Genomic DNA, 72,089 nt, shown 5'->3' with positions numbered 1-72,089 from the left:
TATTACCATTCCTTACTTTTAATAAGTGAATGCGTGACAGTCTGATTAGTTACTCTTTCAACGCTATGGAAAGCAAAAAACGATGCTTATTCAAACGAGTTAATTTTTTCCTATGTAACCATGCGTAATCTTGTAAAATAAGAGCAAAATGGCTGAAAAAAGAAGACCTTGACCTTAATCAAAGACTTATTTTTAAGAGGATTACTTCTAAGAAGGACATACAATGATATTGAAGATCTGGAAACATGTTTCTTTGATGTTATCTGCAAAACACAATTTGAGCACTGCTTATAGACATCATCTAAAATGATAGAACTAGGTTAAGAAACTCAAATGGATACCTTTAAGCATTTATTTTAATTTGAAGATAGTAATGCAATGCCACACTATTTATATAAATGAGACAGTAAAAGAGACACAGATATATAGAATAGTCTTTTGGACTCTGTGGGAGAGGGCGAGGGTGGGATGATTTGGGAGAATGGCATTTAAACATGTATATTATCATATGTGAAATGAATCGCCAGTCCAAGTTTGATGCATGATACAGGATGCTCGGGGCTGGTGTACTGGGATGAACCAGAGGGATGGGATGGGGGGGTTCAAGATGGGAAACATATGCACACCCAGGGCACACTCATGTCAATGTATGGCAAAACCAATACAATAATGTAAAGTAATTAGCCTCCAATTAAAATAAATTAATTAAACAAAATAAAATTAAAAAAAATTCAAAACACAATACAATATTAAACATAGCCACTTATGGCAAATCGGAAGTACAATGAGTAATCATATTTCAGGCATGTAGAAATGAAATTAGCAGCCACTGAGGATCTGATCTCAGACATGTTTCTGCACCACTGAGAACTTGGGCTTCCTGTTAATTACACCTAATCCAAGGCCACCACTTATATTCAAAACAACCTCTGCTAACTGCAACTTTGCTTCTTAAGGTTCTTCTCCCTGTAACTATGCAAGTGTTTCTGATTCAACCTATCCTTACTTGATAAGCGTCCTTACTTCTTGCAGTTCCAATTATAATTCTCGATAAACACATCATGTAACAATAATCTTGTGACTTGTTCCTTCATAAACCTCTTCTTTTTTGTAGTCTGCTGGAACATAAATATAATTTTATACCATTGTGTGTGTATGTATTTGTGTGTAGTTAACAAAAATTTCAGAATTGAAGACTTGATTGAAGGGAAAAGCTATTTATTTGTGATTTGTTAGGGCTATAGCCTGAGAAATACAGATTCAAGAAGCTAGGTGGCAACAAGCAGTTGTTATTTTAAAAGTAGTTGGCGTCCTTTTGATTCTGGGAGTGAAACAGCTGGGAGAAGGACTTGGTCCTTATCTTCTTTGAAGAAAGAATTCAGCAAAGAGACCAAGATTGTGAAATAAAGACGGTACTTATTAGTAGCGAGTGCATGTGGAAGAGCACACAGGTGAACTCACAGTGAATTGTGTGCAGTAGGAGTAACTTAAGTTACTTAAAAGGGGGATAGTTCGAGGTTGTCTCTGGACAGTCACCTCACTTGTGCCCATATTTGGTCAGGCTTAGGGTCCTTCTTGGTGTGCGTGTGTCTCTCTCAACCAAGATGGATTTCAGGACAAAGGTCTAGGAAGTTGTCAGGATATATTATGGACTGGACCTGTTTCCTTCTTTTTTCCCTTCCCTAGACCTGTTCTGCACGTGTGTCAGGCTGAGAAATTCCCTTGACCAAAAGAATGAGGAGGCAATGGTTGCTTTGTCTTTTACTTAATCAGGCTCCAGTGCCCCTGCTGTTATCTTATTTCAAAGTATCAGCTGGAGAACAGCTGTAGATGTTCAGTCAGAGGCCAATCTATCTTCTCTCTCACTTGGATTTAGTACAGTTCGCAGAAAAATTAATTTCTCATTGATGCAAGGACGTCAGTCAGACCAAATCCTTAGTAGCCACCTGACTCCATCTGTATGCCTGAATTATGATTACTTCTTTATGATTTCAATCAGCTGTCATGTTATACATAAGGTACCATTATATAGATGTGAGAAAGAAGGATACCTACGAGTTTCAAATTTTTTGTTACCAACAGTGGTGATTTGGGTGGTTTCTACTCTTTCCTTAAACATATTTCTTTTGAAAGGAAATAAACCTTGAAGGTAAAAGAAAGTGAGGCAGAAAATAAAGGGCTGGGCCCCAGAATAGCTTCTTCATGCATAGGCATTAGGCAGAAGCCAAAGCCACTTCCTTGATTTGCATTTAATGAGGCCAAGATGCATGGAGGGATGGCATCAAAAACAAACTTTGCAGCATCTGAGCAAGAAACTCAGACTATGAAAATAATGGAGCATGTGCAACAAAAATGCACAGAAGGTTGATGATCCTATATAAACTTTCACTCAACTATTGAGTGCCAATGTGGCACTCAACTATTACAGGAAAATTTTAAGGAAAAACAGCTCTAAGTGGCTCCAGGAGCCAAATGTGCATGAACTGGATTTGAAAGCTGGTGCAATGCAGACCACACCTCAATCTTCCTCTCAGTGAACAGTCCATACCGTAATTGTCCATAGTTAGCCACACATTCAAAGGGCTAAAAATAAGATTAAATGAGAATCAAATAATCTTTCTGAGTGATCCACCCTCATGAGATGGCTCACACTGTTCTCCCAGTGTGTGACTTCTCCTTATGCGTTAAATAAGTTGCTTTTTTGTTCTTCATGCTCCCAAGAAAGTGTGTGTGAGTGTGTATTTCCTTGGCTTTCTTCATCCAAATTATTTTGGATGAATTGAACAAGAGTCTGGACTCTATTAAAACTGTTTTTGTGTCAGAAGCATAGAGGGAAAGAAGGATGAAAGGAAGGAAATAACTAAAATACAGAAGAGGGGTTGCTTTCTAAATGTCCTCAATAGATAAATTAAAGAATTAAAATATGTCTTTCTAAGGAAAAAGTATAGAGATATAGAACACATAATGTGCACTAGACCTATGCAAAATGGTAGAAGACAAAGCAATACTATGTGCTATGAAGAGTAAGGTTAACATTAAGATGTGTCACGCTCAGCGAGTAGAGGAATTTAAAAGTCAAAGATGATCAGAATGGAAAAGTATATGCCTTGTTTGCTTTTTGTTTAAAGATACAAAGTCACAGATGCTCAAAGAGTAAAAATATTTTCTGTATAAATTTTAGAATTATCCTACAAAATAATTGCATTATCATGTACAGTTTCAATAACTTCTGTTAATTTTGTAATTAATCATTGTAATAAGATTTTTATCTGCATTTTATTTATTTTTTTTAATTTTTATTTTTATTGGAGGCTAATTATTTTACAATATTATATTGGTTGGTTTTGCCATACATTGACATGAATCTGCCCCGGGTGTACATGAGTTCCCCCTCCCGAAACCCCCTCCCACCTCCCTCCTCCCCTTGTCCTCCATCTGGGTCATCCCTGCATACCAGCCCCGAGCATCCTGTAACATGCATCGACCCTGAACTGGCGATTCGTTTCACATATGATTTATCTGCGTTTTAAATCAATATATTTGAATGGACAAAGCAATCAGTTTTACTATGGGTAAAAGTAGACAGGAATTGTGTAAAAATATTTCAGTAAAAAAAAGGTAGCAAAAGAGTTTTCACACATAAAATTTTGACCTTTGAAATAACCAGAGAGATACTTGAAAACTCATTCCCTTAAAAGCCTCTGAGAAGATGGGTTTGCCTGAGTAATTCTTGTTCCCTACTGCTTCTGTGTGCTATTAACTATTTTTCCCAGAATGAAAACAGTCATCAAGGTTATTGGTTATTCTAGACAGGAGAAAATAAGACCATTAAGGATAACTAACTGTTTCTTTGTATTTCTGTGAGTAAGAGTGGGTGGAAATCTAGTTTTAGCTTTTGGGTGGTTAGATGCTTTAAGCCTCATTTCATAAACAGCACAGATTAACCATCCTCATAAATGCTTGAATAAAATTCATAAACATTAATGAACAGCTGGCTTACAAAATTTCGTAGTCTGATCACTCTCCAATTTTACTAAATGAAGAAGAAAGTATAGGCTTAGAATGTGCACTAACTATATAGACAGTGAAGGGCTTTCCTGTGGCCCAGAAGAATCTGCCCACAATGCGGGAGCCCTGGATTCTATCCCTAGGTTGGGAAGATGCCCTGGAGAAGGGAAAAGCTACCCACTCCAGTATTCTAGCCTGGAGAACTCCATGAACTGTATAATCCATGGGGTTGCAAAGAGCTGGACATGACGGAGCAACTTTCACTCACTCCCTCACTCACTCATAGACAGTGGAATCAAGATCATGTGGCTCTGAGGCTGGCTTGTGTGATCTATTGATGCACAAATCCTCCCTGGAACTTCATACTGTGTATATGATTGAAGAATTCTTTTTTGAAGTTTTCATATGGGATGAGTTCATTATATCACAAAACAATAATGATAAATTATCCAAGAATTTTGTTAGTTAATAACTCAGTGAAACTTAGATGGCAGAAAACAGCTCTGATGTTAAGCCACATTTCAAATGTATCAGCATGAAGAAGGGACTCATCCTATCCCTGAAATTCTTTATTATACCATATGCTAGAAAGATTTTGACTGGTATGGCACCCCCTTCAACACTGGATTTCAAAACGACATCATTTTTAGGTAGATTCAAAGAAAAAATAACTTCAAATGCATCATGCCTTGATGCAAAACTTCAAATGCACCATGGTTTGACAACTATTCTGTGTGTATTTTCAGGACCAATAGTCTTGTTAATGTCCCAAGAGTATAACCAGGGCACTACACTATACCTATAATAAAAGTGAAGTATAACTATTAATTCTGTTACTTTGGCACACACACACAGAGGCATACATACACATGGATTGCTTTATATACATTCTACCTCTAATAAATTATATTTCAAGGGAAATGTCTGAAATTAATTTGTCATCAATTTTCCATTATGTAAAGTTGTAAATTAGATGACAGCAACAGTTAGAACTGGACATGGAACAACAGACTGGTTCCAAATAGGAAAAGGTGTACGTCAAGGTTGTATATTGTCACCTTGCTTATTTAACTTATATGCAGAGTACATCATGAGGAAAGCTGGGCTGGAAGAAGCACAAGCTGGAATCAAGATTGCCGGGAGAAATATCTATAACCTCAGATATGCAGATGACACTACCCTTATGGCAGAAAGTGAAGAGGAACTTAAAAGCCTCTTGATGAAAGTGAAAGAGGAGAGTGAAAAGGTGGGCTTGAAGCTCAACATTCAGAAAACAAAGATCATGGCATCTGGTCCCATCACTTCATGGGAAATAGATGGAAAAACAGTGGAAAAAGTGTCAGACTTTATTTTTTTGGGCTCCAAAATCACTGCAGATGCTGATTGCAGCCATGAAATTAAAAGACGCTTACTCCTTGGAAGGAAAGTTATGACCAACCTTGATAGTATATTAAAAAGCAGAGACATTACTTTGCCAACCAAGGTCCATCTAGTTAAGGCAATGGTTTTTCCCGTGGTCATGTATGGATGTGAGAGTTGGACTGTGAAGAAAGCTGATCGCTGAAGAATCGATGCTTTTGAACTGTGGTGTTGGAGAAGACTCTTGAGAGTCCCTTATACTGCAAGGAGATCCAACCAGTCTATTCTAAAGGAGATCAATCCTGGATGTTCATTGGAGGGACTGATGCTAAAGCTGAAACTGCAATACTTTGGCCACCTCATGCGACAAGTTGACTCACTGGAAAAGACTCTGATGCTGGGAAGTGTTGGGGGTGGGAGGAGAAGGGGACGACGGAGAATGAGATGACTGGATGGCATCACCGACTCTGTGGACATGAGTTTGAGTGTACTCTGGGAGTTGGTGATGGACAGGGAGGCCTGGCGTGGTGTAATTCATGGGGTCGCGGAAAGTCGGACACGACTGAGAGACTGAACTGAACGGAACTGAACTGAACAATTATAAAATAAATTAATTATATAATATTTTAATATATTTTTTCTTATTTGAAATTATTCTTTTATCTATTAGCTATTCCAGTTGGCTCTAAGGGTCAGTATGAGAAAGTTTGCACAGTTGAAGTGCCTGTTGTGTTGTACAAAGCAGGTTACAGGGCAGAGGAGAGGCTAGATGCAAGTGGATTCAAAGAAGCATAGCCATACTCCTATTTGTACTGCTTAGAGTTCCAAGTAGTTAGTCCATCTGCGAATCTGGTTCGGAAATTCCAGAGAACTTAGTATTCATTTGGGTCTCTAGGCTCAAGAAAAATATAGGTCAATTAATAAACAATCCCACAGAAATATGAGATGTGATCCAACATGTCTATAACTGCTTAGCAGACTTAGTCTATAGAGGTGATTACATAAGCAAAGAAGCAATAAAGACGCAGAGTGGACTGGCTGATAATTGAAACTAGATTCGTAAATTTTGGCATCAGGGGTTCTACTTTGACATTTGACAATAGATTTTATGTTAAATTTGCTTTATTTCTAATTAACATCAATTGTGCATTTTGGAAAATAACCTACATGAAAATGCTAGAAAGCTAACAACACATGAAGAAACTGAAGGGGAGTAGACAGCTAAAGGAATAACATTGAGTAAGAATAATGTTTGTATAGTTTTCATGAGATCACAGGTCTCAGTTTTCTTAGTCGGATTAGCAATCAGTTGCATAAAATCTCTGCTTTTTTATGGCTAAGTAATATTCCATCACATATACCACATATTCTTTATCCATTCATTTGTTGATAGACACGTAGGTGTTCCCATATCTGTGCCATTGTAACTACTGCTGTTATGAATATTGGGGTGCATGTATCTTTTAAAATTAGTGTATGTGTTTCTTTTGGTTATAAACTCAGAAGTAAAATTTCTGGATCACATGGCAATTTTATTTATTTATTTATTTTTGAGAAACACCTCCATAGTGTTTCCCACAGTAGTTGTGCCAATTTTCTTTCCCACCAACAGTGCATAAGAGTTCCCTTTTCTCCACAACCTCCTTTATACTTGTATTTGTGTCCTTTTTTATGAGAGCCATTCTAACAATTGGGAGGTGATATTGTGGTTTTGATTTGCATTTCTCTGATGATTACTGATGCTTGAGTATATTTTCATATACCTGTTGTCCATCTACGTGTCCTTTTTTGGGAAAAAAACACATGTATATTCAATTCTTCAGCTCATTTTCTAATCAGATATTTTATTTTGATATTTAAATGAATGAATTATATATATGTTGTCTATTAACCCCTTATCAATCATATAATTTGCATATCATCATGCTCCCTGAATTCAGATGGTAATACAAAGCTATAATCATTAAAACAGTGTGGAATGGGCACAATGCACAAAGACAGACAGAATGGAGCAGGATAGAGGGCCAGAAGTAAACTCGTGTACCTTTGATCAACAAAGGAGGCAAGAATGTGAAGTGGAGATAAGATAGTCTATTCAATTACTAGTGCTGAGAAACCTGGACAGGGACATACATGTAAAAGAAAGAAATTAGAATATACAGCACATACAACTCGACATCACACAAACAAATAATTCAATTAAAATAAATAAATAAAGACTAGATCAGAGGTTATAATGCATTCAGTTCAGTTCAGTTCAGTCGCTCAGTCGTGTCAGACTCTCTGCAACCCCATGAATCACAGCATGCCAGGTCTCCCTGTCCATCACCAACTCCCGGGGTTCACTCAAACTCATGTCCACAGAGTCGGTGATGCCATCCAGCCATCTCATTCTCCGTCGTCCCCTTCTCCTCCCACCACCGATCCCTCCCAGCATCAGAGTCTTTTCCAGTGAGTCAACTCGTCGCATGAGGTGGCCAAAGTACTGCAGTTTCAGCTTTTGCATCAGTCCTTCCAATGAACACCCAGGATGGATCTCCTTTAGGATGGACTGGTTGGATCTCCTTGCAGTCCAAGGGACTCTCAAGAGTCTTTTCCAGCACCACAGTTCAAAAGCATCAATTCTTCAGCCATCAGCTTTCTTCACAGTCCAACTCTCACATCCATACACGACCACGGGAAAAACCATAGCCTTGACTAGACGGACCTTGGTTGGCAAAATAATGTCTCTGCTTTTTAATATACTATTAAGGTTGGTCATAACTTTCCTTCCAAGGAGTAAGCGTCTTTTAATTTCTTGGCTGCAATCAGAATCTGCAACGATTTTGGAGCCCAAAAACATAAAGTCTGACACTCTTTCCACTCTTTTCCCATCTATTTCCCATGAAGTGATGGGACCAGATGCCATGATCTTTGTTTTCTGAATGTTGAGCTTCAAGCCAACCTTTTCACTCTCCTCTTTCACTTTCATCAAGAGGCATTTGAGTTCCTCTTCACTTTCTGCCATAAGGGTGGTGTCATCTGCATATCTGAGGTTATAGATATTTCTCCCTGCAATCTTGATTCCAGCTTGTGCTCCTTCCAGCCCAGTGTTCCACATGATGTACTCCGCATATAAGTTAAATAAGCAAGGTGACAATATATAGCCTTGACGTACTCCTTTTCCTATTTGGAACCAGTGTGTTGTTCCATGTACAGTTCTGACTGTTGCTTCCTGACCTGCATACAGGTTTCTCAAGAGGCAGGTCAGGTGGTCTGGTATTCCCATCTCTTTCAGAATGTTCCACAGTTTATTGTGATCCACACAGTCAAAGGCTTTGGCATAGTCAATGAAGCAGAAATAGATGGTTTTCTGGAATAATGGAGGGTCAATACAAAGATGTAACATAAAAGGTTTGAGGGAGAATGATGAAACTGTATTTTGAGCATGGTAGTTTGTTTATAACATTATGAATTTTTAAAAAAACACACAAAAAACAAAGTAGATTTATTTATTTAAAAAAGTTAAATTATAAAATAAATTTTAAATAGAAAAGATAAATAGAGAAACTAAAATGCTGGGAAACTGCACAACCGACCCAGAAGAAGGCAGTAAATCTAACAAAAAAGGAGCAAAAATAAAAGAGAGAATTTTACCTACATTTAGCAGAATGATAAACATGAGTCCTAATGTATCAATATATTAAATATCAATACAGCATACACTTCAGTTATATTTAGAGATAGCATAAATTATTGAAGAGACTGTCCTTTCCTGCTGTGTATTCTTATCATGCTTGTCAAAGATCAGTTGATTGTACAAGTGTGGATTTCTTGCCAATATATCTCTATTTATTCTGGTACCATATGCTACTATTTTTGTAGCTTTTTGAAATCTAGAAGTGTGATGTCTCCAGCTTTGCTTTTCTCATCAAGATTGTTTTGGTCATTTAAAATATTTTGCCATCCATATGAATTTTAGAATCATATTTCCATTTCTGCAAAAAATGCTATTGAGATTGTGATAGGAATTTTACTGAATCTGCACTTTGCTTTGAGTATTTTTTACATTTTAACAATATGAAGTCTTCCAATCCATGAACATAAGATATAATTCAATTTATGTCTTTGATTTCTTTCATCAGTGTTTTCTGTGTATCTTTCACTTCTTACGTTAAGCTTATGCTTAATATTTTATTATTTTATTGTTGTTGTTAATGGGGTGGATTCCTATTTGCCTTTTCAGGTAGAAAGCTAGATATTCAAATACAAAAGAATTAATTTGGACCTGTATTTCATACCATAGACAAAAACTAACTCATAATGAGTCAAACATTTAAAGGTAAAACAGGAATCTGTAAAAGTCCTAGATTAAAACTGAGAAAAAGCTTCTTGACATCTGTCATGGAAATGATCCCATGGATATGAAAAGCACCAGCAAGAAAAGCAGAATTAGACAAATGGTACTACATCAAAATTAAAATCTTCTGTACAGAAATGTATAAAATCAAGAGTTAAAAGGCAGTCAAACCAAAACAGAATAGGAGAAAATATTCACAATTATTATATTTGATGAGGTTAATTTTCATAAAATAAGAAACTGCCACAACCCAGTAGCAACTATACCAAAAATAAATAGGCTAAAGATGTAAATAGAAATTTCTCCAAAGAAGATATAGAAAGGACCAACAGATATCTAGAAAGATGCTTACCATCACTAATTACCAGGAAAATGCAAACCACAACCATAATGAGATATGACCCTATATATGGTAGGATAGTTGTCAAAAACCAAAATAAGAGATAAGAAATATTGCTGAAGATGTGGACAAATTGGAAATCTTGTTCCCTTTTGGTGGAATTCTAAACCAATACAGACAACCAAGAAAACAGTATGAATTTCCTCAAAAAATTAAAAATATAAATACTATATGATCCAGCAACCCACTTCTGGGTATCTATCCAAAATAATTGAAATCAGGATCACAACCTGATAGTACCAAGCCCATGTTTGTTGAGCATTACTAATAATGGTCAAGATATGGAAGCAACTTAAATTCCCATCAACGGGGGAATAAATAAAGAAAATGTGGTATATACCTACAACAGAATATTATTCATTTTTATGAAAGAAGGAAATCCTTCAACATGTGACAACATGGATGAACCTGGAGGACTTTATGCTAATTGAAATACACCAGTAAAAGAAGGCAAATATCATATGATTCCACTTCTATGAATTGTCTAGTCAATTTTACAGAAGCAAAGAATAGAATGGTGGTTGTCAGAGGCTGACACTAACTAATGTGTATAAAATTTCAGTTATACAAGATGAATTTATTCTAGAGATGTGACATAGAACATTGTACTCATAGATATCTACACTGAATTGAACACATAAATATCTGTTCAGAGAGTTGACCTCATGCTGTTTTCTTATCAAAATAAAAATTTAAATAGATGAAAAAGAGTTCGAAAAAAGAGAGACTGAAAAACAGGATATATAAGATCCAAATATTCTCTCTTCAAGTGACATTATACAAATGTAATAGTTTAAGTCAAGAGGAAAACAATGGAAAATACATTAAACTCTAACAAATAGAAAAGAAAAGTGGAGCAAGTGTATTAACATAAGACAAAAATAGACTTCAAGATAAAGAGCAGAAGCACAGATACAAAAGGACATTTCATAATGACAAAAGAACTGATTGATCAGGAGGATAAGTTAGGACAGCAGTATTAAATATGTGTGCATATGATAGCAGAGCTTCAAGGTATTTGCTGCAAAAGTGAAAAAATTAAAGGAAGAAATACAGAAGCCTACAATCTTAGCTAGAGACATTAACATCATTGTTCAGAAAAGTGGGAGGATTCACTACAAAGTTGAAATTCCTGGGTTGAAGAAAATCTTCTGTATCTTGAAAGGGTTATTTGGTGACTTTAGTTTAAAAATATGTCAAGAATCAACAAGTCATATCTTTATGGTGTGTGAAAAATTTAAACATATTAAGTATACACCTAAAAAGTAGTTCAGTTCAGTGCAGTCGCTAACTCGTGCCTGACTCTTTGAAACCAGGCATGCCAGGCCTACCTGTCCATCACCAACTTCCGGAGTCCACCCAAACTCATGTCCATTGAGTCGGTGATACCATCCAAACATCTCACCCTCTTTCATCCCCTTCTCCTCCTGCCCCCAATCCCTCCCATCATCAGGGTCTTTTCAAATGAGTCAGCTCTTCCCATAAGGTAGCCAAACTACTGGAGTTTCAGCTTTAACATCAGTCCTTCCAATGAACACCCAGGACTGATCTCCTTTAGGATGGACGGGTTGGATCTCCGTGCAGTCCAAGGGACTCTCAAGAGTCTTCTCCAATATCACAGTTCAAAAGCGTTAATTCTTCTACACTCATCTTTGTTTATAATCCAGCTCTCACATCCATACATGACCACTGGAAAAACGATAGCTTGACTAGACAGACCGTTGTTGGCAAAGTAATGTCTCTGCTTTTTAATATGCTGTATGGGTTGGTCATGACTTTCCTTCCAAGGAGTAAGTGTCTTTTAATTTCATTGCTGCATTAACCATTTGCAGTGATTTTGGAGTTCCAAAAAATAAAGTCAGCAACTGTTTCCCAATCTATTTACCATGAAGTGATGGGACCCGATTCCATGATCTTAGTTTTCTGAATGTTGAGCTTTAAGTCAACTTTTTCACTTTACTTTCACTTCCATCAAGAGGCTCTTTAGTTCTTCTTTGCTTTCTGTCATAAGGGTGATGTCTTCTGCATATCTGAGGTTATTGATATTTCTCCTGGCAATCTTGATTCCAGCTTGTGCTTCCTCCAGCCCAGCATTTCTCACGATGTACTGTGCATATAAGTTAAATAAGCAGGGTGACAATATACAGCCTTGACATACTCCTTTTCCTTTTTGGAACCATCTATTTCTCCATGTACAGTTCTAACTGTTGCTTCCTGACCTGCATACAGGTTTCTCAAGAGGCAGGTCAGGTGGTCTGGTATTCCCATCTCTTTCAGAATTTTCCAATGTTTATTGTGATCTACACACTCAAAGTCTTTGACATAGCCAATAAGGCAGAAATAGATGTTTTTCTGGAACTCTCTTGCTTTTGCGATGACCCCGCTGATGTTGGCAATTTGATATTTGGCTCCTCTGCCTTTTCTAAAACCAGGTTGAACATCTGGGAGTTTACAGTTCACGTATTGCTGAAGCCAGGATTGGAGAATTTTGAGGATTACTTTGCTGATGTGTGAGAGGAGTGCAATTGAGCGGTAGTTCGAGTATTCTTTGGCATTGAATTTTTTGGGGATTTGAATGAAAACTGACCTTTTCCAGTCCTGTGGCCACTGCTGAGTTTTCCAAATTGGCTGGCATATTGAGTGCAGCACTTTCACAGCATCATCTTTCAGGATTTGAAATAGCTCAACTGGAATTCCATCACCTCCACTAGCTTTGTTCGTAGTGATGCTCCCTAAGGCCCAGTTCACTTCACATTCCAGGATGTCTGGCTCTAGGTGAGTGATCACACTATCGTGATTATGTTGATCATGATGATCTTTTTGTACTATTCTTCTCTGTATTCTTGCCATGTCTTCTTAATAACTTCTGCTTCTCTTAAGTCCATAGCATTTCTGTCCTTTATTGAGCCCATTTTTGCATGAAATGTTCCCTTGGTATCTCTAATTTTCTTGAAGAGATCTCGGTCTTTCCTATTCTGTTGTTTCCCTCTATTTCTTTGCATTGGTTGCTGAGGAAGGCTTTCTTATCTCTCCTTGTTCTTCTTTGGAACCCTGCATTCAAATGGGTGTATCTTTCCTTTTCTCCATGGCTTTTCAATTCTGCTCTTTTCACAGCTATTTTTAAGGCTTCCTCACACAGCCATTTTGCTTGTCTGCATTTCTTTTTCTTGGGATGGTCTTGTTCCCTGTCTCCTGTATAATGTCACGAACTTCCATCCATAGTTCATCAGGCACTCTTATGATTCTTATACTCTCCTTAAAATGGAATAAGGATCTTTATTGATTAGCTTGGGTTCACAACTTTGAGATTCCTCTGTAAAAGAAAAAAAAAAGTTACTTTGCAGGCTTCATATTGTAACTGCTGGTAAGCACCTGCTACTTTGCAGACATGTGGCTGTTATGATACTGATTATTTGTTTTTATCATGGATGTGATGTCTAAGTAAATTGAAACACTTAGGATGTGTTCTCTGATTGTGAATTTCTGGAGGACAGGACAGAGCCTCATTCCTTTCTGTAAGTTCCCCTGTGCTTTAGGAAGATAATCACATGCATCTTGTATTAACTTTAATTGAATTTTCCAAATATATTTCAAATCATGTCTACGTTGATAATCCAATTCAGTGAGGCTCTTTAATTAGAGGTAACTCAGGCCCTTGATGCTGTTGTTGATTATGATGTTGTTGATTTTTGTATTTCTGTCTTCAGGCTTGTTAATTATAGAAAATATAGCAAAGTATTACAAAATAAAACCAATTAGTCTACCATACAAAATTTGCCATAATTAACATTTTGCTTTGTTTCCTGTGGGATCACAAATAATCAGACACGACTTAAGCGACTTAGCCCAACACAGACCAACACAACACATACTTTTCCTATTCCTATGACTGTGCATTTCACAACATATGAGGACTTGTAAGGACTATACAATAAGATTTACTCTTAACTACTGCTTAGACAGCAAGGAGATCAACCAGTAAATCCAAAAAGAGATCAAACTTGAATATTCATTGGAAAGACTGATACTGAAGCTCCAATAGTTTGGCTACCTGATGCAAAGAGTTGACTTATTGGAAAAGACCCTGATACTGGGAAATATTGAAGGCAGGAGTAGGAGAAAATAGGGGAAGAGATGGTCGGATGGCATCACTGACTCAATGGATGTGAGTTTAAGCAAACTCTCAGAGATGGTGAAGGACAGGAAAGCATGGCATGCTGCCATCCACGGGGTCTCAATGAGTTGGACACGACTTAGCGACTGAACACAACAATACTACTTCACATTTTTGACAGTGATAGTCAAAAATTTTACTGGTATAATTTCTCCTTTTAAAAGTATGCCATGTATAACAATTCATTTACTCTTAATCTTTAAGTCATTAAGCTTGTAGTTTCATCATGTGTCCAGGGCCCACTTTATAGGTAAGGAAATTGAAACTTAGAAGGTGGGAAACTGAGTTCATCCTGCATAGTCATAGAAAGTGACATCAGGACACATAAATCCTGGGCAATAATTTCATAATTGTTTATAGAAAGTGCATTTGTACTGTACCTTTTAATGCATTTGTTTATAATTATCAAGAACTATTACATATTGCATTTTGATTAAACTAGAAGAGTTTTATTTATTCAACTGCTACAAAGCCCTGCTGAGACTGTATTCCTTCTGCCAGACAAGAGAAATCTACATGCACATTTTACTAAAAATTGTAACATGAACATGGGGAAGCATGCTATTTAGTCAAACTCTCCCCTTGCTTAATCCACTATAATTATGGATAATCATTTGCTTAAGTAATAGAAGAGCAAAAACAGATCAATTAGTCTAATATTGAAGTCCACAAGATTAACATACACAATTTCAAAAGGATAAATAGGCATATTGTGCTAAGTAAATTATGTGTGTGAATTAACAATTCATTTGAGCAGAATAGAATATTCAGAAAATTAGTAAATTTGGGATTTAAAATTTAATTATAAAGGAAGTGCATACATTACTTTAAATAAAGTGCCTGGTTAAAAAATAAATACAAGAAAGCATTCAACAGCAAAAATCATTAACACAAATACTTCACTATAAATATATAAATACTGTAAGAATTGATTTACACATTCACTCATGGCTTTATTCTTGACTGTATGTCTGCTATTGTTAGAAAAAATAAATGAATAACACAGTGATAGTAGCACTATAAACTCATGATTACAATTTCAGGTCTGCACTCAGTGTTGCCTTGAAAACTTAAAAAAAAATTTCTAATACATATACTCTCCCACTATCTTCAATGATTTTTATAATTTAGCACAATTACTCTACACATCTTTCTTTGGAAGACAGTCTTGCCTATGTTTTATACATTTTTGTTTTAAAGATCCTCCTCATCTTCTGACAAATGTGTCTGCATAACTTATTCCCCCCTCTCTTTCTGTGAAGGAGCAGCATACTCATCCAACCACTGCCAGTACACAGCCTTCTAACTGGCCCCTTATTCCACATTCCCCTTAACCATAAAAATATAGTTATCCACTCAAATCTTCAAATGCTTTCTATTCCAACAGTCTGCAGATTCTTACTTTTTCTTCATTTTGAATTTTGGAACAGTTCACTCACAAAGAAAAGTCCAGATGAGCACATTGTCCTACTACTTGTCCAGCTATGTTGTCCTACTGAGAGTTCCTAATTGCTATTTTGCAAATCTTAAGACTTCTATTTTTTAATGAATTAACTCTACCATTAAAAATGCCAATGCATCCTTTCCCAATTCACAACTTTCTGTTTTTTCCTCTAAAGTTAGCTACTATTTTTCTATTTCAGTCTAGTCCTACATTTTTATACTACATATGTTTAGTTCCATGTACAATATATAGCATGTGAACAACAAATTGCAGTTTATAATATTTTTAGATTTATCTGCTGAGCGACTTCACTTTCACTTTTCACTTTCATGCATTGGAGAAGGAAATGGAAACCCACTCCAGTGTTCTTGCCTGGAGAATCCCAGGGATGGCAGAGCCTGGTGGGCTGCCGTCTATGGGGTCACACAGAGTCGGACATGACTAAAGCGAATTAGCAGCAGCAGCAGCATTATATATAGAAATATATTGTTTATTTAAGGTGTGCTATGCTCTTCCATCTGGTGATGTCCATGTGTAGAGTCTTGTGTTGTTGGAAGATGGTGTTTGCTATGACCAGTGCGTTCTCTTGGCAAAACTCTGTTAGCCTTTGCCCTGCTTCATTCTGTACTCCAAGGCCAAATTTGGTTTCTACTACAGGTATTTCTAGATTTCTTAGTTTTGACATACTTTTTGGCTATTATTTCTAGAAAGTCTTGTAGGTCTTCATAGAACCGTTCAGCTTCTTCAGCAATCCTGGTCAGGGCAGAGACTTGGATTACTGTGATATTGCATGGTTCGTCTTGGAAAAGAACAGAGATCATTCTGTTGCTTCTGAGACTGCATCCAAGTGCTGCATTTTGCATTCTTTTGTTGACTATGATGGCTACTCCATTTCTTCTAAAGGATTCTTGCCAACAGTAGTAGAAATAATGGTCATCTGAGTTAAATTCACCCATTCCAGTCCATTTTAGTTCACTGATTCCTAAAATGTCAAGGTTCACTCTTGCCATCTCCTGTTTGACCACTTCCAATTTGCCTTGATTCATGGACCTAACATTCCAGGTTCCTAAGCAATATTGCTCTTTATAACATTGGTTTACTTCCATCACCAGTCACATCCACAACTGGGTGTTGTTTTTCCTTTGGCTCCATCACTTCATTCTTTCTTGCATTAGTTCTCCACTGATCTACAGTAGCATGTTGGGCACCTACCAACCAGGGGAGTTCATCTTCCAGTGTCCTATATTTTTGCCTTTTCATACTGTTCATGGGATTCTCAAGGCAAGAATACTGAAGTGGTTTGCCATTCCCTTCCCCATTGGACCTTGTTTTGTCAGTAGTCTCCACCACGACCTGTCCTTCTTGGCTGGCCCTACATGACATGGCTCATAGTTTCACTGAGTTAATCAAGGCTGTCGTCCATGTGATCAGATTGGTTAAATTTCTGTGAGTGTGATTTTCATTCTGTCTGCCCTCTAATGGAGAAGGATAAGAGGCTTATGGTAGTTTCCTGATGGGACAGACTGACTGGGGGGTAAACTGGGTCTTGTTCTGATGGATGGGGCCAAGCTCAGTAAAACTTTTATCTAATTTTCTGTTGAATGGAGGGGCTGTGTTCCCTCCCTCTTATTTGACCTGAGGACAAGCATGGTGGAAGATAATCAGTTCAGTTCAGTTCAGTCGCTCAGTCGTGTCCGACTCTCCGCGACCCCATGAATCACAGCACTCCAGGCCTCCCTGTCCACCACCAACTCCCGGAGTACACCCAAACTCATGTCCACAGAGTCGGTGATGCCATCCAGCCATCTCACTCTCCGTCGTCCCCTTCTCCTCCCGCCCCCAACCCTTCCCAGCATCAGAGTCTTTTCCAGTGAGTCAACTCGTCTCATGAGGTGGCCAAAGTATTGCAGTTTCAGCTTTAGCATCAGTCCCTCCAATGAACATCCAGGATTGATCTCCCTTAGAATGGACTGGTTGGATCTCCTTGCAGTATAAGGGACTCTCAAGAGTCTTCTCCAACACCACAGTTCAAAAGCATCAATTCTTCGGCGATCAGCTTTCTTCACAGTCCAACTCTCACATCCATACATGACCACGGGAAAAACCATTGCCTTGACTAGACGGACCTTGGTCGGCAAAGTAATGTCTCTGCTTTTTAATATACTATCAAGGTTGGTCATAACTTTCCTTCCAAGGAGCAAGCGTCTTTTAATTTCATGGCTGCAATCAGCATCTGCAGTGATTTTGGAGCCCAAAAAACAAAGTCTGACACTGTTTCCACTGTTTTTCCATCAATTTCCCATGAAGTGATGGGACCAGATGCCATGATCTTTGTTTTCTGAATGTTGAGCTTCAAGCCAACCTTTTCACTCTCCTCTTTCACTTTCATCAAGAGGCTTTTGAGTTCCTCTTCACTTTCTGCCATAAGGGTAGTGTCATCTGCATATCTGAGGTTATTGATATTTCTCCCAGCAATCTTGATTCCAGCTTGTGCTTCTTCCAGCCCAGCGTTCCTCATGATGTACTCTGCATATAAGTTAAATAAGCAAGGTGACAATATACAACCTTGACGCACTCCTTTTCCTATTTGGAACCAGTCTGTTGTTCCATGACCGGTTCTAACTGTTGCTTCCTGACCTGCATACAGGTTTCTCAAGAGGCAGGTCAGGTGGTCTGGGATTCCCATCTCTTTCAGAATGTTCCACAGTTTATTGTGATCCACACAGTCAAAGGCTTTGGCATAGTCAATGAAGCAGAAATAGATGTTTTTCTGAAACTCTCTTGCTTTCTCCATGATCCAGCGGATGTTGGCAATTTGATCTCTGGTGCCTCTGCCTTTTCTAAAACGTCAATACCAAAATCAGATTGACTATGTTCTTTGCAACCAAAGATGGAGAAGCTCTATACAGTCAGCAAAAACAAGGCCTGGAGCTGACTGTGGCTCAGATGATGAACACCTTAATGTCAAATTCAGACTTAAATTGAAGAAAGTAGGGAAGGCCATTAGACTTTTCAAGTATGACCTAAATTAAATCCCTTACAATTATATAGTGGAAATGACAAATAGATTCGAGGAATTATATCTGATAGAGTATTTGAAGAACTATGAACAGAGTTTGGTGGCACAGTTCAGGAGGGAGGGATCAAGACCATCCCCAAGAAAAAGAAATGTAAAAAGGCAAAATGGTTCTCTGAGGAGGCCTTACAAATAGCTATGAAAAGAAGAGAAGCTAAAAGCATAAGAGAAAGGGAAATATATACCCATTTGAATTTAGAGTTCCAAAGAAAAGCAAGGAGACATAAAAAACCCTTCCTCAGTGATCAGTGCAAAAAAATGGAGGAAAAAAAGTAAAATGGGAAAGCCTAGTGATTTCTTCAATAAAATTAGAGATACCAAGGGGATATTTCAGGCAAAGATGGGCACAATAAAGGACAGAAATGGTATGGACCTAACAGAAGCAGAGGATATTAAGAAGAGGTGGCAAGGATACACAGAAGGACTATACAAAAAAGATCACAACCTGTTGGGGTCCTTTAATGGACCAGGGATCTGGTGGTCTGGAGACGACAATAAGAAATTGAAAGAGAGAAAGAGGCTGATATTCCCTAGTTTATGCAGAAAACCAATAAAGTCCTTTGCACAGGACTTGCATCTCCCACGAAAGCACTGGGCACCGTCTAGAGGGGTCTTAGAGCCCAGGCAGGAGAGTAGGCAAGACGGGTCTCTCCGCTCTAAGGAATAAGCCAAGAAGAGAGAAAAAGAGAGAGAGACAGATAAAGAAGGAAAGAAAGACATGGAGACCCAAGCTCTGATGGAGCAAAGGTACTTTAGTGATTTCTCTGTGAGTATATAAAGGCTGTAGTACAAGAAATTTCTTTCCACAATGATAAAGATCAGAAAACCAAATGTACAACAACCATTGCCAAGGAAACAAGGGATTAATAATAGTAACACGGTAAGGAGACAATCCACATCTCAAGGAAAAGGGGGAAGAGACAAAGCAGTTTTGTCGTAAAGAGAATGTTTACTATAGGAGATCCAAGCCTGTCTCACACAATGACCCCGGTTCCTGAGAGAAGCTTGCTTACTCCACTTGAAAAGAAACAAAGGACTTGTGAGAAACAGCATATAAGAATTCTCCTGTTAAACATTCCCTGACAAAAATCCAGATAATCATGATGGTGTGATCACTCACCTAGAGTGGAATGTGAAGTCAAGTGGGCCTTAGGAAGCATCACTACGAACAAAGCTAGTGGAAGTGATGGAATTCCCGTTGAGCTTTTTCAAATCTTGAAAGATGATGCTGTGAAAGTGCTGCACTCAATATGCCAGCAAATTTGGAAAACTCAACAGTGACCACAGGACTGGAAAAAGTCAATTTCATTCCAATCCCAAAGAAAGGCAATGCCAAAGAATGGTCAGACTTCTATACAGTTGAACTCATCTCATAGGCTAGTAAAGTAATGCTCAAAATTCTTCAAGCCAAGCTGAAAGAGTATGTGAACTTTGAATTTCCGTATGTTCAGGTTGGATTTAGCAAAGGCAGAGATCCAATTGCCAACATCCATTGGATCATCACAAAATCAAGAGAGTTCCAGAAAAATATATTTCTGCTTTATTGACTATGCCAAAGCCTTTGAGTGTGTGGATCACAAAAAACTGTGAAAAACTCTTCAAGAGAAAGGAATGCCAGACCACCTCACCTGCCTCTTGTGAAAACTATGCAGGTCAAGAAGCAGCAGTTATAACTGGATATGGAACAAAGAATGGTTCCAAATCGAGAAAGGATTATGTCAAGGGTGTATATCACCACACTGCTTATTTAACTTATATGCAGAGTACATCATGATAAATGCTGGACTGGATAAAACCCAAGCTGGAATCAAGATTGCTAGGATAAATATCAATAACCTTAGATATGGAGATGATGCGACCCCCTTATGGCAGAAAGTGAAGAAGAACTATAGAGCCACTTGATAAAAGTCAAAGAGAAGAGTGAAATGGTTACCTTAAAAATCAACATTCAGAAAACTAAGATCATGACATCTGTTCCCATCACTTCATTACAAATAGATTGGGAAACAGTGGAAACAGTGACAGACTTTATTTTTGGGAGGCTCCAAAATTACTGCAGATGTTGACTTTAGAAATGAAAAATTTTTTTAATTATAATTAAAATTTTCAAAATTTTTTATTAGAAAAATGAAATTTACACTGTGTTTATATCACTCACTGAGTATATGACATTTAAAAACAACATCATAGCAGATAGATAACAAAAATACAAAATCTTAAAACCTATGGGATATGGAAAGCATTATCCACTGAGGCATTAAATGTAGTAGAATTTACATAAAAAGGAAAAGGAATGAGTATACAAGTATACAGAAATGAAAAGACACTTACTCCTTAGAAGAAAAGTTATGACCAACCTAGATAGCATATTAAAAAGCAGAGGTATTACTTTGGCAACAAAGGTCCATTTCAACAAGGCTATGGTTTCTCCAGTAGTCATGAATGGATGTGATATTTGGACTATAAAGAAAGCAGAGTGCCAAATAACTGATTCTTTGCAGACACAAGAGACGCCAGCGCTGGCGCAACCGACCTTGCAAAGAGGTGCGGCCGTGAGGAGCTACCCCACGCCTGAGGCCAGGGCCTGCGGCCGAGAGGAGCTACCCCACATCCAATAGGCGGTGGCGGCCCGGGCGCAGGAGGGCCGAGAGGAGCTACCCCACGTTCAAGGTCAAGAGGAACGGCCTTGAGGTGATACTCCTATTCAAGGTAAGGTGCAGCGGCTGCGCTTTTTTGGAGCTGTGAAGATATATCCCACGCCCAAGGTAAGAGAAACCCAAATAAGACGGTAGGTATTGCGAGGGGGCATCAGAGGGTAGACACTCTGAAAACATAATCACAGGAAACTAGTCAATCTGATCACATGGACCACAGCTAAATGTGGTCCACTGGAGAAGGGAATGGCAAACCACTTCAGTATACCTGCCTTGAGAACCCCATGAACAGTATGAGAGGGCAAAATGATAGGATACTGAATGAGGAATTCCCCAGGTCGGTAGGTGCCCAGTATGCTACTGGAGATCAGTGGAGAAATAACACTAGAAGGAATGAAGAGATGGAGCAAAAGCAAAACCAATACCCAGCTGTGGATGTGACCGATGATAGAAGCAAGGTCCGGTGCTGTAAAGAGCAATATTGCATAGGAACCTGGAATGTTAGGTCCATGAATGAAGGCAAATTGGAAGTGGTCAAACAGGAGATGTCAAGAGTGAACATAGACATTCTAGGAATCAGTGAACTAAAATGGACTGGAATGGGTGAATTTAACTCAGATGACCATTATATCTACTACTGTGGGCAGGAATCCCTTAGAAGAAATGGAGTAGCCATCATGGTCAACAAAAGAGTCTGAAATGAAGTACTTGGATGCAATCTTAAAAATGACAGAATGATTCCTGTTTGTTTTCAAGGCAAACCATTCAATATTATAGTAATCCAGGCCTATGCCCCAACCAGTAACGCTGAAGAAGCCGAAGTTGAACGGTTCTATGAAGACCTACAAGACCATTTAGAACTAACACCCAAAAAAGGTGTCCTTTTCATTATAGGCGACTGGAATGCAAAAGTAGGAAGTCAAGAAACATCTGGAGTAACAGGCAAATTTGGCCTTGGAGCACGGAATGAAGCAGGGCAAAGGCTAACAGAGTTTTGTCAAGAGAACGCACTGGTCATAGCAAACACCATCTTCCAATAACACAAGAGAAGACTCTACAAATGGACATCACCAGATGGTCAACACTGAAATCAGATTGATTATATTCTTTGCAGCCAAAGATGGACCAGCTGTATACAGTTAGCAAAAAGAAGACCAGGAGCTGACTGTGGCTCAGATCATTGCCAAATTCAGAATGAAATTGAAGAAAGTAGGGAATACCACTAGACCATTCAGATATGATCTAAACCAAATCCCTTATGATTATACAGTGGAAGTGAAAAATAGATTTAAAGGGCTAGATCTGATAGATAGAGTGCCTGATGAACTCTAGACGGAAGTTCGTGACATTGTACAGGAGACAGGGACCAAGACCATCCCCATGGAAAAGAAATGCAAAAAAGCAAAATGGCTGTCTGAGGAGGCCTTACAAATAGCTGTGAAAAGAAGAGAAGTGAAAAGCAAAGGAAAAAAGGAAAGATATAAGCATCTGAATTCAGAGTTCCGAAGAACAGCAAGGAGAGATAAGAAAGCCTTCCTCAGTGATCAATGCAAAGAAATAGAGGAAAACAACAGAATCGGAAAAACAGGAGATCTCTTCAAGAAAATTAGAGATTCCAAGGGAACATTTCATGCAAAGATGGGCACAATAAAGGACAGAGAAGGTATGGACCTAACAGAAGCAGAAGATATTAAGAAGAGGTGTCAAGAATACACAGAAGGACTGTACAAAAAAGATCTTCACGACCAAGATAGTTATGATAAAGTGATCACTGACGTAGAGCCAGACATCTTGGAAAGTGAAGTCAAGTGGGCCTTAGAAAACATCACTACGAGCAAAGCTAGTGGAGACGATGGAATTCCATTTGAGCTATTTCAAATCTTGAAAGGTGATGCTGTGAAAGTGCTGCACTCAATATGCCAGCAAATTTGGAAAACTCAGCAGTGGCCACAGGACTGGAAAAGGTCAGTCAGAGTTCATGATCTGAGCCAAAGTCAGCTCCTGGTCTTGTTTTTGCTAACTGTATACAGCTTCTCCGTCTTTGGCTGCAAAGAATATAATCAATCTGATTTCGGTGTTGACCATCTGGTGATGTCCATGTGTAGAGTCTTCTCTTGTGTTGTTGGACGAGGGTGTTTGCTATGACCAGTGCGTTCTCTTGACAAAATTCTGTTAGCCTTTGCCCTGCTTCATTTCATGCTCCAAGGCCAAATTTGCCTATGACTCCAGGTGTTTCTTGATTTCCTACTTTTGCATTCCAGTCCCCTGTAATGAAAAGGACAACTTTTTTGGGTGTTAGTTCTAAAAGGTCTTGTAGGTCTTCATAGAACCGTTCAACTTCGGTTTCTTCAGCATTACTGGTTGGGGCATAGACTTGGATTACTGCAATATTGAATGGTTTTCCTTGGAAACAAACAGAGATCATTCTGTCGTTTTTAAGATTGCATCCAAGTACTACATTTCGGACTCTTTTGTTGACCATGATGGCTACTCCATTTCTTCTAAGGGATTCCTGCCCACAGTAGTAGATATAATGGTCATCTGAGTTAAATTCACCCATTCCAGTCCATTTTAGTTCACTGATTCCTAGATTGTCGACATTCACTCTTGCCTTCTCCTGTTTGACCACTTCCAATTTGCCTTCATTCATGGACCTAACATTCCAGGTCCTATGCAATATTGCTCTTTACAGCATCAGACCTTTCTTCTATCATCAGTCACATCCATAACTGGGTATTTGTTTCGCTTTGGCTCCATCCCTTCATTCTTTCTGGAGTTTTTTCTCCACTGATCTCCAGTGGGCAACTACCGACCTAGGGAATTCCTCATTCGGTATCCTATCATTTTGCCTTTTGATACTGTTCATGGGGTTCTCAAGGCAGGTATACTGAAGTGGTTTGCCATTCCCTTCTCCAGTGGACCACATTCTGTCAGTAGATGTTTTTAAATTGCCTTCTAAATTGGTTTTATTTATTTTCATTGATACAGGCAGCAGGGTTTACTTTCCTCCATGAGACCAATGACATACGTTACAGTAAGACTTTTGAAGTGCTTGGCAGTCTCATGTGTTCAAAATGCATTTGCATTTACCTGACGATCATTGTGATTGACTTGCTTTCATACATAGAAGTTTAGGTTTCCTTTTCTGTGAGTTACTTTATAACATATTCTGCCACTTGCTAGATTTTACATCTTTTTCTCAATCTTAGTTTCATTTTCATTTCTGGAATGATTTTTGATAAGTTTGTGACTTGAAATATCTTCTTGGAGACAGTGTCATTCTTTAAATTATGTGCATTCTTATATAAATAATTTTTTATATAATCATATTCATTAACATGTCTTTCTATTTATCTAAATGCTTTAGTGTTAGTTCTGTTTTTCAGATTTAAATGAGTAATATATCTTTATTTTATTTATTTTAAACTTTTTAAAATTTATTTTAATTGGAGGCTAATTACATTATGGTATTGGTTTTGCCATACATTGACATGAATCTGCCTTGGTTGTACATGTGTTCCCCATCTTAAACCCCTCTCCCACCTCCCTTCCCATCCCATCCCTCTGGTTCATCCCAGTACACTAGCCCCAAGCATCCTGTATCATGCATCGAACCTGGACTGGGGATTAGTTTCACATATAATATACATGTTTCAGTGCCATTCTCCCAAATCATCCCACCCTCGTCCTCTCCCACAGAGTCCAAAAGACTGTTCTATACATCTGTGTCTCTTTTGCTGTCTCGTATACAGGGTTATCGTTATCATCTTTCTAAATTCCATATATATGCGTTAGTGTACTGTATTGGTGTTTTTCTTTTTGGCTTACTTCACTCTGTATAATAGGTTCCAGTTTCATCCACCTCATTTGCACTGATTCAAATGTATTCTTTTTAATTGCTGAGTAATATTCCATTGTGTATATGTACCAAAGCTTTCTTATCCATTCATCTACAGATGGACATCTCTGTTTCTTCCATGTCCTGGCTATTAAAAACAGTGCTGTGATGAACATTGGAGTACATGTGTCTTTCAATTCTGGTTTCCTCAGTGTGTATACCCAGGAGCGCGACTGCTGGGTCATGTGGCAGTTTTATTTCCACTTCTTTAAGGAATCTCCACACTGTTCTCCATAGTGGCTGTACTAGTTTGCATTCCCACCAACATTGTAAGTGGGTTCCCTTTTCTCCACACCCTCTCCAGCATTTATTGCTTGTAGACTTTTGGATAGCAGCCATTCTGACTGCCGTGAAATGGTACCCCATTGTGGTATTGATTTGTATTTCTCTGATTAGGAAGGATGTTGAGCACCTTTTCATGTGTTTGTTAGCCATCTATATGTCTTCTTTGGAGAAATATCTGTTTAGTTCTTTGGCCCATTTTTTTTTTATTGGGTCGTTTATTTTACTTGAATAGAACTGCAGGAGTTGCTTGTATATTTTTGAGATTAATTCTTTGTCAGTTGTTTTGTTAGGTATTATTTTCTCCCATTTTGAAGGCTGTCTTTTCACCTTGCTCATAGTTTCCTTTGTTCATACTGATGCTTTCTACGGCTCACTTGACTTCACATTTCAAAATGTCTGGCTCTAGGTGAGTGATCACACCATCGTGATTATCTTGGTTGTGAAGATCTTTTGTGTACAGTTCTGTGTATTCTTGCCAACTCTTTTTAATATCTACTGCTGTTGTTAGGTTCATACCATTTCTGTCCTTTATGGAGCCCATCTTTGCATGAAATGTTCTCTTGGTAGCTCTAATTTTCTTGAAGAGATTTCTAGTCTTTCCTATTATGCTGTTTTCCTCTATTTCTTTGCGTTGATCACTGAAGAAGGCTTTTTTATCTCTCCTTGTTATTCTTTGGAACTCTGGATTCAGATGCTTATATCTTTCCTTTTCTCCTTTGCTTTTCACTGTGTTCCAAGGCCAAATTTGCCTGTTACTCCAGGTGTTTCTTAACTTCCTACTTTTGCATTCCAGTCCCTACAATGAAAAGGACATATTTTTTGGCTGTTAGTTCTAAAAAGTCTTGTAGACGTTCATAGAACCATTCAAATTCAGCTTCTTCAGTGTTACTGGTTGGGGAATAGGCTTGGATTACTGTAATACTGAATGCTTTGCCTTGGAAACGAACAGAGATCATTCTGTCGTTTTTGAGATTGCATCCAAATAATATTACTTATTTCACTTATATGCAGTGTACATCATGAGGAACGCTGGGCTGGAAGAATCACAATATGAAATCATGTTTGCTGGGAGAAATATCAATAACCTCAGATATGCAAATGACACCACCCTTATGGCAGAAAGTTAAGAGGAACTCAAAAGTCTCTTGATGAAAGTGAAAGAGGAGAGTGAAAAAGTTGGCTTTAAGCTCAACATTCAGAAAACTAAGATCACGTCATCTGGCCTCAACACTTCATGGGAAATAGATGGAGAAACAGTGGAAACAGTGTTTGACTTTATTTTTTGGGGTTCCAAAATTACTGCAGATGCTGATTGCAGCCATGAAATTAAAAGACGTTTACTCCTTGGAAGGAAAGTTATGACCAGCCTAGACAGCATATTAAAAAGCAGAGACATTACTTTGCCACGAAAGTCCGTCTAGTCAAAGCTATGGTTTTTCCCGTGGTCATGTATGGATGTGAAAGTTGGACTGTGAAGAAAGCTGAGCTTGACAGCTTCAAAATCTACTATTTACATTTTATTTGGATAAATTTTAATTCAGAATTCTTTGACCAAAAATGGATGCTTACTAGAATGAATATTCTAATCCATATACCTAGAATATTTCTCAGTTCGTTTAAACTTTAGCTTTTATCAATATTTTGTCATAACTTTCTCTTCTAAGTCTTATATGTCTACTTAGGTTTTCATCTGAATGTCTGATACTTTTTCATGCATCTAAGAGAGTTGGACTGTGAAGAAAGCTGATCGCCAAAGAATTGATGCTTTTGAACTGTGGTGCTGGAGAAGACTCTTGAGAGTCCCTTGGACTACAGGGAGATCCAACCAGTCCATTCTAATGAAGATCAGTCCTGGGTGTTCACTGGAAGGACTGATGCTAAAGCTGAAACTCCAATACTTTGGCCACCTCATGTGACGAGTTGACTCACTGGAAAAGGCTCTGATGCTGGGAGGAATTAGGGGCAGGAGGAGAAGGGGAAGACAGAGATGGCTGGATGGCATCACCGACTCGATGGACATGAGTTTGAGTGAACTCCGGGAGTTGGTGATGGACAGGGAGGCCTGGCATGCTGTGATTCATGGGGTCTCAAAGAGTCAGACACAACTAGGCGACTGAACTGAACTGATAGTTTCCTTTGCTGTTCAGAAGCTTTTAGTTTTAATTAGGTCCCATTTTTTTTTTTTTTTAGATACAAAGATATTTATTTTATACCTTAGTCTTTAATAAAACACTGTTTTAATTTTTCGTGTTTTTTTTAAATTGTTTATGTGTTTTATTTTCCATATAATATGTTTTATTTTTATTATTTTTTGATTTTTTTATCTCTTTTTTTTTAATTGGAGGCTGATTATTTTACAATATTATATTGGTTGGTTTTGCCATACATTGACATGAATCCACCCAGAATGTACATGAGTTCCCCCTCCCAAACCCCCCTCCCATCTCCCTCCTCCCCTTATCCTCCCTCTGGGTCATTCCCATGCACCAGCCTCGAGCATCCTGTAACATGCATAGGCCCTGAACTGGCGATTCGTTTCACATATGATAATATACAAGTTTCAATGCCATTCTCCCAAACCATCCCACCCTCACCCTATCCCACAGAGTGCCAAAGACTCTTCTATACATCTGTATCTCTTTTTGTATCTCTGTATCTGTCTTGTATACAGGGTTATCATTTGCATCTTTCTAAATTCTATATATATACGTTAGTATACTGTATTGGTGTTTTTCTTTCTGGCTTACTTTACTCTGTATATTACGCTCTAGTTTCTTCCAGCTCATTAGAACTGGTTCAAATGCCTTCTTTTTAATGGTTGAGTATACTGCACTGTGTATATGTACCAAAGTTTTCTTATCCTTTCATCTGCAGATGGACATCTAGGTTGCTTCCATGTCCTGGCTATTATAAACAGTGCTACAATGAACATTGGAGTACATGTGTCTCTTTCAATTCTGGTTTCCTCAGAGTGTACACCCAGGAGTGCGATTGCTGGATCATATGGCAGTTCTATTTCCAGTTTTTTGAGGAATCTCCACACTGTTCTCCATAGTGGCTGTACTAGTTTGCATTTCCACCAACAGTGTAAGAGGGTTCCCTTCTCTCCACACCTTCTCCAGCATTTATTGCATGTAAACTTTTGGAAAGCAGCCATTCTGACTGGTGTGAAATGGTATCTCATTGTGGTTTTGATTTGCATTTCGCTGATAATGAGGGATGTTGAGCATTTTTTCTTGTGTTTGTTAGCCATCTGTATGTCTACTTTGGAGAAATGTCTGTTTAGTTCTTTGGCCCATTTTTTGATTGTGTTATTTATTTTTCTGGAATTGAGCTGCAGGAGCTGCTTGTATATTTTGGAGATTAACCCTTTATCAGTTGCTTCATTTGCTATTATTTTCTCCCATTCTGAAAGCTGTCTTTTCACCTTTCTCACAGTTTGCTTTCTGTGCAGAAGCTTTTGATTTTAATTAGGTCACATTTCTTTATTTTTGCTTTTATTTCCAATATTCTGAGAGGTGGGTCATGGAGGATCCTGCTGTGATTTATGTCTGAGAGTGTTTTGCCTATGTTCTCCTCTAGGAGTTTTACAATTTCTGGTCTTACATTTAGATCTTTCATCCATTTTGAGGTTATTTTTGTGTATGGTGTTAAGTAGTGTTTTAATTTCATTCTTTAACAAGTGGTTGACCAGTTTTCCCAGCACCACTTAATTTATCTTTATTTTATAAGAAATAAGGACAGAAATAGATCTTTGGGTCTTATTGATACTCGGTTTCAACCATTGTTTTCTTGCCCTTGAATTAATTCACAGCTGACCTGTGATGCTGTCACACCTGTGATGTGTCACTGCACACCCAATTTTCCTCCAGGTGTGGCACTGTTTCTGGACCCTGTACTAGGTTCCAATGATTTACCTCTTCTGCTGGAGTATAGACTGTTTTCGTTGTGATAATTTTCATATTGAATCTGAATAATTTTTGAATCTGAAATGGTTGATTTCTCCAACTTATGTTGTTTTTATTTATATTGACTATTCAAGTCCCTTTATTATCGTCTTTTTATATTTTCAAATTGCTTTTGCTTGTGTGTGTTCCCCTTGATTCAACAAATTTATATCTAACAAAATTTCTGACTTCTAGTTTTATGTCTAATCTTCCTCGGAATTTTCTGATTAATTACATGTAAAGAGATAAATATATTTCTAAATATTATTTTAGCATTCTCCCATAAGTTTTGATATGGATTTATTTCACTTAATATGAAATTATAAACATTTCACACTCTCATCTTTGTGCACAATTCTTGCAAAGTTTGCCTTTAGCTTTCAAACAGAAGAGTTTATTTAGTCAGTTTTTCTAAGGTAAATGTACATAAAGCAAAATTCACCCTTTCAAGTTAACAAATTCATTGAGTGTTGCCAAACATATTGTCATGAATTAATCCCCCCAAACAAGATCTAGAATAGTTTCATCATAAAAAACAATCTCCTCATACTTGTTTGTAGCCAACCCTACACTCATCCCCATTTGGGGTCACCCGTGGTTAATGCTTCTCTTAGTAATATTTTTAAATCAAACATTAATTAATAATATTAATATTAATTAATAGTTTAACTGCTAAATATAACTGAATAGTTAAATTAAGAAAAATACAGTTTTCTTAATTTTAATATAACTGGGGTTAGATCTCAAAATATAGTTATGTATTTTAAATTGCTTCTGAAAATGATACACAATTACTTTATGTTCCAGTATTAACCATAAGAAAGATGAGCCAAGGGAATCTACCTGATTTGTGTAGGTAGATCAATATCAAAAGCTGTTGTTTTAACTCTTTGCCATGAGTGGTATTTTGTGGCTGTTGTTGTTCAGTCGCTAAGTCATGACCAAGTCTGTGCAACTCCATGTAGTGTAGCTCAGAGGCTCCTCTGTCCTCCACTATCTCCCAGAGTTTGCTCAAATTCATGTCCATTGAGCTTGTAATGCTATCTAATCATCTCATCCTCTGAAAATCACTTTACCTTTTGCCTTCAATCTTTCCCAGCAATTTTTATCTTCTATTGAGATATACTACCATCTTTTTTTCCTATTATGTTTTTTGATTATGGCATAAAAGGTATAAATGAAAAAATTGCAATTCTTAATAACAACATAAATTGAAAGAGAAGTTGGGAAATCAAAATTGCCAACGCCAGGGTTGACCACATCTCCTATGTCATAAACTTAACACAATTACTCCAGTTGTTAGCCAATTTGAAAATGCAATATATTCCTTGACCATTTGTTTCCAGGTCTTTGGATTTGAAAAAGACAAACATCTTTGCCTGGTTCCCCTTGAAATTAGGGCCAGTAACATTAAAAACAAACAGAAAAAAACTTTAATATTGTCCAGCAACTGTATTACCATACCTCAGTCTATTTGATTCTGATTCTCTAGACTGTCAGACTCTTTCATTTAAAACTAAGATACCTCTTCCTTGATTTCTCCCTCTGAGGTGACATCTAGTTCTGTGATTCACTAAGATAATAAGGTTAATAAGAGAATAATGAGTTTGGTTTTAGGTACCAGTGAATCCAAATTACTGTGGTCAAAAGAGTTAGGATTTTTTTTTTCCTTCTGGTAAAATAAAATATCCAGAAGTAGAAAGTCAACCAGTAGCGTGTCTTCTCAAAGTTATTAAGGGCTCACTTTTAGCACACATTTTTGTCTTCAAATCTGAAAATAATTGCTGAGCCTCCTGATTTGCATCACTGTCCAGCAGGAGAAATGTGCAATGAAAAAGAGTCCAAAGGGACAAAGGAAAAGTGTCTTTATCTTAAGAAACTTTTTCTTTTGTCTGGAAAATTAAAATTGCCTTCTCAAGAATTTCAGCTATTCCCCCTTCTCCTCAGGCTGATGCATGACCCCCACCTACTTCCACAGTGAAGTCTGGGAGTCTGTGTCTCATCTTCCCATCTGGAGCTCCCCATGTGCTGCTCACCTCCTAACTCAGAGTGGAGGCTTGAAGCAGCATCTGGGCCTCAAGTGCCCTACCTGGCCCTGGGTGCTCTTTCAGCATCCATTTCTTGCTTCTGGTATCTGTGTTTAGCACCAGCTGTGCAAAGCCAGTTTCTGTGGAATGCTAAGGGCTCCAAAATCACTGCAGATGCTGATTGAAGCCAGGAAATTAAAAGACATTTACTCCTTGGAAGGAAAGTTATGACCAACCTCGATAGCATATTAAAAAAAAGCAGAGACATTACTTTGCCAACCAAGGTCCATCTAGTCAAGGCTATGGTTTTTTTCCGTGGTCATGTATGGATGTGAGAGTTGGACTGTGAAGAAAGCTGACCGCCGAAGAATTGATGCTTTTGAACTGTGGTGCTGGAGAAGACTCTTGACAGTCCCTTGGATTGCAAGGAAATCCAACCAGTCCATTCTAAAGGAAATCAATCCTGGGTGTTCATTGGAAGGACTGATGCTAAAGCTGAAGCTCCAATACTTTGGCCACCTCATGCGACAAGTTGACCCACTGGAAAAGACTCTGATGCTGGGAGGGATTGGTGGTGGGAGGAGACGGGGACGACAGAGAATGAGATGTCTGGATGGCATCACCGACTCGATGGACATGAGTTTGAGTGAACTCCGGGAGTTGGTGATGGACAGGTAGGCCTGGCGTGCTGTGATTCATGGGGTCACGGAGAGTCAGACACGACTGAGTGACTGAACTGAACTGAACTGAATACTGCTTAGGTCAGAGGAAATGGGAACTGAATGGGAACTGATGTTAGTTTATGGGTCTACCTTTATGATGGTCCAGCTCACGCTCCTAGGTTTTACCCTTCCCCCAAGTTACATCCAACTTTTAGCCCAACGACCTGCCTGTGGGCTTAAAGCTACAGCATCAGACATGAAGACAACAGCCTTAGTCATACTGCTTAACCAGCTTCCAAGACTGCACAAGGGAAAGCGTGCAGTGAGCTCTCTCCCTCCTCTCCCTCTCTCTCTCTCTCTGTATATATGCATATATAAGTAGCAGTAAATCTTCTTCTCTGATTAAACCCTGAGTGATACACAGTTTGCAGTTGTAAATTTGTTTTTGTCAACTGGTCTTTAGTGAATGTCTTGTACTTTTAATTTTAAATATTATTATCACATGATTTACTATGGACACATATTTAATTTTACGTTTTATTTTAGTTAGTGTATTAATCAAATTTCTCCACAGAAAGACAAGAAAGAATTGAGAAAGATTTATTTTAAAGAATTTTTTCATGTAATTATGAAGGTTCAAGTCCAGAATTTGATGGGGGAAGTAGGCTAGAGTTTGAGCCAAAAAGCTGTCTGCTGGCAGAATTATTTCTTGCTTATGGGAGATCCATCTTTGCTCTATTTAGGCCTTCAACCTGTTGGATACAACCCACCCACAATAGGCAGGTCATTCTAATTTACTCAAAGTCTACAGATTTAAATGCAAAACTCATCTTCCTGTCTTGATACAAGACATCTTCCCTTCACAGAAACATCCAGAAAAATGTTGGACTAAATATCTGGGCAACATAGCCCAGCAAAAGAGATTTATAAAAATAAACCATCACAGTTAGTATTGATGTGATAAATCTTTTTCAACCCTTGACTTTCTAAATTTCAATCTGCTTATTAGTTATGTCTCTTATAAGCATTTTTGCTAGGTTTTTGAATTTTAATGAAATTTCGTTTTTATCATTGGTAAGATTGTCATATTTATTTGTGATTATATATTACACAATAGTCTGTAGAGTGTATATAGGTTTCCCTGGTGGCTCAGACATAAAGAATCTGCCTGCAAGACAGGAGACCCCGGTTTGATCCCTTTGTCAGGAAGATCGCCTGGAGAAGGGAATGGCCACCCACTCCAGTATTCTTGCCTGGAGAATTCCATGTATAGAAGAACCTGGCAGGTGAGCTACAGTCCTTGGGATCACAAAGAGTCAGACACGAATGAGTGACTAAGACTGTATTTCTTATTTGCCTTTGTATTTCTTAGCTTCATTTGTGTTTCTCTTGCTTAAGGTTGGGTTGGTCAAGCTTTTATATTTTCTTTTTCTTTTTCTTGGCATACTTAGGAAGTATAGAAAAATTCCATTTACTTCATCTCTTACCCTTAAAATGTCAATATGCTGGTACACTGGGATGACCCAGAGGGATGGGATGGGGAGGGGGGATCAGGATTGGGAACAATTTACACCCGTGGCAGATTCATGTCAATTTATGGCAAAACCAATACAACATTTTAAAGTAATTAGCCTTCAATTAAAATAAATAAATTTATATTAAAAATGTTAATATGCTTAATCAAATTTTAAATGTTTCTAACAAAGGCTAAAATTATTTAGCAACTCTTTCATCTGCTTGAATAAGCCAAAACCCATAGAAAACATTAACTTCCTATAGATACAGTCTTTGAAATAATTTTCAGTGTTATTGCTGTCTAGAGATGTAGTTCTGCCATTTGAAGGCAAACCACTAACCTGGTTTTTATACTCAACAGTTAATTTAGTTGTATGTTTCACTTACTATTTGCTTGCACTGGTCTTTAATATTTCATGCCTCATCCTTGGAAAACATTTTCACTCCTGAAGTAGAGTCTGATACTATTTCTTTTAATTTCCTTAATGACTGAATCTCTTTGTCATTTTATGATGCAAATGATTGTGTCTGCATCATCTTGCAACTGGTTAACATGGCCGACTACCTCCAACCCTGCATAGAGTTTATTGTGACAATTAACTTTTTAAAAATATGTAGTGGTTACAATTTGTTTAGATTCTATGAAATATTTTATCTCAATTCATCTATTCATTTCTGAGTGTTTAATAATTCCATATTGCCATTTTAGAATGATTTTCCATCTTTTTTCTCTTTGAGAATCCCCAACATACTTATTTTAAGGTTATATTAGTTTATAAAAAAAATTCTTATTTGAGCTGGGTGAATTTACTTTTTTATAGTGGATGCTAGCAGCTTTCTTTTATAGTTTCAGTTCATTTCAGTTCAGTCGTTCAGGGCATTCTTTATATATTTTCAAAATTTTGTTTGAAAATATACTAGTAACTAGTAAACATTATTATTTGCTTTATTTTTGGTCATTTCTTTTCCTTTTTGAGCTCTTTTTTCAATGTTTCCTTTCTAGTTTGTTACTTTATAGGTGTCTCCACTCAATCCTGAGAACCAATATTTGTATAAATGTTTGGAACATCTGCTACATGCTTATACTGAAGATACCACAGAGATGATAGCAAGCCATCAGTTCGTATTCTATTTGTGAGAGTGTATCTGTGTCGTTATCAGTTCATTTCAGTGGCTCAATCATGCACAACTCTTTGTGATCCCATGGACTGCAGCACATCAGGCCTCCCTGTCCATCACCAACTCCCGGAGTTTACTCAAACTCATGTCCATCCAAACATCTCATCTTATGTCATCCGCTTCTCTTCTCTCCTTCAATCTTTCCCAGCATGAGGGTCTTTTCCAATGAGTTAGTTCTTCACATCAGGTGGCCAAAGTATTGGAGTTTCAGCTTTAGAATCAGTCCTTCCAATGAATATTTAGGACTATTTCCTTTAGGATGGACTGGTGGGATCTCCTTGTTGTTCAAGGGACACTCAAGAGTCTTCTCCAACACCACAGTTCAAAAGCATCAATTCTTTGGTGCTCAGCTTTCTTTATTATCCAACTCTCACATCCATACATGACTGTGTCATTGGGTTACTACATAACATTGGTAACATTTTCCTCACTTGTATAAATGAGGAAGCCCTACAACAGCCTCTGATTGTGAAAGGAGAGTCTGGCCCTTGGTTTCTCCCTTATGACAGGAATGTCATGCCTGCTATGCCAGAACTCTCACCTTTCATGCCTTCCTAGGAGTATGTGCCTAGTCGCTCAGTTGTGTCCAACTCTTTGAGACCCCATGGACTGTACCACCAGACTCCTCTGTCCCTGGGGATTTTCTAGGCAGGAATACTGCAGTGGGTCGCTATGCCTTTCTCTAGGGCATCTCCCAACCCAGGGATTGAACCCAGGTCTCCTGCATTGCAGGCAGATTCTTTACCATCGGAGCTACCAGGGAAGACCAAGAATACTGGCTTGGGTAGCCTATTCCTTCTCCAGTGGAACTTGTCAACCCAGTAATAAAACTGGGCTCTTCTTCATTGCAGGTGGATTCCTTACCAGCTGAGCTACAAGGGAAGCTTCTCATAGGAGTATCAGTTAAATTATGTTCAGTCGCTCAATTGCATCCGACTCTTTGCAACCCCATGAATCACAGCACACCAGGCCTCCCTGTCCATCAGCAACTCCTGGCGGTAACTCAAACTCATGACCATCGAGTTGGTGATGCCATCCAGACATCTCATTCTCTGTCGTCCCCTTGTCCTCCCACCCCCAATCCCTCCTACCATTAGAGTCTTTTCCAGTGAATCAGCTCTTCGCATGAGGTGGCCAAAGTATTGGAGTTTTCAGCTTTAGCATGAGTCCTTCAAATGAAAACCCAGTACTGATCTCCTTTAGAATGGACTAGTTGGACTTCCTTGCAATCCAAGTGACTTTCGAGAGTCTTCTTCAACACCATAGTTCAAAAGCATCAATTCTTCGGCGACCAGCTTTCTTCACAGTCCAACTCTCATCCATACATGACCACAGGAAAAACCATAGCCTTGACTAGACAGACCTTGGTTGGCAAAGTAATGTCTCTGCTTTTTAATATGCTATCTAGTTTGGTCATAACTTTCCTTCCAAGGAGTAAGCGTCTTTTAATTTCATGGCTGCAATCAGCATCCGCAGTGATTTTGGAGCCCCCAAAAATAAAGTCTGACACTGTTTCCAGTGTTTTCCCATCTATTTGCCACGAAGTGATGGGACCAGATGCCATGATCTTCGTTTTCTGAATGTTGAGCTTTAAGCCAACTTTTTCACTCTCCTCTTTCACTTTGATCAAAAGGCTTTTTAGTTCCTCTTCACTTTCTGCTATAAGGGTGGTGTCATCTGCATATAAGAGGTTATTGATATTTCTCCTGGCAATCTTGATTCCAGCTTGGGCTTCTTCCAGCCCAGCGTTCCTCATGATGTACCCTGCATATAAGTTAAATAAGCAGGGTGACAAGTTACAACTTTGACGTAGTCCTTTTCCTATTTGGAACCAGTCGATTTTTCCATGTCCAGTTCTAACTGTTGCTTCCTGACCTGCATACAGGTTTCTCAAGAGGCAGGTCAGGTGGTCTGGGATTCCCATCTCTTTCAGAATGTTCCACCGTTTATTGTGATCGACACAGTCAAAGGCTTTGGCATAGTCAATGAAGCAGAAATAGATGTCTTTCTGGAACTCTCTTGCTTTCTCCATGATCCAGTGGATGTTGGCAATTTGATCTCTGGTGCCTCTGCCTTTTCTAAAACCTGCTTGAACATCTGGAAACTCACAGTTCACATATTGCTGAAGCCTGGTTTGGAGAATTTTGAGCATGACTTTACTAGTGTGTGAGATGAATCTTAGGAGTATAGGAGTCACTAACTCTTACAAACTCTTATTTTGGCTTCTTTGACAGCACACTTTCCTGATTTCTTTCCCTTACTTTGGATACTCATTTTAAATTCATTTTGTGGGCACTTATTTTTCAATTGTAGGCTCCCCTGGTTTTAAATAACACCTTTATGCTGACAATTCATCAATTTATATCCCCAATCAAGACCTACTCTCTAAGTCCCAGACAATTAAGTGTGGGTATTTCATTGTTAATTGGCTGATTGGACTAAAGGGACTAGAGACCATGTTGGGATTCTTTTCTTCACGTACACTTTTCTTGGCTCAAGTGTTAATCTCACTATTTTCGTACTGGAGACACTTAACTCTTGATGTCTTTTTCAGTGTGGTGTCTGTGCTCTACTGGTGTATGATGTTGTTTCCTCACTGCCTTTTAAAGTGTACCACACTAACATGCATAGAAATAGGACCCTGGCTCAAAGAGAGAAAGATGCAACTAAATTCTTAGCAAGACAGGGGTCATATGAGACATTTAATAAGTTAACTTACCAAGTGGCCCAACCTGGGCAAAAGTTCTGTACTAAATCAAGTATCTCATGGATCATGTGATCCCATGATACCCATTTAATTCCATCAAATACATGACAACTTAGCTTAACTATCCCTTAATCCTGGTGTGTGCATGTTAGTTACTAAGTCATGTTTGACTCTATGGGACCCCATGGACTGTAGCCTGCTAGGTTCCTCTGTCCATGGCAGGTCCCCGGCAAGAATACTGGACTGGGTTGTCATTTCCTTCTCCAAGGGATCTTCCCGATCCAGAGACCAAACCCTTGACTCTTGCATCTCCTTCATTTGTAGGTGGATTATTAACCACTGAACCACCTGGTAAGCCCTTCCATTATGCCTCACCACAACTTAAATCCTAGAACTGATTTAGAAAGACCTAAATGATCCAGTGGGATTGGAGGCATGAGGAGAAGGGGACAACAGAGAATGAGATGGCTGGATGGCATCACCGACTCGATGGACATGAGTTTGATTGAACTCTGGGGGTTGGTGATGGACAGGGAGGGCTGGCGTGCTGTGATTCATGGGGTAGCAAAGAGTAGGACATGACTGAGTGACTAAACTGAACTGAACTGATCCAGCAACAAATCATTCCATTCTCCTCTTCTAGCTAACCTATTTAGTTTAGCTATCTTCAAGATGCAAAACATTTCTGTGTGGGAGGAGACAGACACATCTACTGGGTATGGAGTGGTGTGAGACAGGATAGGAAACTCGCCTCCTGACCTCATTCGTTGGCAGAAAGATATTACATTTTTCTCATCTAACCATGATCCTCCTGATGATGATATCAGAGATGTATGTGCTAAGGATTTCTAGTTTTCCATAGAGTGACTACTTGTTTGGAAAACAAACAACAAAAGAACACTGGGACTTCAGGCATGATGTGGAAAATCAGGGTTCAGAAAGTCAGTTGCTGGAGTCCCAAACTGTTTCCACTTACAACACCCAAACTTAGACAAAAGAACTGAGAGCTTAGTCATTCCAGCTCTATTCTGCACTGGGAAATACTTCACAATGGGTGTCCCTCCTGATGGGATTACTTATAATTGAAGTTATTTGATTAGAGAGGAAACTGCCACCCTTATTAGATTAAATTCATTTTAATTAGTGAAGATTTGCTCTCTAGAATAAAATCTTCATCTTTTAGACAGTACAATTTATTCCAATTATAAGTATTGTCATTAATTTACTAGTATCCTAACACATGTATATTATTATCAGTATAGAAAATATTGATCTTGTTGGAAGGGGTCATGAAGAGGACATGAGTGACTGCTTGTTGACCTACAAACTGGACCCAGGCAACTTGAGGCTCCTCAGATCCTCCCCATCCTTTTAATATACTTCTGCCCACTGTTCCCACAGTGGGAGCTGTGAGATCATCTGAACAGTATGTAACTTAACTCAGTTAAGCCCTCTATATATAAATTCATGAGAGTCTGGTCTGTGGGCATGGAGATCTAGTTCTCTTGTGGTGCCCAAGACAAGCCTCATTACTAAGATCTCTTGCTTATTAAACCCTCTCTGGAGTCTGGCTCTTCCTTGGGTCTCTCCCCGCCCTCTGAGTATGGGGATTATTCCAAATTTAATCAGCGAATTTTCCAAGGCTATGGACTAAACAGATCTGAGTATATGATAGATATTTTGCTCTTTATTTGCAATCTTTCTCCAACCGGAAATCCAGAAATGTGAAGGGTAACAACTGTTATCTACATTTTAGATTGGAGTGTGAGAGATTTTAGAATTCAGTCAAAACCTTTTCATCTCTTTCATCCTTTTCTTTCCAGTATAATACATCACCATACCCCAATGCTTCTAAATTAGAGGTCACCTACAATAATTTTTCTATCATATATTTTAACTATTTGGCAAAGCGTTAAAGACATACCTTAGGTATATATGGTATATGTATATTCATTCTATGCATCATATTGTTAGTCACTTAGTCGTGTCTGACTCTTTGCAACCCCACGAACTGTGGTCTGTCATGCTCCTCTTTCCATGGAATTCTTCAGGCAAAAATACTGGAATGGGTCAACATTTCCTTCTCCAGGGGACCTTCCTGACCCAGGGATCAAACCCCGGTCTCCTTTACCATCTGAGCCACCTGCGAAGCCGTATGCGTTGTATACCTGTTAAGAATTTAGGTCCTTTCTAGTTTACTCATATTCTGGTCTTCGTCTCTAGTCATTTTTTTTTTTTCTGTACAAAAACTGTATCATATCTCATATGACTCTATGTATCTATGCATTGTCATCACTTCCTCAAGTCCATTCAATGTCAAGCTATTTAAATTACACACCCGTCTTCATCAAGGTGAACACTATTCTCCAAGAGACCTTAAAAATGTCTATGTTTCCAATTTTACTGACCATTTTATTTGATTTTCCGACACTTTTTGACAAAACTGATTGCCCTCTTTTTCCAAAAGTCTTTCTTTACTTTACACTGAAGCCCTTCCTTGTGATCCTTATACAAAACCTGCCAATCCTTCTCTGTCTTCATTGTTCTTCCTCTTTCTTACCTTTAAATGCTGGGATATCTGGGACTTGTTAGCTATTTTCCTTGCCTACTCAGTGTTCATTCTCTAGGTGGACTCATACCACCCTATGTTTTCTACTCCATTGTTTTGCAAAGGTTTCAGCATTGGTCTTGAACTTTAGGCTGGAAAAGTTTAACTGTTTACTTATCACTACTTGAATGTTTAATAGACTGGCTAAATTTAGTATTTCCAGGACAGTACTGTTGAGTCCCCTCCCCTTAAAAATAAACAGACACAAAACCTGCTTTCTTTCTTCCTCCTGTTTTCCACTTTTCAGAATACAACACATGATTAATTTAACTGCTCCAAAGAAAACCTTAGAAGACATAATCTTTTCCTCTTCATCCTCTCACATCTATCATCTAAATTGACAAGCTTTTTTTTTTTCTTTTCAGATCTGCTTTTGATCAGTGATTTAGAGTTTACTACCCTTTTCATAGTCACAGTTGAATCCCATGTTGAGTCTCCAGCAGGTCTCTTTACTCCCACTCTTGCCACTCTACACAGTATTTCCACTCAAGAAATAAAGTTATCATTTGAAAATACAAATCAGATCACCAAACTGTACAGTTCAAAATATCCCAATGGTTTTCCTTCTTACTGTAAAAAAAAATATGTTATTCATAAGGATGTTCCAGTCCAATGTGATAAGCTGATATTCAGACCAAAAAATGATTTTTCTGTAGCCACACTGACCATCCTGATGCAATTTTCTGAGTATGTACATTTTCCATTCGTTCTTCCTGAAATAATTTCTCTACAGATCCTTGCATCATTTACCTTTTTCTATACCAAAACCTCAAATTAAATGTCATTTCTTCAGAAAAGATGTTCTTATAAACTATAGCCTTCTTCACTGTCCCCAATAAGCATTTTCCGGCACTTAGTTGGAGCTCAACAAATATTTACTAGATGAATGAAATATAAATCATATGTACTTATTGATTTATAAGTCGACATGGCTACTTATCTAGAACATAAGGGCTGCCCAAGGAGTGTGTAGAAACATGAACAAATATTTTTGTGTTCCAGCATTTTCTCAATGAACACTTTTATTTTAAAAAAATGATTTTACAAAATTGCAGACTCATGAAAATTATAGTAATTTATTAACAAAGAGTAAAAAGATGTGTAAAGTTTTAAAAGACGCAAACATGCTTTATCTTACATATTTGCTTAATGTCCAACCATCACAGATGAGGAATTCATAGTGTCTAAGCATGGAGATCATTCCTGGGTGTTCATTGGAGGGACTGACGCTAAAGCTGAAACGCCAATACTTTGGCCACCTCATGAGACGAGTTGACTCACTGGAAAAGAGTCTGATGCTGGGAGGGATTGGGGGTGGGAGGAGACGGGGACGACAGAGAATGAAATGGTTGGATGGCATCACTGACTCGATGGACATGAGTTTGAGTGAACTCCAGGAGTTGGTGATGGACAGGGAGGCCTGGCGTGCTGTGATTCATGGGGTCGCGGGGAGTCGGACACGACTGAGCGACTGAACTGAACTGAACTGAAGCACATCTCCTCCTCGTCAGGTACAGGGACCATCTCTTTATGTGTTTTTTATTGCCAAGTGCGCCATTTCTTCATAATTCCTGTATTCCGATAAGAAAAAGATGGTAGTGCTCATATTACTCACTCCCTAGTTTGTTGGGCCCTGCTTCTGCTGAATAGTATAGAATATCTAGTCCTTTATTTTTTCAATAACTGTTACTTAAGGGCTGGTCACACTGTTACTCTGACACCTCATCCATTGTGTCTACTGTGCAGCAATGACTTCCTCAAAGGTTTTCACTGTTTTTGGTTAATGATGACCCCAAGTGCAAGTTCTGCCCAAAATATGCATTGAAATATGAATGCAATCTGTTTCCTTGTTATGTGAATTTTTTCTCCCTCAGATTTTGTAGTGTAAACATATAAAAATGCACTTCCCAATTACGTCTTCTCTTGAACTCTATAGGCTACTCTAGGCATCTGCTTCAGTCATGAGGTCACCAGCCACCGTACACTCCAGAGTAGGGACAGCTGGCAGGACCACCGACAGAGCAATTAGAACCAAGTCTTTCCTTCACCTCCCAGTGGCTTCAGACCACCTAAAAGAACCCCATGTCAGCACCACTGTGGGTGTTGCAGAGCAAATGACTCAAACTGGCCTGACAGTGGACACAGCCCATGCAGAGGGTGACTGAGCTCGGCATTGTGGGTAAGGATCAACATGTCCACCCATACACAAGACTGTCCAGGCCAGCACCCAGCAGTGGTCCCTAGGCAAGCTAGTGTCACTCCAAGGCAGTACATCAGTGCCACACTGTGGGGTGCCGGATCACAGGTGCCAATGCTCCATCTCCTGAGCATCTGGATGTTCCTAAAAACAAGGGCAGCAGAAAGAGAGAGAGCACACCTTAGGGACAAACAGGACCTGGCACATGTTCCTGGTAAGTGCTCAGAGATCCCCACTAAGACCACACTGAGGCTACAAACCTCAGAACAAGAGAAGGACTTGGAAAATTCCAGGGAGTCTTTCCAAAGTGTAAAGATTCCCTGAGGCCACAGGACCAGGATTCCCTGACTGAGTCTAAGGACTTTTCTACAAGAAGAAATAGTTTCCACTTGACGACTACCAGAAGAAATAATAGACCATTTTAATACAAATCTTGGTTTAAAATATCTTCAAATATAGCAAATGAAATCCTATAAAATGTAGATTCAGATTTTATAAGTGGACACAAATTGATGTCCGATCAAAGATATTGTTCTCGTCCAAAGTCAAGTGAATTGTGCTCACAAATGGTGAGATGATTATTTTTTGTTTAACCTGAAAACTAACTTGCAGGCAATTGTTGTAAAGGAAATTTAAAATTGTTCAGAGCAGTGCAAATATACGAACAAGTGTTTGACCCACTATAACTGTTTCAAAGGATAGCATTTATCTGTTTGTGTATATGCTATTAGGATTATTTAAAAATCAAGTCTTACTACTAATCAGACAAAGCAAACTAAAAAATTCTCCAATGATATTAACAAGCTGTATGCCTCATCTGTATGGTGAAGGCACACACTAATGCAGGCTAAATTCACTGGTTAATTTCCCAGTTTTAAATGGGCAAAAAGAAATTAGAGAGAAGAATAGAGCAAGCAATAAAAATAATTGAAAGACTAGGAGATAGGAGGATTTGATTTAGTTGACTGGAAAAAAAATTGCCTGAGGGGTGAAAGGGATGTCTCTATTACTCTTCTCAAATAAATGACAGGAAATTCTCATTAAAAGAGCATGTGTACACAAAAAAGACTTCTTTGGCAAGAGCATCTTTGTATTTGCACATGCATTTTATTTTCTGCATTCACTGGAGTCCTATGTTGGCCCAACTGTGTAAATCAAAGAAGCAGAAAACACACACACCCAAACACACATACACCAGTAACCTTAGGATTCAAAGACTGAGGCATGATTTAGGACCAATCTGGTATAGCACCGAGACGAGTTGACTTATGATCCTTTTCCCAGAAGAATACTGTTTCTAGGAATATTCTTTAAAAGAAAAAGTTGGGAGAAGAGAGAAAGGGCCAGCTTAGCACTTTTATTTTAGGTTCAATAACATGATAGAATTGTGTTTCAAACAACTGTGTAAACTGCGTTAGTTTTCTTGTGTCTGCTATAACAAACTACCATAACCTTGATGGCTTAAGGTACAGAGAATTCCCATGTACACCTGCCTCTACACACACACAGCTTCCCCCTTGCAAACATCCCACACTGAAATCGTATATGCTATAAATAATTAACCTACACTTGCATAAAGAATGCAATTTACAGTAGAGTTCACCTTTGGTTTTGTAAGTTCTATAAGTTTTGGCAAATGTGTGATGACATGCACCAACCATTATGATATGAGGCAAAGTAGTTTCAATGCCCTAAAAAATCACTGATTCTCTGAATGTTCATTCCTCCCATCTCTCAACCTCTGCAACCACTGATCTTTTTACCATCTTCTTAATTTTTTTAAGAATATTATATAGATGTAGTCATAAAGTATGTGGCTTTTTCCAAATGGCTACTTTTACTTAGTGCATGTCACTTTTCTTTTTTTCCATTGCTTGATAGTTCATTTTTAGAGCTGCAAAAACTATGGGTTTTCCAGTAGTTATGTATGGATGTGAGAGGTGGACCATAAAGAAAACTGAGCGCTGAAGAACTGATGTTTTCAAATCGTGGTGCTAGAGAAGGCTCTTGAGAGTCCCTTGGACAGCAAGGGAATCACATCAGTCACTCCTAAAGGAAATCAACCCTGAATATTCACTGGAATGACTGGTGTTAAAGCTGAAGCTCCAATACGTTGGTCACCTGATGCAAAGAACTGACTACTTGGAAAATTCCCTGAGAATGATTGAGGGCAAGAGGAGAAGATTGTAAGGGTGGGGGGCTGGGCAGAGGGTGAGATGGTTGGATGGCATCACTGACTCAATGGACATGAGTTTGAGCAAACTCAGGGAGATAGCGAAGTACAGGGAAGCCTAGCATGCTGCAGTTCATGGAGTTGCAAAGAGTCGAACATGACCTAGCAACTGAAGAATAATAGCAATATTCCATTATGTACCACAACTTTTTTTATTCATTCCTATATTGAAGGGCATCCACATCTGGTTTGCTTCTAAGTTTTAGTGATTATGAATAAATTTTCTATAAAACATTCATGTACAGGATTTGAAAGATTGATATTTAATACATGCCATTGCCCTGTAAAGGTAAACAATAATGCTGCTGTGAAATATTTATCCATTTAGCATCACTGACTATTCATATTGTAGGTCCCAAGACTGAAGATATGCATGTTTATGAACCTCAACCCTTCTGCTGGGGATCATGTTAACATTTTATCCATCTTCCAAACAATCACTTTTTTGCTTCCTCTTCAGAAATTGACTTATTTGTTTATTGGATTATTCCAATGACTAGATTCTGACCTTGTTTTCACTTCACCAAACTTCTAGCAATAATAATAATAATAATAAAGGGTCACACATTACATATAAGACACCCTGTGAGTGCTTTATATTATACAGATATAAATCAAATCCACTTTGCACAGGAGGAAACAGGGTTTGAAGCTAAGTACTTTGTCTAGATGATGCTGTGAAAGTGCTGCATTCAGTCTGTCAGAATATTTGGAAAACTCAGCAGTGGCCAAAGAACTGGAAAAGGTCAGTTTTCATTCCAATCCCAAAGAAAGGCAATGCCAAAGAATGATCAAACTACTGCACAATTGCACTCATCTCACATGCTAGTAAAGTCATGCTCAAAATTCTCCAAGCCAGACATCAGCAATATGTGAACCATGAACTTGCAGATGTTCAGGCTGCATTTAGAAAAGGCAAAGGAACAAGAGATCAAATTGCCAACATCCGATGGATCATCAAAAAGCAAGAGAGTTCCAAAAAAACATCTATTTCTGCTTTACTGACTATGCCAAAGCCTTTGTGTGGATCAAAATAAACTGTAGAAAATTCTGAAAGTGATGGGAATACCAGACCACCTAACCTGCCTCTTGAGAAACCTGTACGCAGGTCAGGAAGCAACAGTTAGAACTGGACATGGAACAACTGATTGGTTCCAAATAGGAAAAGGAGTACATCAAGGCTGTATATTGTCACCCTGCTTATTTAACTTAAATGCAGAGTACATCATGAGAAACCCTGGGTTGGAAGAAGCACAAGCTGGAATCAAGATTGCCGGGAGAAATATCAATAACCTCAGATATGCAGATGACTCCACCCTTATGGCAGAAAGTGAAGAGGATCTAAAGAGCTTCTTGATGAAGGTGAAAGAGGAGAGTGAAAAAGTTGGCTTGAAGCTCAACATTCAGAAAACAAAGATCATGGCATCTGGTCCTATCACTTCATGGCAAATAGATGGGGAAACAGTGGAAACAGTGTCAGACTTTATTTTAGGTGACTGCAAAATCACTGCAGATGCTGATTGCAGCCATGAAATTAATAGACGCTTACTCCTTGGAAGGAAAGATATGACCATCCTAGATAGCATATTAAAAAGCAGAGGCATTACTTTGCCAACAAAGTTCCATCTAGTCAAGGGTATGGTTTTTCCAGTAGACATGTATGGATGTGAGAGTTGGATTATAAAGAAAGTTGAGTGATTTAGAATTGATGCTTTTGAACTGCAGTGTTAGAGAATACTCTTGAGAGTCCCTTGGACTGCAAGGAGATCCAACCAGTCCATCCTAAAGGAGATCAGCCCTGGGTGTTCCTTGGTAGGACTGATGCTGAAGCTGAAACTCCAATACTTTGGCCACATGATGCAAAGAGCTGACTCATTTGAAAAGACTCTGATGCTGGGAAAGATAGAGGGCAGGAGGAGAAGGGGATGACAGAGGATGAGATGGTTGGATGGCATCACCGACTCAGTGGACGTGGGTTTGGGTGGACTCTGAGAGTTGGTGATGAAAGGGAGGCCTGGCTTGCTGTGGTGCATAGGGTCACAAAGAGTCAGACACGTCTGAGCGACTGAACTGAACTGAACTGAACCTTGTCTAAAGTCACATAACCATAGAGATGAGATTTGAGTCCTGAGCAAAATCCCCTGTTGTTTGAACCCTATCCTTCATAGTGGGTTTCCAGGTTACTTTCAAGAATCCAAGTTGCTGTCCTAAACTTAATTCTGAGAACTTGCTTCCAAGACTCTTGTGGCCCAGATAGTCAGACAGACTTGAGAATACAATGATCACATCAACTTCTGTTCTTGAATCCTGCCTACTTCTGACCTCAATACTACTCCATTACTGGGTTTATCTTAAAATTTAAGAGCTGAGTTTTTGTTCTCACCTTATGGGCACACTCTTAGTATAATAAATATTAGATTTATCTCAAATTCAGATGCCACATCTTAATTTATTCCTACAATTTCAGTTTAAATCTCAGTTTGAGTTTTTACCAATGGGTTCCAGTTTCATACTTTCCTGAGCCTATGTTGGAATGCTACCATTCTGTGATGATTTACCCTATGGCTCCACAAACAGTAAGTGGCCAATCATCAAAACTACTATATGTAAGAATCTGACACATGGAAGTTCATAAAATGAAGTGCCCGATGATCTCTGTCCTTAAAGAAATCATATCTGACTTTAAAATAAAATTTACTCACAGTGAAATATTTATTTCTAATACAATATAACATGCAAAATAATTGTGTAGAGAAAGAAAAGTTGTGGCAGTAGTTTATTTCTTGTGATAGTTTTCAGATTGCTCAGTAATGCTTAATTTATAAACTGTGAAATGCACAAGTTTTAAGTGTACAATACAACAGTCATTGATTATTATTTATATCACCAAAAATTGTTCTTTGCATCCATTCCCTGTTCTCACCTTCAACCCTCTTAGGGCACAAATCTGCTTTCTGTGTCCATAGATTTTCTTTTTCTGACATTTTATATAAATGAAATTAAATAATATGTGATCTATTGCATCTGATTTCTTTCACCAGCATACTGTTTTTGAGATTTGTCATATTTTAGTGTGACACAATTTTTTTTTTTAATAATTTTCCACTGTGCAGGCATATGTGTGGATGTGCATGGTTGCTTCAGTTGTGTCTGACGACTCTTTGAGACCACATGGACTATGGCCCACTAGATTCCTTTGTCCATGGAATTTTCCAGGCAAGAATACTGAAGTGGGTTGCCATTTCCTACTCCAGGGGATCTTTCCAACCGAGGGATTGAACCCACAACATACGTGTCTCCTGCACTGCAGGTGAGATTTTGAATGTTTTTGACGTTTGTCATGCTGTAGCCTGAGACAGGTTTTTCTTTTCTTTTTTTAAATAATATTCCACTGTGCAGGCATAGTATGTTTTATTTTATAATAATAAAATTGATTAGTTCATCAACATTCAAAATGTTTTTACATTTTAGTTATTATAAATAATGCTGCTATGAACTTTTGGAACAAAATGTTTTCTTCACCTTTGGATAGATATCTATGAGTGAAATGGCTGGACCAAAAGGTACAATTAGAAATGTCTCATCAGGCAAACCTGACAGTTTCTACTAGTGCTCTTAAAGTTTCTGTTCATCCCCCTAAATTTAAAGGATCATGCAAAAATTTAAAAAAGCATAATTTATAAGCTTGTTATCCATGTCTGTGAAATTTTTTACCAAGTACCTATGACAGATTGGAATGTACAATGCAGAATTCATCTAAAGAAGATGTATATCTAGAATAAATTAAAAATACAATTCTGTTGCTTGAAGTTAAACTCCGCAATCTTTAGTTACTCTCCTACTATTTGCTCCCTGATTTAAAAGTGTAGCATGTCTATAACCAAAGCAACTGGGATGTCACCTGTTGCCCTCAGATGTGTAATTTCTAGGTTGTTGGAGATCTAGCTGCCGCACCACACCTCATAATACACTCTTTCTGAGGCTGCAAAGTAACAGAAAAGTCTCACAAGGAAGGAAGAGATGGTGCCTGCCTGCTGGTTTATGTTCTGAGATCTCTGAGAGCAGAGCTATAAGCAGGAAGCCCCACAAACTTGCTTTTCATCCAGCTGAATTCATTTACAGTGTCAGGATGTAAATGTGCAGTGATAATAGAATATTTCATCTCCAGCTGCAAATGGAACTTAAACAAAAGTCCCCAACACTCTTTCAGTCATGAATCACAATTTGCAAGACATAGCACACAGCATAATATTGTAAGTCAACCAGAAATAGTTGTTGCTGTCTACTTCTTATCTGACTGATTTTCGGGACTGAAAGATGGAGATGACAAAAGGGCTAGGGAAGCAGCTTCATAAAAGGTCCAGATTTCCACTGTCCTGCTCCTTCTCTCCTCCTAAGATCACAACTTGCATCCAAGATTGGGCTCTGCTTCCAGCCTACTGACATAGCTTTAGGCAGAAGAAAAAACCCAATGAAGACACAGACAGATCACCTAAATGGCAAAGCAAAAACAAGTTAAATATTATGGAACTATTGAAGAAGTTGGTGGGGGACTAGCATAAAATCCATTCTTGCAGACATCCAGTGCAAATTTTTAAGAGTACTTTCCAAAAAATAAAATATATAAATTATGATTATTCTTTGTTTTAAAATTTATTTTATTTCTCACACATCCAGTTAACATGTGTAAATTTATTTTTCACATTTAAGTAAAATTAGCTCTTACAACACCCGGAAAACAAATATTCTTGTTGGAAAATCATTTATTCCTATTTTTCTCTAGAGCATATTTATTCTTTCATTCTATCTTTTTTCTTTGCAAATTACTATTATTATTTTACTTAACTTGTAATTTAATCTTTTATAGGGCTATATTAATTGGTGTAGACTCATATTTTTATTACTGATATGTCTATTTTCCATATGTGATATTCTTAGAAATAATTTTGACTTGAAAGCATAAATAATCATAGTGTATTTTTATTCATTTATACCTTAACTGGAGATGCTGATCTCACTTCTGTCATCTTTCTGCATGTTTTTTGATTTTTTTTTGAATTTTTTAAATTAATTATTTTACTGAAGGATAACTGCTTTACAGAATTTTGTTGTTTTCTGTCACATCTCAACATGAATTAGCCAGGAATTAGGGGATAACCTATATCCCCTGCCTTTTGAACCTCTCCACATCTTCCTCCCCATCCCACCCCTCTAGGTTGATACAGAGCCTCTGTTTGAGTTTCCTGAGCCACACAGCAAATTCCCATTGGCTATCTATTTTACATAATGTAATTAATATAAGCTTCCATTTTACTCTTTCCAACATCTTACCCTCTCCTCCCCTCTCTTCATTCCATAAGTCTATTCTCTATGTTTATTCATTCCGTTCCGTTCCATCACTCAGTCGTGTCCGACTCTTTGCGACCCCGTGGACTGTAGCCTACCAGGCTTCTCCATCCATGGGACTCTCCAGGCAAGAATATTGGGGTGGGTTACCGTTTCCTTCTCCAGGGGATCTTCCCCACCCAGGGATTAAACCCGGGTCTCCCGCATTGGAGGCAGATGCTTTAACCTCTGAGCCACCAGGGAAGCCCGTTTGCTGCCCTGTAAATAAATTCTTCAGTATCATTTTTCTATATTCCATATATATGCATAAGAATATGATATTTATCTTTCTCTTTCTAATTTTCTTCACTCTGTATAATAGGTACTAGGTTCATCAACCTCATTAGAACTGACTCAAATGTGTTCCTTTTTATGGCTAAGTAATATTCCATTGCGTATGTATACCACAAACTTCTCTATCCATTCATCTGTTGATGGATACCTAAACTGCTTCCATGTCCTAGCTATTGTAAATAGTAGTGCAATGAACAGATACATGTGTCTTTTTCAACTTTGGTTTCCTCAAGATATATGCCACAGGAGAAACCATAGCCTTGACTAGACAGACCTTGGTTGGCAAAGTAATGTCTCTGCTTTTTAATATGCTATCTAGGTTGGTCATAACTTTCCTTCCAAGGAGTAAGCATCTTTTAATTTCATGGGAATTGATGCTTTTGAACTGTTGTGTTGGAGAAGACTTTTGAAAGTCCCTTGGACCGCAAGGAGATCCAACCAGTCCATTCTAAAGGAGATCAATCCTGGGTGTTCATTGGAAGGACTGATGCTAAAGCTGAAACTCCAATACTGTGACCACCTCATGTGAAGAGCTGACTCACTGGAAAAGACTCTGATGCTGGGAGGGATTGGGGGCAGGAGGAGAAGGGGACGACAGAGAATGAGATGGCTGGATGGCTTCACCAACTCGATGGACATGAGTTTGAATGAACTCTGGGAGTTGGTGATGGACAGGGAGGCCTGGCATGCTGTGATTCATGGGGTCGCAAAGAGTCGGATATGACTGAGCGACTGAACTGAACTGATCTGAAGGTATATGCTTAGGAGTGGGATTGCTGGGTCATACTGCAGTTTTATTTCTAGTTTTTTAAGGAATCTCCATACCATTTCCATAGTGGCTGTATCGATTTGTATTCTCCTGTGAAACATTCTCTGGTCCTGGACTTTTGTTTCTTGGCAGATTTTTGATCATGACTTCAGTTTCAGTGATTGTAATTTGGTTGTTCATAATTTTTTTCCTTCTTGTTTCAGTCTTGGAAGACTGAACTTTTCTAAGAACCTGTCCATTTCTTCCAGGTTATCCATTTTTTGTCATATGCTGCTTCTGCTGCTAAGTTGCTTCAGTCATGTCCGACTCTGTGCGACCCCATAGACAGAAGCCCACCAGGCTCCCCCGTCCCTGGGGTTCTCCACGCAAGAACACTGGAGTGGGTTGCCATTTCCTTCTTCATTGCAGGAAAGTGAAGTCGCTCGGTAGTGTCTGATTCTTAGTGACCCCATGGCCTGCAGCCTACAAGGCTCCTCTGTCCAATGGGATTTACCAGGCAAGAGTACTGGAGTGGGGTTCCATTGCCTTCTCTGTTATTGTCATGTAGTTGTTCATAATAGTCTCTTATAGTCATTTGTATTTCTGCTTTGTCTGTTGTAACCTATCCTTTTGCATTTCTAATTTGTCAATTTGATTCTTCTCTCTGTTTTTTCTTGATGAGTCTGTCTAAAGGTTTGTCAATTTTATTTATCTTTTCAAAAACACAGCTTTGAGTTGTCATGTATTCATTGTCATTTGTTTCTAGAATTTTTTTTTTTTATTTTCCTTTTGATTTCTTCAGTAACCTATTGATTATTTAGAAAAGTGTTATTTAATCTCCAATGTGTTTGTGTTTCTTACAGTTTTTTTTTTTTTCTGTGTAATTGATATATAGTCTCAAAGCAGTGTTTTTGGAGGAAATATTTGATATGATTTCAATTTTCTTAACTTTACTGAGGTTTGTCTGTGACCCAAGATGTGGTCTATCCTGGAGAATGTTCTATGTTCACTTGAGAAGAAGGTGTATTGTTCTGCATTTCCTTTAAGACTTGTGTTTCCTTATTAATTTTCTGTTTTGATGGTCTGTCCATTGATGTGAATGGGGTGTTAAAGTCTCCTAATATTATTGTGTTACTGCCAATTTCTCCTTTTATGTCTGTTTGTCTTATGTATTGAGTGTGTCTTACATATTGAGGTGCTCCTATGGTGGGTGCAGAGATATTTACAATTGTTATGTCTTCCTCTTGGATTGATCCCTTGATCCTTATATAGTGTCCTTCCTTATCTCTTGTAATATTCTTCATTTTAAGGTCTACTTTGTCTGATATGAGGATTGCTACTTCAGCTTTCTTTTGCTTCCCATTTGCAAGGTATATGTTTTTCCATCCTCTCACATTCAGTCTATATGTGTCTTGAGGTCATAAATGGGTTTCTTGTAGACTGCATATATATGAGTCATGTTTTTGTATCCATTCAGCCAGTCTGTGTCTTTTGTTTGGAGCATTTAATCCTTTATATTTAAATTAATTATTGATATATATATTCATATTGCCATTTTCTTAATTGTTCGGAGTTTGATTTTGTAGCTCTTTTTTCTTCTCCTGTATTTCTTCACTGTATAAGTCCCTTTAACATTTATTGTAAAGCTGGTATGGTGGAACTGAATTCTCTTAATGTTATTTGTCTGAAAAGCTTTTGATTTCTCCATCAGTTATGAATGAGATCCTTCCCAGGTATAGTAATCTTGGTTGTAGATTTTTCCTTTTCAGTACTTTAAATATACCCTACCATTCCCTTCTGGTCTTCAGAGTTTCTTCTGAAAGATCAGCTGTTAAGTGGATGGGGTTTCCCTTTTATGTTACTTGCTACTTCTCCCTTGCTGTTTTTAATATTCTTTCTTTGTGTTTAGTCTTTGTTAGTTTGATTAGTATGTGTCTTGGAATGTTTCTCCTTGGATTTATCCTCTATGTGACTCTTTGAGTCTCTTGGACTTGATTGATTATTTCCTTATCCATGTTGCGAAATTTTCAGATTTAATCACTTCAAAAATTTTCTCATACCCATTCTTTATCTCTTCTTCTTCTGGGGCCTCTTTAATTTGAATGCTGGTGCATTTGATATTGTCCCAGAGGTCTCTGAGATGATATCCTCAGTTCTTTTCATTCTTTTTACTTTACTCTGCTCTTCAGAAGTTATTTCTACAATTTTATCTTCCAGCTCATTGATTTGTTCTTATGCTTCAGATATTCTGCTATTGATTCCTCCTAGAGTATTTTTAATTTCAGTAATTGTGTTTGTCTCTGTATGTTTATTCTTTAATTCTTCTAGGTCTTTGTTATTTGAGTCTTGCATTTTTTCCATTTTTGTCAAGGTTTTGCATCATCTTTACTATCATTATTCTAAATTCTTTTTCAGGTAGTTCAATTTTCACTTCACACATTGGAGAAGGAAATGGCAACCCACTCCAGTGTTCTTGCCTGGAGAATCCCAGGGATGGGGGTCACACAGAGTCGGACACGACTGAAGTGACTTAACAGCAGCAGCAGCCTTCATTTACCTGGACTTATAGTTTGTTCCTTCACTTGTGTAGTATGTCTCTGCCTTTTCTTTATTTTTCTTTTTTAAATCATTGTGTTTGAGGTCTCCTCTTCCCAGGCTTAAAGGTTGAATTTTTTTTTATTCCTTTTGGTATCTGACCTCCTAAGGTTGGCCCTTTTCCTATTTGGAACCAGTCTGTTGTTCCATGTCCAGTTCTAACTGTTGCTTCCTGAACTGCATACAGGTTTCTCAACAGGCAGGTCAGGTGGACTGGTATTCCCATCTCTTTCAGAATGTTCCACAGTTTATTGTGAGTCACACAGTCAAAGGCTTTGGAATAGTCAATGAAACAAAAATAGATGTTTTTCTGGAACTCTCTTGCTTTCTCCATGATGTAGCAGATGTTGGCAATTTGATCTCTGCTTCATCTGCCATTTCTAAAACCTTCTTGAACATCTGGAATTTCATGGTTCGCATATTGCTGAAGCCTGGCTTGGAGAATTTTGAGCATGACTTTACTAGCATGTGAGATGAGTGCAATTGTGCGGTAGTTTGAGCATTCTTTGGCATAACTTTCTTTGGGATTGGAATGAAGACTGACCTTTTCCAGTGCTGTGGCCACTGTTGAGTTTTCCAAATTTGCTGGCATATTGAGTGCAGCACTTTCACAGCATCATCTTTCAGGATTTGAAATAACGCAATTGGAATTCCATCATCTCCACTAGCTTTGTTCGTAGAGATGCTCTCTAAGGCCCACTTGACTTCACATTCCAAGATGTCTGGCTCCAGGTGAGTGATCACGCCATCGTGATTATCTTCATAGTGAAGATCTTTTTTGAACAGTTCTTCTGTGTATTCTTGCCACCTCTTCTTAATATCTTCTGCTTCTGTTACGTCCATACCATTTCTGTCCTTTATCGAGACCATCTTTGCATGAAATGTTCCCTTGATATCTCTAATTTTCTTGAAAAGATCTCTCTCTCTCTCTTTTTTTTTTTTTCCTATTCTGTTGTTTTCCTCTATTTCTTTGCATTGATCGCTGAGGAAGGCTTTCTTATCTCTCCTAGCTATTCTTTGGAACTCTGCATTCCGATGCTTATATCTTTCCTTTTCTCCTTTGCTTTTCGCTTCTCTTCTTTTTACAGCTATTTGTAAGGCCTCCTAAGACAGCCATTTTGCTTTTTTGCATTTCTTTTCAATGGGGATGGTCTTGGTCCCTGTCTCCTGTACAATGTCACGAAACTCCGTCCAGAGTTCATCAGGCACTCTATCAGTTCTAGTCCCTTAAATCTATTTTTCACTTCCACTGTATAATCATAAGGGATTTGATTTAGGTCATATTGAATGGTCTAGTGGTTTGCCGTGTTTTCTTCAATTTAAGTCTGAATTTGGCTATAAAGAGTTCATGATCTGAGCCACAGTCAGCTCCTGGTCTTGTTTTTGCTAACTGTATAGAGCTTCTCCATGTTTGGATGCAAAGAATATAATCAATCTGATTTCGGTGTTGATCATCTGGTGATGTCCATGTGTAGAGTATTCCCTTGTGTTGTTGGAAGAGAGTGTTTGCTATGACCAGTATGTTCTCTTGGCAAAATTCTATTAGCCTTTGCCCTGCTTCATTCCGTGCTCCAAGGCTAAATTTGCCTTTTACTCCAGGTGTTTATTGACTTCCTACTTTTACATTCCCATCCCCTATAATGAAAAGGACATCTTTTTTGGGTGTTAGTTCTAAAATGTCTTGTAGGTCTTCATAGAACCATTCAACCTCGGCTTCTTCAGAGTTACTGGTTGGGGCATAGACTTGGATTACTGCAATATTGAATGGTTTTCCTTGGAAACGAACAGAGATCATTCTGTCGTTTTTAAGACTGCATCCAAGTACTTCATTTCAGACTCTTTTGTTGACCATGATGGCTACTCCATTTCTTCTAAGGGATTCCTGCCCACAGTAGTAGATATAATGGTCATCTGAGTTAAATTCACCCATTCCAGTCCGTTTTAGTTCACTGATTCCTAGAATGTCGACGTTCACTCTTGCCATCTCCTGTTTGACCACTTCCAATTTGCCTTGATTCATGGACCTAACATTCCAGGTTCCTATGCAATATTGCTCTTTACAGCATCGGACCTTGCTTCTATCATCAGTCACATCCACAACTGGGTTTTTGTTTCGCTTTGGCTCCATCCCGTCATTCTTTCTGGAGTTATTTCTCCATTGATCTCCAGTAGCATACTGGCACCTACCGACCTGGGGAATTCCTCTTTCAGTATCTATCATTTTGCCTTTTGATACTGTTCATGGGGTTCTTAAGGCAAGTATACTGAAGTGGTTTGTCATTCCCTTCTCCAGTGGACCACATTCTGTCAGACCTCTCCACCATGACCCGTCCGTCTTGGGTGGCCCCACACGGCATGGCTTAGTTTCATTGAGTTAGACAGGGCTGTGCTCCATATGATCAGATCAACTAGTTTTTTGTGATTATGATTTCAATGTGTCTGCCTGTATATTGTCACCCTGTTTATTTAACTTATATTCAGAGTACATCATGAGGGATGCTGGGCTGGAAGAAGCACAAGCTGGAATCAAGATTGCTGGGAGAAATATCAATAACCTCAGATATGCAGACACCACCCTTATGGCAGAAAGTGAAGAGGAACTAAAGGCCTCTTGATGAAAGTGAAAGAGGAGAGTGAAAAGTTTGGCTTGAAGCTTAACATTCAGAAAACGAAGATCATGGCATCTGGTCCCATCACTTCATAGGAAATAGATGGGGAAACAGTGTCATACTTTATTTTTTTGTGCTCCAAAATCACTGCGGATGCTGATTGCAGCCATGAAATTAAAAGACGCTTACTCCTTGGAAAGAAAGTTATGACCAAGCTAGATAGCATATTAAAAAGGAGAGACATTACTTTGCCAAACAAGGTCCATCTAGTCAAGGCTTTGGTTTTTCCCGTGGTCATGTATGGACGTGAAAGTTGGACTGTGAAGAAAGCTGATCGCCAGAGTTGATGCTTTTGAACTGTGGTGCTGGAGAAGACTCTTGAGAGTCCCTTGGACTGCAAGGAGATCCAACCAGTCCATTCTAAAGGAAATCAATCCTGGGTGTTCATTGGAAGAACTGATGCTAAAGCTGAAACTCCAATACTTTGGCCACCTCATGCGAAGAGTTGACTCACTGGAAAAGGCTCTGATGCTGGGAGGGATTGGGGGTGGGAGGAGACGGGGCCGACAGAGAATGAGATGTCTGGATGGCATCACCGACTCGATGGACATGAGTTTGAGTGAACTCCAGGAGTTGGTGATGGACAGGGAGACCTGCCATATTGTGATTCGTGGGGTCGCAAAGAGTCGGACACAACTGAGCGACTGAACTGCACTAAACGTTGGCCCAGTGGTTTGTGTAACCTTTGCGTAGGGTGAGATTTTTGCTGAGTTTTTGTTTGCTTGTTTGTTTTTCCTCTGATGGCAAGGTTGAGTGAGATGGAACTCTTGTGTGCTGATGATTGGGTTTGTATTTTTGTTTTGCTTGTTATTTGTATGAGGTGTCCTGCACATTGTGCTACTGGTTGTTAGATGATGCCTGGTCTTGTATTCAAGTGATTTCCTTTGTGTGTGTTCTCACTGTTTGATACTTCCTAGGGCTAGTTCTCTGATAGTCTAGGGTCTTGTAGTCAGTGCTCCCACTCCAAAGGCTCAGAGCTTGATCTCCTATGCCAAATCCTCAGTCATAAAGGAAACAGTGATCTCTGCCATTATGCAACTCTTAGTCTCTTGGTGTAGTCTATTCTATTGTTCATCAATTTGAGGGTGATAAACAAAAAAGAAGCACTTTAAAATAGTGACATAGATATCACAAAAACTAGCTGGAACTAGCTCAAAATGGTGAAAGTTTCTGAATGTTTCATGTGCTGTTCATTTATTTTGTTGTAATATACTATGTGAATTATTTAATTTGCCATTTTTAGTCATTTTCTAATTTGGAAACTACACATCTTTTGCTATTCCTTAGTTTAAAGGTTTTGATGTCCTTTACACCTACTTGATTCAATTTTACTCTAAAGAATAATGGACTGCTTAGAATGAACTAATATAAGTGTATAACAGAATTTGGCAACCTGCAGCTTCCTAGGCCAAATCAACCTCCCCACCCTGAAACTGTTTTTGCAAATTAAATGTTATTAGAAAATATTTATGCCCATTTGTGTGTATCTTATCTAGGACTGTGTTTTCAGTATAATGTAAAACAAGGATAATTGTGACAGAGGTCTTATGACTGGTGAAGTAGACAGCATTTTATGTCTCTTCACATGACACATTTGCCAACCCTTGATCTAAACACACACACACAATAACATAAGTACATATACACGCATTCTTTTTGACATATAAAGCAAATTTTAGCCAACAAGATAAAGTTTCAACAATTTACTGTATATAATGCTATGTACAGAATTTATTATACATAATGCTATAATTGTAGCACTTAAAGGTTATTCTTTACAAGTCTAAGAATAAATATAAGATAGTTTGGGAAGTCTAGAAATTTATACAGTTTTGAAAAAAATATGCCTTCATAATAGAAAACAGTTACAGTTTCAGAAAATTGAATTTCTTAGTATGGAAAATGCCTATAATTACATCTTTAATGTATCAAAATGGTGACCTTTATTAGAGATATGTTTACCACTTGACAATGATCATTATAGTTTTTAAAAATAATTAGAATTACAGAAACAATAGCTTTAGCAATTATAGAACAGCAACAACATATGCACATTAGAAAACACATTATATTCTGTATGTGTAGGACTATTTTAATAGTTTCTTATTTCCTATAATTGAGAACTAACTCTATTCAAATAAATGCACTTCATTTCACATCAATAAACCCTTAAGGGTGATATAAAATTAACAGACATATAAGTGGCAAATCACTATTTATTTCTTGCATGTCTGTTCTAGAGTATTAATCGTGCTGTTGGTATTTAAAGGGTTGCAATGAACATTCCCATCAGTATTCTATAAAGATTTAATCACAATAGTACTCATCATTAAGTGTTACCCTGTGGATAATATCATTCACTGTAGGGCTGACATGATGATACCCTGGGGACATGAGACAGCTTTGTCTTCATTAGCTGACTTACATGGTGACTTGGAGATTAAATGTAGTCAGTGACCTCCTAATTGCCAAACCCACTGGCCTCCTTGGAGTCCTTGGCTAATTGTCCTTCCTGTAGTGTTTGACCTCACAAGTTGCCACATTCTTTTCATACCTTTTCTCTCTGTTTCCTTGATACCACACCGTCCCGCTCCAGTCCTTTTTTTAAAAGTTTCCCGTTCAGTCTCTTTTTGTGACTATATTTCCTTTACCTTGTTCCTAAATGATTCCCTCAGATTCCCTGCATGAACAGCTTTTCCTTTGTTACCCTCTCTCAGGGGTCACTTCCACCTGCATGAATTTACTTTCACTTCTAAGACCAGACTCTGGTGTCCAGAGTCATAGTTTCAAGTACTTTTTGAAGTGAGTTGGGTTCATCTGGGCAGGACAAGGAAAAGAAACGGGGTAACATGAGAGAAGAGTATTTTATTTTAGATAATGAATGCCTCCATGTTCCTATATGATTTAATGACAATATCCACTGTTAAAAACTGTGAAAGATCTGAGAATTTACCTTGTGTGCATGCGTGAGTTGTATCTGACTGCTTGAAACTCCACAAACTGTAGCACAACAGGCTTCTCTGTTTATGGAATTTTCTAGGCAAGAATGCTGGAGTGGGTTGTTGTTTCCTCTTCTAGCAGATCTTCACAACGCAGGGATAGAACCTGAGTCTATCTCCTGATATCTCCTGAGTCTCCTGCATTAGCAGGCAGATTGTTTACCACTGTGCCACCTGGAAAAGCTTTATTTACAAATTAATAATTTAACTTGCCACAGGTTCATGGATTCTTGCAGAAGATACAAAACTTCTGAATGAAAGACAAAGGATAGATTAATACAAACAGAGCAGTAGTTTAATAACAGCTTTTGCATTGGTTCCTCAAACCCCAAGTCTTCTGACATAAAGAAGGTCAGGCGATGTCTGCAGAAACAGTGAGTCACTCAAATCCTGCATAACATCAGGGAAGTCTTCCTGGCCTTTGTGCTGGAGGGGACATTATGTTTATATTTAACAAATTGGAGAACAAACAAATATGTCCTTTGCTCCTCTCTCTCCATCCCAAGACCACTCACCATGCAAACATCCTTGAAGGGATAACTGCAACCAGTGCCTCTGCTCATGAGATATGAAGAGACTCTTAGAGACCCATAGAGAATTGTTTCCCTATGAAATAATAATTAAGGGAAAAGGAACAAAAGTAAACTTATGAACTCCTTTCAAAAAAAGAGATGTGAAAAGATTCCATATCTCTAATGTCGGTAACCTTGAACAATTAAGGAAAAAAATCGGAATAATCAATTCTAGCTTCCTTTAAATTATTTGTTTTCATTGCTATAATTTACTTCTATGGTAACTGGAAGACAACACTTTCTAATCAAGAGGAACAGGACTTTCAGGGAATCATTCACATTTCATGTTTACGAATTGTCTCATTTCCTGAGATGGACATTCTAGACATCCTGGAAAAGCCTAAATGCTCCCCTTCCCCTGCTGGTAACAGCAATAGTGAAAATTAAATAATAGAGGCTCCTATGCAGTGAATTTCCTCTAATACTTTAGGAATTCTGAACAACCTGCAAAGATAAACCTCTTCCTTACCAGTCACTCTGCTTGGTAAACATCACAAGATATGGATTTGTCAGTACCAGGTGATTAACTTTTCCTGACACATCACCCCATGCCTGGCAGCTCACGGTCCATAAAATGATTAATAAAACAATAAAGGAAAATAAACTTGCATCCCTATATATATTTTTACTCATTTTATTTGATGTTGTTTTCTGAAAAGACTATACTCTTTTGATTACCACAGCTTTAGAGTGTACTTTAATAAATTATAAGGTTGATTTTCCATATTTTAATCTATTCTTCAAATATATTTTCAGGCTATAATTATTTATATATTCTTCAACGTTTAAATCACACACTAATTTTGTCTAAAGGCACTCACAAAAGGTTGATATTTAATTGGGATTTTATTTGGGGAAGACTAAAATTTAAAACAGTAAGTCTTCTTAACAACCAATCCTATGAAACAGATTCAGTGTGAGATGTCTTAATTTTCTTGAGTATAAGCATAAACTCTGAACTGAGTCTCATAATAACCCAGGATAGTTTGTCTCTCCGAGTACTGGAAAGGTGATTCCATTTCATATGAATATACTTCTTTACTGGTGCACACAATTTAAATTTAGTTGACTAATTAAATACTTGTGTCTGATCTTAAATCTAAGGAGTAGGATGCTAGTTAGCCCATCCCAATATTTCTCAAGTGACACATTTCTTTAAATAACTACCCTGCTGCTGCTGCTGCTAAGTTGCTTCAGCCGTGTCCGACTCTGTGTGACCCCATAGACTGCAGCCAACAGGCTCCACCTTCCCTGGGATTCTCCAGGCAAGAACACTGGAGTGGGTTTCCATTTCCTTCTCCAAGGCATGAAAGTGAAAATAAAGTCACTCAGTCGTGTCCGACTCGTTGCGACCTCATGGATTGCAGCCTACCAGGCGCCTCTGTCAATGGGATTTTCCAGGCAAGAGTACTGGAGTGGAGTGCCATTGCCTTCTCTAATAACTACCCTAGGTAGATTATTTCTGCCTGGATACATAAAATAATATTTCTCTAGTGATCTCTCTACTTTTCCAATAACTTCTTTCACTGGCCATTTTTCTGGAGAGTTTTGCCATGATATCCTAGAATGCTTTCCTCTTACTGAGCAGGCATATTCAATACCATTAGCACATTTAGAATTGCAAGATAAATTCTGAGTCATATTTTTTACTTATTTTTGGCATGGTTTATTGTGTCTATTTGATTTAGGTATTTGGAGATCAGAGATTGATAATGTGTTGGCTACCACTTTGTCTCCAGCCAAAGATCTTTAGCAGGCATATAGAATGATTGTTAAGTCACTAATCTATTATGAATTTTCTGAAAAGTGTAATTGGTCTTTTGGTGAATCATAATTTTAATGGTCACAGAGAGGTCAGATAGGGAATCTTAGAGAGGGCACAGAATGTTCAGACTTTACACCTTCCACCAAGTTAGTGCCAGGAAATCTCAAAATAAGCTAATTTTGAGATAAAATTCATCTAAAAAATAGCTTATTTTTAAAAGTTGACTTTGTTCCAATGCAATACATTGTAAGGAAGATTGTACACATGGAAAATAAGAAAGTTTATTCTCTGTAGATTTATAATTGCTTGATTTAACCTGTAGCTTCAAAATGTCAAGTAAAGGCTACAGTTTTCAATATTTATAAATAGAAAATATAGTTGAAAAAATAAGAAGTCTCAGCTGAAAAAGAAAGGATCAATGTCCTCTAAGAAAAAAGTGGAAATTGTAGAAGCCACAAGCTAGCTTTTCTGGTAAGGAAAGCTCCTCATTCCTCATACCCTTGCTAATCATACAGATTTGGACGCTTACAACATTGAATTAGGAAGAAAATACAAAATATGAAAACATATAAAATATATTTTATATATAGATATATGTTTTATATTTTTATTTTTTATTTTTAAATTTATTTTATTGGAGGCAAATTACCTTACATTAATATATTGGTTGGTTTTGCCATACACTGACATGATAGATAGATACATATTTTATATATAAATGTATCTATCTATATATATAATATATAAAAGAAGAAGATATAAAGGATTATGGAGTAATGCTTACTCTCAAACTTATTGATCCTTTGAGGAAGCCATTAGGAGAACCAGTTTCAGTTTGGACATGCTTGTTGGATATGGGCAACCCAAGGTCAAGAGTAACTCTAAGATTCTCCAAAACCAACTAATTCTCTGTTAATTTATATCACCTCACTTCTCTACTGGCCTGGACTATGGATAATGTGTTATCATGTCCTTAATTCTTATTATTCAAATTTAATCCCTAGATTATGTAAATTTATAGTAATAATGGAACAACAGTAATATTTTCAACTAGAAAATCAAATTAACATGTGTTTATTAGGTACTTTGACTTAGATGCCACTTTTTTTGAGACAGTAAAGCAAAGTATCTATGCCTGTGTCTCTATCTAGATCTATAAGTCTACTTGTATCTGTATCTATGCATGCTTAAGTCACTTCAGTCATGTCTGACTCTGTGATACTATGGACTGTAACCCACCAGGCTCCTCTGTTCACAGAATTCTCCAGGCATGAATACTGGAGTGGGTTGCCATGCCCTTCTCTGGGGCATCTTCCCAATCCAGGGATAGAACCTGTGTCTCTTACATCTCCTGCATTGGCAGGTGGGTTCTTTACCACTAGAACCACCTGGAATGTCCTCTGTATCTGTATCTGTATTTGTACCTAAACATGTATGTATTAGAAGTGTATGCAGTATAATAAGAGACAGAAGCAGGTTTTATACTTAGAACATAAACCTTCAAACAGGCATGAACAATTGCAGCTGTCGACACCCTTCCCTTCATGGACTCACTTCCCCACTGCTCCATGCTCAGCTTCTTGTGCTAGCCATGTGGGCAATGTTTTTCTCTCCTTAGTGTGACTGGAGTCAGACTACTGGGATTTGGCTGCTGCATCACTAGACATATAAAAGAGCGACTTCCTAATATGTTCTCACAAACAGTCATGAAAGAAGATATGCTCATTTGTTCTCTTCACTGTGTAGAATCTAGGCCAGTTAAACTGGCTGAACAAAAAGTAAACCTCTACCAGTGAAGCAAAGTTTTGCAGACTTTGGGTGACTTTGTGTCTTTGACTATATACTCTCTCTATTGCTGCTGTTTAGTGGTGTCTGACTCTTTGCAACCCCATGGACTATAGCACACCAGCTTCCTCCATCCATGGGATTTCCCAGACAAGAATACAGGAGTAGGTTGTCACCTCCTTCACCAGAAGATCTTTCTGACCCAGGGATCAAGCTCATGTCTCCTGCATTGGCAGATGGATTCTTTACCACAGAGTCACCAGAGAAGTCTGCACTCTCTCTCTAGGTAAATTCAAATATGTTTGCTAATTGTTCCCAAATTCATACCACTAACATTTATATCTTCTTTACGAAACTTGTGGTTGTATATGCAGTTGATCTCTGGTTTGCTCTACTTACACACAGATGATTGTACCCTTAACAGATGTCCCTTTAAATGGCATCATACGCGAAATAAATATAGGCCTCAAATCTAGCTCAACCTTTAAGCAGGTCCTATTGTTATATGGTCGGAGAAGGCAATGACCCACTGTAGTACTCCAATGACCCACTACAGTACTCTTGCCTGGAGAATCCTATGGGTGGAGGAGCCCGGTAGGCTACAGCCCATGAGGTCGCTAAGAGTCGGACATGACTGAGTGACTTCACTTTCACTTTTCACTTTCATGCCTTGGAGAAGGAAATGGCAACCCCACTCCAGCGTTCTTGCCTGGAGAATCCCAGGGACAGAGGAGCCTGTTGGGCTGCCGTCTATGGGGTCACACAGAGTCGGACACGACTGATGTGACTTAGCAGCAGTAGCAGCAGCATTGTTATACAGTAAATATTTCCTTCTGTTGCATCTGTCCTTGTTTCTGCCTTAGAAGCTACTTATTTTAACCTAGCTTGGCTCTTCCAGACTTGACCACCATAATCTTTTAACCTTTTAAAAAAATGAAACAAAATTCTGTTTTCTACTTATGCTTTTATTGTTATTCCCAAATTACATTTAAAGTCCAACTGCTAACACATGGTTTACAAAGCCTCACAGTGTGAGAATTCTGCCTACCTCTCAGATCATCACTGCCAGCCTGCTTCAACCCATGGTGCTCTTATATCCTCCAGCCTTCTTTCTGTTTCTTGAATGCAGAGACTTTCTTGATCACCAGTGATATCTAAAGCAGATCCCACCCCAGTCACTTGCTCCATGACTCCATTGCTTCACTGTCCTCATAACATTTTATGTATTCCTATAGTTTAGTTACTTAGTCTTTAATTATTTTTTCCCCAAATGACAACAGAGACCTTAGCTATTTTCCTTCCTATGCTTCACTTCATAATAAACTGTGGAAAGCTCTTAAAGAGATAGTAATACCAGACCATCTTACCTGTCTCCTGAGAAACCTGTATGCGGGTGAAGAAGCAAGAGTTAGAACCTCGTATGGAACAACTGGTTGGCTCAAGATTGAGAAAGGAGTATGTAAGCCTGGTCTGGTGTCACCCTGCTTGTTTAATCTATAGGTTGAGCACATCATGCAAAATGCCAGGCTGTCTGAGTTACAAGCTGGAACCAAGATAAGCGAAGAAACATCAACAACCTCAGATATGCGGATGATACCATTTTAATGGCAGAAAGTGAAGAGGATCTAAAGATGCTCTTGATAAGGGTGAAGGAGGAGAGTAAAAGAGCCAGCTTATAACTAAATAATAATAATAAAAACTAGCATCATGGAATCTGGCCCCATTACTTCATGGCATATAGAAGGGGAAAATGTGGAGGTAGTGACAGATATCCTCTTCTTGGGCTCTAAAATCACTGCAGATAGTGACTGCAGCCCTGAAATCATAAGACAATTGCTTCTTGGCAGGAAAGCTATGACAAAACTATACCTAGTGTTGAAAAGCAGAGACATTACTCTGCCAGCAAAAGTCCATATTGTGGAGGGTGTTGTCTCCCCAGTGGTCATGTACAATTGTGAGAGCTGGACCATAAAGAAGACAGAGCCCTGAAGAATTGATGTCTTCAAACTGTGGTGCTAAAGAAGAATCCCGAAAGTCGCTTGGACATAAAGGAGTCCAAGCCAGTCAATCTTAAGGGAAATCGACACTGAATCCTTGTTGGAAGGACTGATGCTAAAGTTGAAATTCCAATATTTTGGTCATCTGATGCGAAAAGCTGACTTACTGGAAAAGTCCCTGATGCTAAGAAACCTTGAGGGCAGAAGGAGAAGAGGGTGTAAGAGGTTGAGATGGCTGGATGCATCACCAATGCAATGAATATGAACTTGGGCAAACTTCAGGAGATGGTGAGGGGCAGAGAGACCTGGCGTGCTGCAGTCCATGGGGTTGAAAGGAGTCTGACAGACACGATGGGGCAACTGAACAACAACAACCCTTTACTTAGTGCCTAGAATAGTACCTGACACATATGAAGCTCAATAATTATTTGTTTATATGAATGATTGAGTAGATGAATGAGTGATTTGTTACAAGATTTGAACTGGATTCACCAAAGTTCCTTATTATTTCCACTATTCTAAATGGGAATTTTCTTTGAAGACATCCTGTGTCTCTTTCATCATTTTGATTTGAAAATGTTTGGAATAATTGAATTTTTCTGTTTGTTCACACATTTCAAAGTCATGTATGAGTAGCCACATAGGGTTGTGATTGACAGAAACAGAAAAGAACCAGACATTTCAGACTTAAAGTTCAGTCTAGTGACAGGTTGTAGTTTCTGAGTAGGTGTGTTCTTGATTGTATGCAATGGTTTTCTATTATAATAACAATAAATTAATTTAGATATTATATATAAAAAGTGTTTATAAACATCTATATAGGTTTGCAGATACCAGACAGCCAAGAATGGACTTCATTTAGTGCTTAATGCTTCTCATGTGCAGATAGAACACCCTTTTTCTTAGAAAGCCACTTTTCATCTAGTCAGAACTATGATAGCACATTTTTTGGTCCCTAAATGGGAAAATTACACTGACACACAGAGACAACAACCGTTCTGACAGGCACCAGGTGCTAACCTTAATAGCTGTTTAGGCACGTCTAGGCCTTGCCCACGGTGCTGGTCCTCACACATCCCACTTCCAGTGTCCTGGACGTGGAGGGCTGGAATGCATAAACCACACATGCTGGGAAGAGGAGAGACAGGCGACGGTCATGAGAAAGGGGTCTCTCACAGTCCAGTAATAACTTTAACCTACAGCTCCACATGCCCCTTATTTAATCAAATAAACTATTGTGGGTAAGCATATTTAATTTGAATGTAAAATTTTTGCAATAATAGAATGGTAAACATCTTCAAATTTTTAATAAAGGCTGTGGATGTGCTCTGAAAATCCGGATTAGCATCTTATCCAAGTTGTTTTGCCTCTCAGAGTGTTTCTTCACTTCTTTTTTTAAAAAAATAATTTATTTATTTTAATTGGATGCTACTTTACAATATTGTAGTGGTTTTTGCCATACATTGAAATGAATCAGCCATGGGTGTACATCTGTTCACCATCCAGAACCCGCTACCACCTCCCTCCCCATCCCATTCCTCAGGGTCATCCCAGCTCACCAGCCCTGAGCACCCTGTCTCATGCATTAAACCTGGATTGGCGATTCATTTCACATATGATAATATACATGTTTCAATGCTATTCTCTCAAATCATCCCACCCTCGCCTTCTCCCATAGAGTCCAAAAGACTGTTCTTTACATCTGTGTCTCTTTTGCTGTCTCACATATAGGGTCACCGTTACCATCTTTCTAAATTCAATATATATGTGCTAATATACTGTATTGGTGTTTTTCTTTCTGACTTCACTCTGTATAACAGGCTCCACTTTCATCCACCTCATTAGAACTGATTCAAATGCATTATTTTTAATAGCTGAGTAATATCCCATTGTGTATATGTACCACAGCTTTTTTATCCATTCATCTGCCGATGGATATCTAGGTTGCTTCCATGTCCTGTCTATTTTAAACAGTGCTGTGATGAACATTGGGGTAAATGTGTCTCTTTTACTTCTGGTTTCCTCAGTGTGTATACCCAGCAGAGGGAATCCTGGGTCGTATGGCAGTTCTATTTCCAGTTTTTTAAGGAATCTCCACACTGTTCTCCATAGTGGCTACAAGTTTTATATTCCCACCAACAGTGTAAGAGGGTTAACTTTTATCCTCACCCTTTCCAGCATTTATTGTTTGTAGAATTTTTGATAGCAGCCATTCTGACTGGGGTGAGATGGTACCTCACTGTGGTTTTGAATTGCATTTCTCTGATAATGAGTGATGCTGAGAATCTTTCCATGTGTTCGTTAACCACCTGTATGTCTTCTTTGGAGAAATATCTGTTTAGTTCTTTGGCCCATTTTTTGAATGGGTCTTTTAATTTTTCGATTGGGTCTTTTAATTTTTCTGGAATTGAGCTACATGAGTTGCTTGTATATTTTGAGATTAATCTTTTGTCAGTTGCTTCATTTGCTATTATTTTCTCCCATTCTGAAGGCTATCTTTTCACCTTGCTTATAGTTTCCTTTGTTGTGTAAAAGACTCATTTTTTAAATGGGAATGTAGTGTGTGCATGCACAGTTGCTCAGCTGTGTCTGACTCTTTGCGAACCTATGAACTATATCCCACCAGACTCCTCTGTTCATGGGATTCTTCAGGCAAGAACCCTGGAGTGGGTTGCCATTTCTTCCTCCAGGGTATCTCCCTGACCCAGGAATCAAAATGCATTTCCTGCATCTCCTGAATTGGCAGGCAGATTCTTTACCACTGAGCCATTTGGAAAGCCCCCAACTGGGGATATAATACATTTTTTTTTTTAAGATTAAATAGCTAAGCAATATGTATAAAGTGTTTTAGGGCTTCCTTGGTAGCACAGGTGGTAAAGAATTTTCCTGCAATGCAGGAGACCACAGTTCAATTCCTGGGTCAGAACGATTTCCTGGAGAAGGGATAGGCTACCCACTCCAGTATTCTTGTGCTTCCCTGGTGGCTCAGTTGGTAAAGAATCTGCCGGAAATGCAGGAGATCCTGCTTCAATTCTTGGGTTTGGAAGATCTCTTGGAGAAGGGCATGGCAACCCACTTCTGCATTCTTGCCTGGAGAATCCCCATGGACAGAGGAGCCTGGTAGGATACAGTCTATGGGGTTGCAGAGTCGGACTTAACAGAATGTCTAAGTACAGCACAGCATAAAGTTTCAAAAGTATTTACCATAGAAACATTCAGTTTATACCTTTACAACTATCACCACAAGCACCACACTGTGTGACTATGGAATGTTATGAAAATGATTTGTCCAAGAACACTACAAATTTCTGTATGTCTCATTACTAACCCTGGATCCTTGTTCACTATATGTCTTCTCAAGATTTATGTGCACAAGTTATTGTAATATTTAATAGGTTCAGCTTTATTAACAAAGGCTAAAATAATAGATGTTTATTTTGTTGAAAAAAAAATAAATGTTTGAGGACAAAATTGTCCATCTCCTGACATGTTATTGCTGCTACTGCTGCTAAGTCACTTCAGTCGTGTCTGACTCTGTGTGACCCCATAGACGGAAGCCCACCAGGCTCTCCTGTCCCTGGTATTCTCCAGGCAAGAACACTGGAGTGGGTTGCCATTTCCTTCTCCAATGTGTGAAAGTGAAAAGTGAAAGTGAAGTTGCTCAGTCGTGTCCGACCCCTAGCGACCCCATGGACTGCAGCCCACCAGGCTTCTCCATCCATGGGATTTTCCAGGCAAGAGTACTGTAGTGGCTTGCCATTGACATTTTATTATTGCTTTATAAATAGAAAGAACTAGGTTACCACTTTTCAGGTGAAAATATCTGAGATTTATTTCTAATCATTTTTTATTTTATATGTATTTCCCACAAACTGAAGATAAATAATAAATATTCATGAATGAATACCAAAGTGTTCTGTAGAATTATTTTTCTATCCTTTTCTATTTAATTCCAAAAAGAACTAAATTCTTTTTGAAAATATTACCTAATTTCTAAGTGTACATGATATTTGCTGAGCTGCAACTGCAGACAAATTCAAAGTGTGTCAGGGGAAAGTACATCAGAAAGTAATAAATTGACCAAAAATTTCCATGAATAAATGAAGCCCATATATCTCTACTTCTCTAAATACTTATTATAAATTTATTTCACCTTTATTATTTTTTTTTTTACATTTTCTAGGATACATAACAGCAACTTTAAAATATGAATCAAGAAACTGCAAGCTGATCTTCTACAACAAATTATTTAAGGGGAATTTATCTTACCAATTTTTCTGCTACAGAGTTGAGTAGTATGGGTTCTAAATACATGTATCAATAACTATCAAATTCGCTAAAAGATTCATCACTTCACATTACTTAGCTAATAATATGATATGTGGTGTTTCTCTTCTACTAAGTCTAGAAAAGCATGCCTCACTAATTTTAGTGTGTACCAAGTGCATTTATGTATCCTACATTTCTTTCTTCAAGGACAGACTTTGACAATGTGTTGAGATATACCACAATTTTGAGACCAGAAAAATAAATGACAAAGTCATCATGAAATAAACGTTTCAGAATAGCTGAATCATAGCTTATGAGAGTGAAAAATATATTTATCTAAACCTTCTTTAATTGTCATTTATTTTTGGTTGTTAGAAGCATCTGTGCATAGTCTAACAACAGGCATTGACACATTTTATTTTGCCAAGTATCTTGACAGTAATAAAATGCTTTGCTGAAAAGCTGATAATTGATCATAGCTGGATGGATCCTGCTTAAATTCGATAGCATCTCTACTAAAAACCAGAATGCACTGCAAACACTAATGTCACATCCAGGCTTGTGTTTGCTTTTTGCCATTGAATTTTAAAAAGTCTTTCAGTGAACTAAATAACAATTTAGCTATATCTTGAACTCTCAACAACAATTTTTTAAGAAAAATGTGGTGTCTTTTTGTGAATGTGTTAATGGTATACCAAGTTTTTGATCAGTAATATGATCAAGAATAGATGCACTATTTTAACAAAACACATAACATTTATATTGAAACCCTTAAGATATGCTACGGCTTTGCCTAGTAAAAATATTTTCTCAAGGAGATAGTTATGCATTCATCAATGAAAATTTTTAAATGAATAATAACAACAGAGGAAAAATATTATAGAAGAATTATCATTATATTTAGTGTTATTATTATTATTATTCAACAAATGCCTTTGAATGATGAGTTTCAGGCATTGTTTTAGGTGTCAGGATAGAGAAGTAAAAGGATGCGGGGTGAAGGCAAAAACCCTGCCTTGGATAGCTCATGTTTACTGTTCTAACAGGTAGTCGTCTATTCGAGATGTATATGGCATAGATCTACGTATGTATACATAGATCCTGAAGAGTGAATGATTAAGAGGTAAATCTATAATAATATGGATCATTTAAACTACTATAATTGTTTCTAAAATAGCAAAATTCCAGAAATACAGGTTAAAATATCAGCAAAGCAACGAATTTGTCAGTATTATCAAAAAAGAAAATATTTTACACTGGTTTACATTAATGTTTATTCAATATAACTTAGATTTTATCCATATTTAAAGTATGCAAGTAATTAACAAGTGAAAGTCTAATTAACTACAAATTAAAAATAAAAACAAGCATAATAGGTTACTGATATCAAGTATTTCATACATATTTAATTTATGCTCATTTTTATCCTATTTTCATTTACTATCAGACCAAGATAAAGCAATTATATTCCTTGGAACATGCACACCAAATAAAAGCTGAAAGTCTAAAACCATACCAAGAGTAAAAGAAGTATGTGAAAGAACTGTGATGGAAAAATGAAGATATGTGGACATGTTGTGTTTTTCTTCCTGACTTTTATGAAATTATCACCTATGATATGATCCTATAAATGAGCTCTTTTACGTAGGACATTATTTTACAATAATGAGGAAATATATACTGCTATTTGTGATATACTGACCCCCAAAGATCTCTTGTGAATGCATGTAATCTGTGAATATGCTATCTTGCATTGCAAAAGGATCTCTACATATGTGATTAATCAAAGGAATTTGAAATGAGAAGATTTCTCTGGCTTATAGGAGAGAGTTCAATGTAATTACAAGGGTACTTAGAAAAGTAAGCAGAGTCACAGCTGGAACAGGAGAGATGATGAAAGAAACAGAGGTTGGAGTGACGAGAGGAAGGAGCTCCTTGTGAAGAATATCAGGGCCCCCCAAAAGTTTGAAAGGCAGCTGGAAAAGACCCAGAGACTTCAGGAGGAATACAGCTCTGTCACCACCATGATTTTATCCCACAAGGCCCATTTCATCTTTCTGACTTTCAAAACATTACGGTGATAAATAAATTAGTATTGTTAAGTCTGTAACAATTTGTTACAACAGATCAGTTCAGTTCAGTCACTCAGTCGTGTCCGACTATTTGCGACCGCATGAATCACAGCATGCCAGGCCTCCCTGTCCATCACCAACTACCAGAGTTTACCCAAACCCATGTCCATTGAGACAGTGATGCCATCCACCCATCTCATCCTCTGTGGTCGCCTTCTCCTCCTACT

Source organism: Moschus berezovskii, chromosome 3 (genome assembly GCF_049115385.1).
Source record: "Moschus berezovskii isolate FMDL1 chromosome 3, NW_MosBer_1.0, whole genome shotgun sequence".
Taxonomy (NCBI): Eukaryota; Metazoa; Chordata; class Mammalia; order Artiodactyla; family Moschidae; genus Moschus; species Moschus berezovskii.
The sequence above is the reverse complement of the archived record's forward strand: the minus strand, read 5'-3'. Positions refer to the sequence as shown.